At 36.8% G+C, this 72,089-nt stretch overlaps 1 protein-coding gene and 1 long non-coding RNA gene across 2 annotated transcripts; one reads left to right on the forward strand and one right to left on the reverse strand.

Annotated features, from left to right (window-relative positions):
- Window positions 1–42,960: 42,960 nt before the first annotated feature.
- Window positions 42,961–46,743, reverse strand: LOC149237127 (plasma membrane ATPase 3-like). Its single transcript, XM_089369158.1, has 5 exons — window positions 46,648–46,743; window positions 46,372–46,498; window positions 46,015–46,133; window positions 45,778–45,894; window positions 42,961–42,981 (listed from the first exon to the last, which is right to left on the reverse strand). The coding sequence occupies exons 1-5, from the start codon at window positions 46,741–46,743 to the stop codon at window positions 42,961–42,963; spliced, it is 480 nt and encodes a 159-aa protein (XP_089225284.1).
- A 17,403-nt stretch (window positions 46,744–64,146) lies between these two features.
- LOC149237128 (uncharacterized) lies at window positions 64,147–64,840 on the forward strand. Its single transcript, XR_016245236.1, has 3 exons — window positions 64,147–64,482; window positions 64,612–64,696; window positions 64,792–64,840. It is a non-coding gene; the product is annotated as an uncharacterized LOC149237128 (long non-coding RNA).
- The last annotated feature ends 7,249 nt before the right edge of the window (window positions 64,841–72,089 follow it).

A 72,089-nucleotide genomic window follows, 5' to 3' on the forward strand; every position in this document is an offset into this window, starting at 1 on the left:
TCCAATAGTCATGCGTGTAGGTGGAAATCCAGGTCATGGCTATGATTCTGGTGAGGAAGCAGATCACATGATATAAGACATATGGCCACGATTGGCACTACCCACAAATACCACCCTTAAAGCCTACCTCATCGTTTGTGTGCAGAGGAAGGAGGCCAAGACAATCGTGAAGAAGCTCTGCGACACCATTGTTGACCTTGCGACCTCCATCATAGAAGAGGGCCAGTGGCCACAGATCTTACCCTTTGTGTTCCAGTGAGTGAGATCCAATTTAGCACGTCTGAAGGAGAGCACATTGCTCATGTTTGTGCAACTCTCATACTTTATAGCTTCTAGAGCTAATAGCCCCGAAATTTTCAGAGAAATCCTCGGTTTCGCTAGTTGTCATTATCATGAGAAGCCTTTCAGATTGAATAATAATAATCATATTGAGTATTGCAAAGGAATAGGTATAAAATTTCATGGTGCAGCCATAGGAGGAAGCACAAAGATTTTGAGAGAGCTAATAAGGTAGTGTAGCCATCACCACCTAAATGTGGTAATTTTGTGCACAGATAGCCGAGGTAGAACTACTTTACATTTTTCTACTAGTAGAGGCCATGTTGAGGTGCACCTCCTTTTTGTTTCCTCTGCTCTATCATTTTATTTATTTCAAATCTATCACGATATGATAATGCCATTTAAATAAGATTTCATGATTTATAATCTGTGGCAAAGATCAAAACATTTACCATTGAAATTATGATAGAAATATGTTGGTTTAAGGATGCATGTGTCTGCAAATCTGAAGTATTAGGAAGTAATGCATCTAATAACAGGCCGTGACTATAGCCAATAGTTTCTTCCTATTAGGGTTAATTAATAGTTATCGTCCATGTGTTAAATTAGCATGAAATTTGTTGTTCTAAATTAATGTGTATTATTAACATAATTGGATTATATTAATAATCAAATTAATGTAGTCCACCCTGCACACTGTCTTCCACCAATGTCTCTCCCTAAACTCCTTGTTGGACGTTTGAATCATTGCCCTCACGACCACGACCAACGTCATCTAGATGATCGAGACCCCATAGGACATTGAGTGATTCCAAGACCTGATCCTTGCCATGATGTGGATTCTCTCGGAGGTAGTCAATAGGAATGAGGCACCAGGCCACGACCCAGGAGCCTCTGCAGATGTTTATCAAGTTGGCAGGGACCAAGCCATAGTTCCTCCACTGGCAGATCATTATCAAGGATGATCCTGCCTCGCATGCTACCAATATTGAAGATGATGATGACGGTGAATCAAGTAATTACATTGTTGGTAAAAGGAAATACCATTGTCTATTATTTCCTCCACCATGTGTCTTGGAAAACAATTTGCAGATGTTTGTTCCTAGATTAGTTGGAATGGATACTCACAGATTCAATTGGGATTTCTTCAAGTGGGTGGTAACTCTAGTAGTAGGGAGGAATCAAATCACCTATGATCCTAGATCGGTTGGAATGGATGTCACTCTAGTGGTAGGGATGAATCATATCACCTATTTCTCTCCTCCTCAAACATAAGAACTCAGTTGTGGCTGCTTTGCAGATGCTTACAAAAGGATGTAGATCTTTGTTAAGAGGATGCAGATCATTGTCATGAGAAATCATATCTTTGTAAAGAGGTTGCAGAGGATGCAGATCCTTGTCAGGAGGACACAGATCTTTGTTGGGAGAACTCTGACACCATTGAAAATAATAACCCTCATGTCAAGGACAAAGAAGGGATCACTGTGACCACCAACGTTTGCACAGGTAGACAGTGTTTCCCATTTGCTTCGGAAAGTTTTAATGTCATTTACTTAATGTTTTTTCCTTTTATGATCTGTATTTTTATTGCCTCCGGTATGTGTCTTGACAAACAATTTTCTTGTCATGATTTGCAGGTAGATCCGTTAGTTTTATTCCACTTACAAGATGCAGATATTTGTCAAGAGGAATCATATCACCTATTTCTCTCCTCAAAAATAAGAATTCAGTTGGAGGTGCTCCACGATGCTGAGAATGGGAAGGGATTAGAGGTGCTCTGCGATGCTGAGAATGGGAAGGGACACTGGCCGATTTTTCTCGTTCCCATATCTAGGAGGAAATATGATCGTCCCCATTGTTGGTTATATTGATTGAATCATTATTATGCTTAATATGCCTTCAGTAGAAAGGTTTGTTTACTAGTTGGATGATGATTTAATTCTTCAGACATAGATGATTATTATGCTTAATATGCCTTTAGTAGAAAGGTTTCCTGAACTCGCTGACTCTTATGCTCTAAATTATTTTGAAATTGCTTACAAAGTTGTGGTTTATACAAGTTGTTTCAACATTTTATGGGCTTCTAATTGGTTGATTGTGGTCCTGCATGACATGTTTCGTCTTGTTTCTTGCAGATGTTGTGGAAAAAGTGCGTAGTCAAAGGAAAATGGATGCTTTACGGTTTGTCTTTGCATTTGGACTTGTAGAAAAATTTCCACTTGTGCCTTTATTGAAGGAATATCTCAAACATCAAAGGAAAGCATCAGAAGAAATAGAAAAAAAAGGAAGCGATCATGTTGGGTCACTAGTATGTTTATTCTTATTGGTGTGGTTCATGCTCCCTTGTCAGTATAAAATATCAAAATATTAACTTGTCATTAGACATATTCTATGAACACTTCCATGTCTTATTGCAGAATTCAACAACCTCAAATTAAATTCATTCATTGAACAATGTAATAAAGTGCACTGAAGTGCACAAACTTGAATCACAGATGCCTATCAATGATCTTGAAAAACGCGTGGTTCAGTTATAGAAAGACATTGAAGAGAGGAAAAGATCTGCAAAATCCATTAGGATTGAGACTAAACGAGCTCGTTTTAACAGTGATAATGGTGTTGGTGGTGCTAGTGTTGTTGTTGGTTCATTGTTCTTTACACCTTCCCCTCCCAATGCCTTTGCCCTTCCCAATTGTTCTTTGTTGCTCCCTAAACCTACCCCTCCTAGTACCTTTTCCCTTTCCATTTCTTCTTTCTTTCTCCCTACTAAACCTACCCATCCCATTGCTTTTTCTCCTTCAAAGTTTTCTGACTTACAAAGCCCTGTATAGACTTGAGTGGGTTTGGAAAATGAACGAGGCACATGCAGTGTTTTTAGAAAGATTGTTTTATTTTACTGCATGGCATCTCGTATAATCCTCCCGTGATGTTTTCAAGTGTATTTTAGTACCCCTTCTCTCTTGTTTGTGCATATGCTCGTGTCTATCTTGTGTTACTTTGTGCATGTAAGAGACATGAAAATAAATTGGTATTACAAGTTGAAGTTCCATGTTTTCTAATCACTTCATTCTTTACAACAATGACTGTAATGTAATAGGTTAATTGGAGTACAAATCACCACAAAAATTATTATGAGAGGGATATACCAAACATGCCTAGAGTTCATGGTAAGAAGAAAACAATGAATTGACTTCAATTCAAAAAAATGCCACTTTATGAGTGAGGGACATGCGTCATGGTGGTCTCCTATGGTTGTTTGATGGATGAATTCTTACTCCAATGTTTTGCAAAGTTTCCATGACATGGGGACATAGGAATGCAGGGATCCATCTGAGGGACGTGTAGAGACACCCCAAAATTTTTAGGGAACATCACAGAGGACTTCAGGGTGCTCAGCATAGGGGAGTACCTGAAATACTAAAAATAGCATGCAACCTTAGGATGGGTTTGTTGGAGGTTCTAGAAGCCAAGTTGTTGTGACTTCTGGAAATTCCTAATATCCTAAACCTGAAAACCAAAGCTTTCATATCAACACCACCCTGATCGTGAGACTTAGCACCACATACATCAACGTTCCAAGACACTTCTACTAAAGTTGTGACCTATGGAAGGCTTTCTGAATCTTTCTTCTAGTTGGATGTCAACTGGACCCTGTACATTCAGTTGAATGAAATAGAATTAAGGCACACGGTTGAGTAATTTTTTCCCCATCCCTTGGACTAACATGTGAGCTATCTAAATCATATAGTGCAATTCAACCTCATGAAGTCATGAAATCAAGCCTACCACATCTTATTTTACTGAAGTTGTGAAATCGAGCTAGATCCTTTTCGTTGAAGCTCCAATCTTTTATATATATTTTTATGCCAAAACGTCCCTAGTAGTCTTTCTTTTCAGGGATAGTGGTAAAGCTTATTTTATGTAATGCTTACTATGTACTTTTGAAAAGATGGAAATTGGATCACATCCACCTTATTTTCACAGAGAAAGAGTTGAGGTCCATGCTAATATCCTGGACATGGGTGGGCATTGTAGTGTTTGTATGTCCAGGTGATGGGACCTTAAATATAGACAATGCATTGACTGCATGAATATGATGTTCACGCACACCTATCTATATTCAAGTCAAATATTGACCTAGGGGTTCCTAAGTTTGAGGATCCGTCAAATGCACACAATTGACTGAGTTCTGAAATATAGAATCAAAAGATATGCAACTTCGAGCTTCACAAACGGGGAAGTGCATCTCAGACACGGGTCTATATAGATTTGTACTAGATGCAGGGGAAGTAGAACATGACACCCCTCCAACTTATTGACCCATTTATGGGAGTTGTTGGGTCTGTTAATCATGAGGAGCTAGGGATGGATTTTGGAGCCAAATCATAAGAAGACGAATTATAGTAAGACCATGAAGCACGATCCCTATGCACTAAGTAGTGGATATCAAACACCCAAAAAATGTGGCAGCGTTGGTATTTGGGGGTTTAGATTTATTTCTTTCAAGAAATTTAGGATATAATGATTGTAATATATGTGTATAAGGGGACAAGCCTGCCTCTATGTAACAGAGAGCAAGAAATAATGTGCTCAGAGGAGCCTTAGTATGCATGTGGCATTAATGATTGGCTGGAAACCATTGTTTGGACATGTGTGCGGCATTAAATATTAGACGGGGAGCTAATAAATAAAGAGATTGTGTTTAGGATGCCATAGATTGTGTGTTCATGCTCATTTATCTGCTAGAATTAGGTGTTAAATCTCTCTTGATTCCTCCAATTATAATGTTGTGTGGTAGAATGTATTTTTTAGTTGTATTGATACATAGGGTGCAAATTGACATGGTCCTACCTCAAACATTTCTTCAAGAAATTGGTTAGTATCTATATCTCCTAGGAAGATACACAACATGTAGATCCATAATTATATTCAATTTGCAAGGAAATATTGGAAATGGATTCAAATATTTTAGACTTGGATCTACTAGGACTCATGTTTGTGATAGAAGGTGAAGAATTGTGTTCCCAAAAGGTTATGGAACTTTATCAAGCAGACAAAGACTAGCTAAATATCAAAATTTGATCCACATTGTAAACAAGATTACTTTTTTTTCATGCATAGACATTGGAAGAATGAAAATATCAATTAGATTAAAACCCTAAAATAATAAATATTTTACTTAAAAGCCTTAAAATAGGATCATTAAAAAAAAATCTCATGATTATCACTTACCTCACTTAAATTTTGTTGAAAAAACACAATCTCGTAATTATCCTTATGACTAGCTGGAATTTTTTCAAATAATCAAACAAAACCTCAATGTGTCTGGCTACCCAATAAAAACTCCCACTCTTCTATGCACCAGCATTATCATTTATATTTAATTATTTCGTATTTTTTATTTCCCAATTCTGTTGTTCAATATATCTTAAAAGTTACGGAGATCTAGTCATTTTTATTGGCCATTGAGTTGGGATGACTAAAATTAGTATATACCACCCTCAAAACATTCAAAAGCCTCAACAGGTCGACAATGGTTCCACTAAAGCTTACCTAAATTTAGTATGATATAATCCTTAGGTATCCAACCTCAGACATATCATTGGTAAATTTATGTCATTTGAAGTTTATTGAGTTTGAGTTTTATCATGAAACTACTAGAAGCATACTAGCATGGGTGAGTTGATTATCTTGATAACAATGTTATGGTTTGGTCTAGTCCTTGAAAGGAACTTATTGTTGATGGTAAAAATTTCACATTCCTTTCATTTTTTAATCTTCACATAGAACAAATATCTTTATGTTATAGCCTCTAGCTAGGTATATACAGTAACCGCCACTCGGAAGTTGGATGCCATCGTTTTGGAACTTGAGCTTACTCAACTTACCTTTGTTTGAGTTGAAAATGTCATTAGATCTCATTATATCGTCTATTGCAGAGCATGAATCCAATTTACCTTTGTTTCAATTAAAAATTTGATTATATCTTTCCATATCATCTTTTTTAGAAAATGAATCCAATTTCTCACTGTCCATTTGCTTGAGGTATAACAAAGCTACTTTATATCATTAAGCTTACCTTTCATATTATATTTGCTGATTATGATTCAGCAGGTCACATGTGCACTGGAAAAGGGGCATATTTAATGAAGTGTGGAAGGAGAGGGAAGCTTCAGTTATGTTCTTCCAAACTTTCTAAGGTATGTAATAAAATTTTTAAAAAAATCTTCATAGAATATTGTGCTTTAACATTTTCTTTTGATAATGGATTATTTATGTGATCTCCCCTCTCTCAAACACAACCAGAGTCTAGACATACATGGTTTTTTGGGATATGTGGACAATGGATAGATTTAGGCTAGCCATTTATCCAGAAATTTACACTGTAGGAGATCAATCATTTACAATTGAATATTTCCTTGCCACTAAATTAGAATTTCAGAGTCCGACTCCTATTTTTTAGGGATATACCTCACTTTTAAATCAATTTATTGTTGACTCTGTATGGACCTCCCATGGGAGGGAAAAGAGTGATCACTACCATTTCCTAATCTTTCTGTAGTCCAAGTAAAGATTCCAAATGTGTATAAATTAGTCGCTCCTTGGAGAATCCTAAGAGTTGTGCTATTGTAGCAACAAGAAATTCATTTATTTTGAGTTATCCATTAGTGCATTGATATTATATTATTTATTCCATACAATACCTCAGCAGCGTATGATCAAATTACAATTATGCATGTCATAGTATTTTGACTTACCCTCTTTTAGAGGGAAACTAGAGTGTGTGTCAAGCTTTTACGTCACAATTGTATCATGTAGAGTTTACATGGGACAAGTTTTGTGGATATAAGCAGCAAGATACCTGTTGGAATTCAAGAGGTAGCAATACTACAAAGTGGGAAAGAGGTTTAACAGTTAACCTGGCTTTCACATTATGGTTGGAGTCGGTTTGTTGGCAAGATGCTGAATACCCCAACTTCCTTTTTATGATTGAGTGCAAGATTGAATCCCTCGACATATTCCTCTCTCATTAAGTGATGGGTTTTCTGATAAGTGCTTCACACCTATAAACTTTACCAGAGTTGTTCTTGAGTCTTTGGAGGGTGGTTAGCTTTTCAAAGCACACACATACAAGAAGACGAGAAATTATATGTTTGACTAATTTGAAGTTATCTCCCTGGGAATATGGTGTTCCCATTCATAAAGCTAACGACTCACTCTACTTCTCTATAGTGAACAACTTTGGGACTTGCCTTGAATCGTGAGACAATTCCAACTCGATAACCATAAATTTCTTATTTAAATCTATACCCACTAGATTGGAATATGCACAAGGAGAACTGCATTCTTGTTTCGAAAGAACCTGCAATCGACTTGTACCATGCTATTTAATATTTTCTGTATGTATTCGCATCCTTTTTCTGTGACATAAAGATGCAACATGCTACCTTGGATTTTCTATACTAACACTCTTAAAAAATAATAAAGTGTGCCCAAATCTATAATTTTAAATGATCTATGTAGCTCACCTTTTGGTTTTTCAATTATCAGAGTTGTTACCTATATTGATAAGATCTTTTACAACTGATACCACAGTGACAATATATGTTAGAGTTTTATCCGCGTTGCTCTAAAGGTGTTTCTCCTTTAGTAGAGTAGCAATACACTGCAGTTTCCATTTAGGGGAGAAGTGTACCCAGTAGCAACCTTGGCCTGTGTACAGATGGGTTGAATCCACATTAGAATCTATCTGTTGTTTTGAAGTTGTTTCTCCTTCAACAATACTTCGTCTCTGTAGATCCTTTCGGTCTGCACCTTCAGTAGATGCATGTTGCCTTGGGATACATGTTGTAGATTATAGTTTTCCTATGAGGGTGTAGCAACGATGAAAGAAGTGCATCGATTTTAGGCATCTTGTGGTTGTTGTATGCAAGCATTCTTGTTTAGTGTTTCCCAAACTTAGATAGAGCCATATTTAGTATGCTTTTATAGTTTGACTTAGATGCTCACTTTTCTTAATTTAGGTGTTTTTATTAGTTATGTTTTATGCACAGATTTATCTTTAAGAAAAGTGCACAGTAGAGAAGGGTTCTATATTTTGAGTAGGGAACACACTTCTAGGTAGGAGGTACTCTATTCTAGGAAGATTTTTCCATGCAAGTTAGGTTCTTTATCCTAGAATCCCTAGAGTGGCGCTATTGTATCAATAATAAATTCGTGTATTTTGAGTTCTTCATTAGTGCATTGATAGTATATTGTTTATTCCATGCAATGCCTCAATAGTGTATGATAAAATTATAGTAAATCTTGTCATAATATTTTGAATTGCCCTCTTTTAGAGGGAAACTAGAGCATGTGTCAAGCTTACAAGTCACAATTGTATCATGCAGAGTTTACTTGGCACGAGTTTTGTGGATCTAAGCAGCTAGATACCAGTTGGAATTTGAGAGGAAAAAATACTACAAAGTGGGAAAGAGGTTTCACAGTTAACCTGCCTTTCACATTATGGTTAGAGTCAGTTTGTTGGAAATATGCTAGATACCCCACCTTCCTTTTTATGACTGAGTGCAATATTGAATCCTTCGACATATTCCTCATTCAATTGTCATTAAGCGATGAGTTTTCTCAGAAGTGCTTCACATCTATAAACTTTACCAGAGTTGTTATTGATTCTTTGGATGTGGTTATCTTTTCAAAGCACACATGTACAAGAAGACAAGAAATAATATGCCCGACTAATTTTGTTGGGTTGTGTTATATTCTTTCCACGACTAGCCCACGTAGTTAACGAGGGGGTTAGAAGGGGGGTAGAGCCCCCCCTTCATTGCGTTGATTGCATAGCAGGGGGGTCATAGGGGTTTGAGGGGTGCAGGTAACCCCACTCTATGAGGTCTGGGGCAGTGCCCCAGACAATTTTGTTTTTGGACACTATGTTAGGTTGGGTGGACCTACCTATGGTTTTCTGCATGATTTTTCGCACATGGTTTTGGACGCAATGGTTTTCGGTCCATGGTATTGGATGCTTCGGCATGTATAAATATGTATTGTAACATTGAAAGGAACATAATGAAAAATCAAGCTGGTAGTCCCGGTTTTGGTGATCCAAGGGAAAATCTCTATGTATATGTGTTTTATGTGTTATTCTCTCACATTGTTTATTTTCTGTGTTTTATAATTTGTATGTAGGTAATTTCTGTACGTGGTTAAAACATACATTTGGTATCAGAGTTGTTTTGGCTTCAAGGGGATGCCTTTTTCATTGAGGGGTTTCACTCGGGCCTGTGTTAGACCATGTTCAGTGGGAGATTTGCGAGATCGATTCTGGTGGTGAAAGAGGATGGTGAGTAGTAGAATGATAGAGATTGAGAAATTTAATGGTCAGAGTTTTGAGTTATGGAAACTGAAGATGGAGGATTTGTTGGTGGATAAAGATTAGTGGATCGCGGTAGATCTAGGTACTAAACCAACGAGAGTGTCTGATGAAGAATGGAAGAAGTTGGATCAGAAGGCTAAGAGCACAATACGATATGTGCCTTAGATTCAGTATTGTTGAATGTATCAGGGGAAGCTACTGCGAAGGCTTTGTGGGACAAGTTAAGGACTTTGTACCAATATAAGTCTCTAGTGAATAAACTATTCCTATGGAAAAAGTTGTATAAACTGAGGATGAAAGATGGAGACTTAGTGACAGAACATCTGAAAGCATTTAATACTATAGTAAGTCAATTATTATCTGTTGATATTAAAATTTCAAATGAAGATAAGTGCATCAGTTTGCTGTGTTCTCTACCAGATTCGTGGGATAGTCTGGTTATTGCAATAGGTAGCAATGCAACTGCCTTGCAGTTTGATGAAATAGTCTCATCCTTGCTGATGAAGGAGATGAGACGAAAAAATATGGAGAGCCAGAATGGTGATGCCTTTTCTGTACAAGGATTGTCCCAGAACAGAAACAAAAATAAGTCATTCAGTGGGAGATCTAAATATAGAGGGAGATCTAAATCTCCAAGAAAACTTGTAAAGGTGGTGTGCTGGAAATGTAAAAAGGAATGGCACTACAAAAAGGATTGTACATCTAAAGCTCCTAACAAAGGAAATGGATCTGATGATGCTACTTTTACAGAGGCAAAAACCACCTCAAATGAAGGTGGGGATGTGTAATTGGCTTCTTCAAGTACACATGTATATCATGAGGCATGGTTGATTGACTCAGGTGCATCCTTTCACTTCACTCCCCATAGAGAGTGGTTCTATGATTATGAGAAATATGATGGTGGTTATGTCTTCTTGGGGGATGACAGGAAGGCTAGAATCGTTGGTCGCAGAAGTTGAAGTTGCAAGGTGGAAGGGTTAGAACACTTCCGATTGTTTTGCACATTCTTTCATTTGCCAGAAATATGATTTCCATAAGCAAGTTGGATGATGCAGGTGTAAAAATAGTGTTCGAGAAGGATACCTGCAAAATGGTGCAGGGAGCACTGATATTGATGCGTGGAGTTCGCATTGGAACTCTGTACAAGCTGCAAGGTAGCACTATTATTGATGAGTGAAACAGTTCTGTGGTTCCTAAAAGTGGAGCATAAAATCTAGTGGCCTCTGGAGAGAAGACCATGTTGTGGCATAAAAGGTTTGGACATATTGGAGAGAAGGGCCTTCGAATACTTCATGGTAAAGGTATGGTAGAAGGTATGAGTAATAGCTCTCTGGATTTTGATTTCTATGAAAATTGTGTTTATGGGAACCAGAATTGGGTGAGTTTCCCCTCTGGTGGTAAGAGGGTGAAACATATATTAGAGATTGTGCACAGTGATGTGTTCGGACCTGTGAAGGTTCCATCACTGGGTAAGTCTGTGTACTATGTATCATTTCTAGATGACTTCTCAAGGAATACATGGATATATTTCCTTAAGGAGAAATCTGAAGTCTTTGAAAGGTTTAAAGAATTTAAGGCTTTGGTGGAAAACCAGACAGAGAAGAAGATAAAGGTGTTGAGGATAGATAACGGTGGAGAGTTTTGCAGTAATGAATTTGAAGAATTCTATAAGAAGTGTGGTATATCACGGCAGAATACTACTCCATATACATCTCAGCAAAATGGAGTTGTAGAAAGAATGAAAAAGATGTTGATGGAAAGGGCAAGAAGCATGCTCAGTGGTGCCAGGTTAGGACAATAATTCTAGGCAAAGGTGGTGGATACTGCATGTTTCCTGGTCAATAGATCACCTTCATCAACATTGGAAGATAAGAATCCACAAGAGGTATGGACTGGTAAGAAAACTTGTCTTTCACATCTGAGGGTATTTAGATGTGCTGCATATGTACATGTTCCAAAGGAGAAAAGAACAAAGTTGGATAGTGAATCTAAAAAGTGCATCTTTATTGGGTATAAGGATGGTTTAAAGGGTTATAAGCTTTGGAACCCAGTAACAAAGAAGGTTGTGTACAACCGAGATGTGGTGTTCAGAGAGGTGAAATATGTTATTAAACATGAAGTCCAACCAAAGGAACCTGAGAAGATAAAGTTTGGGCTAACTCTACAACAGAGGAGGAACCATAAAATGAAGAACCACAAACATCGAGTGTGATAAGATCAGTTAAAGAAAGAAGGCAGCCAGAAAGGTATAATCCATCTGCTTTCTGTTCAAATTTTGCTTTATCTATTACTGATGATGATCCCAGAATTGTGAAGGAAGTAGTAGATTCAGATGATGGAAAAATCCAGAAAGAGGCCATGGTTGATGAAATGGCATCTTTGCACAAAAATGAGGCTTGGGATCTGGTGGAGTTGCCGACTAGAAGGAAACCCATTAGCAGCAAATGGGTGTTCAAGAAAAAGACAAAAGTAGAAGGAAAGGTGGAGAAATACAAAGCTCAGTTGGTAGCAAAAGGTTATTCCCAAGTTTCGGGAATTGATTTTGGTGATATTTTTTCTCCTATTACCAAGGTAGCTTCTGTTAGATTACTTTTATCTGTTGTTGCTTCTTTTGATTTTGAGGTAGAACAGATGGACGTGAAGACAACATTTCTTCACGGGGATTTGGAAGAGGAGATCTACATTAAGTAACCTGAAAGTCTTGTGGTGAAGGGTAAGAAAGAACTGATATGCAAGTTAAAGAAGTGTCTATATGGGTTAAAACAGTCACCAAGGATGTGGTATCAGAAATTTGATACATTTATTCGGGGACTTGGCTTCACCAAAAGCAAAGCAGATCATTGTGTGTATTTTAAATTAATTTTTGACCGTGTCATTTATCTAGTCTTGTATGTGGATGATATGTTTCTGGTTGGAAATGACAAATAAATTATCCAGGATTTGAAGACCCATTTGTCCTCCAAATTTGACATGAAAGATCTTGGTGCTGCAAACTATATTTTGGGCATGGAAATTAAAAGAGATCGGACAAAGAGGAAGCTCTGGTTAAACCAGAGGAAGTATGTCGAGACAATATTGCATATGTTTAATATGCAAGATAGTAAACCGGTGAAGGTTCCTATTCCTGTAGGTGTAAATTTATCTGCTGAACAGTGTCCCAAGACACAAGAAGAGGAAGAGGACATGTCCGATGTTCCATATGCAAGTGCAATCAGTAGCCTAATGTAAGCGATGTTCTGTACTAAACCAGACATTGTACATGCAATGGGAGTATTGAGCAGGTTTATGTCAAAACCAGGGAAGGAGCGCTAGACAGCAATGAAGCAAGTTTTCAGGTATTTGCGTGGCACTAGTGATTATGGTTTGTGCTACTAAGGAAGACCAGGATTGAACAGAGTGTTGTATATTCGTGGCTTTGTTGATGTAGACCGGGTTGGAGATCTGGATCAAAGAAGATCTACAAGTGGGTATGTGTTTAACCTATTTGGAGGTGCAGTCAGTTGGATGAGTAAGAAACAATTTGTAGTGGCACTATCAACTACAGAGGTAGAATACATGGCATCCACTCATGCAAACAACGAAGCAGTTTGGTTGGAGAGATTGTGTTCAAGTATGGGGCTAGTATAGGGAGCTATAAGGATAGATTGTGACAGCCAAAGTGCAATTTTCTTGGCAAAGAACCCTGCATATCATTCAAAGACAAAGAACATTGATGTTCAGTATCACTTTGTGAGGGATATGATAGAAGAAAAAAAGGTGTTGTTGGTAAAGGTGGACACTTTGAATAATACTGCAGATGCATTGACAAAATCTGTGAGTTCTAAGAAGTTGTCTTGGTGTAGAGAAACAATGGGCGTTGTAGCGCTGGATAAATGACTAAGCTCTCATGTGGGCCCCTGTGGAAAGAAAACAACAAGTGGTAGAATGTTGGGTTGTGTTACATTCTTTCCACAACTAGCCCAGGTAGTTAACTTGGGGGTTAGAAGGGGGGCAGAGCCCCCCCCTTCGTTGCGCTGATTGCGTAGCGAGGGGGGGTGTCATAGGGGGTTTGAGGGGTGCAGGTAAACCCACTCTATGGGGTCCGGGCAGTGGCTCGGAAAATTTTGTTTTTGGACACCATATTAGGTTGGGCGGACCTACCTATGGTTTTGTGCATGATTTTTCGCACATGGTTTTGGATGCGATGCTTTTCTGTCAATGGTTTTGGACGCGATGCTTTTCAGTCCATGGTATTGGATGCTTCGGCATGTATAAATATGTATTGTAAAATTTAAAGGAACCTAATGAAAAATCAATTTGGTAGTCCTAGTTTTGGAATCCAGGGGAAAATCTCTGTGTATATGTGTTTTATGTGGTATGCTCTCGCATTGTTTATTTTCTATGTTTTAGAATTTGTATGCAGGTAATTTCTGTACGGGGTTAAAACCTACAAATTTCAAGTTATCTTCCTACGAATAGGGTGTTCCTTTCCATAAACTTGATGACTCACTCTGTTTCTTTCTAGAGAACAAATTTGGGGCTTTTCATGAATTGTGAGACAATTCAAACCCCTTAATTATCACTTTCTTATTTAAACTTATACTCACTAGATTAGAACCTGCACAAGGATAATTCCATTCTCGTTTCAAAACAACCTGTAATCAACATATACCATGCTATTTAATATTTTATGTATTTCTTCACATCCTTGGCCTGTGACATAAAGACACAACATGCTACCTTGCATTTTTCTATACTAACACTCCTAAACAATAATAAAGTATGCCCAAATCTGTCATTTCAAATGATCTATGCAGCTCACATTTTAGTTTTTCAATTATCGAAGTTGTTACCAATATTGATGAGATCATCTACAACTGAGGCCATAGTGAAAATATCTGTTAGAGTTTTATCTATGTTGCACTAAAGGTGTTTTTCTTTAGCAACACTATAATACATTGCAATTTCCATTCAGTGGAGAAGTGTATCCAGTAGCAGCCTTGGTCTATGTGCAAATGGATTGAATTCACAGTAGACTTTATCTGTTGTGTTTAAGGTGTTTTTCCTTTAATAGTACTTCATGTCAGCAGATCCTTTCAATCTACACCTTTAACAAATGCATACAACCTTGGGGTACATGCTACAGATTCCAATTTTTCTGTGAGGGTATAGCAACAATGAAAGAAGCGCATCGATTTTAGCCATCTTATGGTTGTTGTATGCAAGTATGCTTGTCTAGTGTTTCCCAAACTTATATAGAGCCATATGTAGTATACTTTTACAGTTTGACTTAGATGTTCACTTTTCTTAATTTAGGTGTTTTTCTTAGTATTATTTTATGCATAGATTTATCTTTAATAAAAGTGAACAGTAGAGAACGGTTCTGTATTTTTAGCAGGGGACACTCTTCTAGGTAGGAGCTACTCTATTCTAGGGAGCTTCTGTCATGCATGTTAGGTGCTTTATCCTAGATAGAGTTCCAAGTCCCTTCCTCCTTGACAAAGTCCCTACCAAACAAGGCATTGGTGGACAGAGTTCCAAGTCCGTAAATTTTCAAAAAACCCACCTGAGCCTAGCTATCTAGCCTAAAATCCTTTACATTCTAGTCATCTCTTCGTTGTGATTTCATAGAGAGAGCTCTCTCTAGTTTGGTAGGGATGGCTACCAAACTAAAAGCTTGGCATGTTGTTACCTCCGTCGATCTCCTCACTAGCTTGAGACATTGTGGAGGATAACAAAGGGCATGACAACGAGGGAGTGCCAAGGTGTTCTAATGAATGTAAGGTTCCCAATTCTTGGGAAAATGTAATGCTAGTTGTGAGGTCATGACTGTTAAGGTGTGTTAGGGAATGTTAGGGCATGCTAACATGTGCCAAACAGTATGAAGACATGTCAAACAAGCTAATATGTGCCAAGTGCTAAGTCATGACAAGATGTACAAGGGTTCCAAGTCCCTGACTCCTCTTCTTCCATATGCTATCCACTTATGACATTTCCTTTGCAATATTTGGTGCATTTTCTAGTTATAGGTCATTTTTAGGTTATAAATCTCTTAAGAGTTTCACTTCTAATTGAGTATTCAACTGAACATATTGATTCTCTTATACATAATTATTTTTCCCTCTACCCACTTTTCATAACTTCAATAACCATTAGGTAGGGACCTGCAAATTCGATGTTGCCTTGCTTGTTTAGCAAAATATTGCCAAGACTTTAATTTATTGAAAATTGTAGAATTTACAATTTATGAAGTTTCAATGTCTAATTTTTAAAAGTATAATTCTTTAAAGGGTGCTAGCTCAATGGAAGAGAAGTTTCTTTACAAGCAAGAGACTGGTGGTTCAATTCCATCGTGCCCTGACATCCATATGGGATGGAGATGATCAATTTTTGGTGATGGAGGCTCTTTTGACCATCACCAATGAGATTTGGTGACATTTTTCAACCCTCACCAAAAATATGAAATGGTGACGGTCAACAAATGCCACCATATATACACATCAATAGTGACGACCCTCAAAGGTCCGTAACCATAAATCATTGTTGTTGATATGAAATGGTGACGGTCGTTGTCCGTCATTATAGTCATTATCCGTGATGGACCTTGAATGTCACCAAAACAACTATACTTCTGGCAATGCAGATTTTGGTGATGGTCAATGAATGTCACCATATATATGCACCAATAGTGATGACCATTAAATATCCATCACAATAAATCATTGTTGTTCATATGAAATGGTGACAGTCACTATCTGTCATTATAATCAATATTCGTGATGGACCTTGAATGTCACCATAACACCTATACTTTTGGCGATGCCACCTTTGGTGACGTTTAGTTTTTGGTGACCGAGGCTATGGTCCATCACCATTGCTTATATGCAATGCTGACAGTTGCTATCCATCATTATAAATCATTATTGGTGATGAACTTTCAATGTCACTACAACACCTATACTTTTGGCGATGCTACCTTTGGTGACGAAGGCTATGGTCCGTCACCATTGCTCATATGAAATGGTGACGGTCGTTATCCATCATTATAAATCATTATTGGTGATGGAGTTTGTATGTCACTACAACACCTATACTTTTGGTGACGCTACCTTTGGTGACGTTCAACTTTTTGTCACGAATGCTCTTTTGACTGTCACCAATGAGCTTATGGTGACATTTTTCACCCCTCACCAATGTCCTTTTTTCTCGTAGTGTATGATTTAACTGTTCGACAATTTGCACCTGTTGCGATGGAAATTGCACCATAAACACACTGATTTGTCACCTAGAAGAACTGTAAAGGACACGTCCATTGCCTAGTGAGCTAGTTTTGGTCAATTTCAGGACAAATAACAGGGAAATGGGGAAGAGGTCTAACTTGGTCATTTTTTAGCCTTTTTGAGCCCAAGAAGAGCCTACATAGGGGTCTTTAGGGGCATAATGGCAACATTATTTTAGTGGTTTTAGCATTGTATGTTGATGTAATTTACATTTTAAGAATATAATATAAAGGGCCAACATTGTAACATGGACCCGGAAACATAGCGCGGGAGGGGTGAACTCCATCATCAATTATTGTGTGTGCGATGCTACATATTGTCTATTTTTCTCTAATTATATCTATAAAATTAAACTAAAATCAGTAAGTTTATTTGTTAGACTTTGCAATGTGTAATGTGTAAACGTTCTGATTTAATTTCACTATGATGAAGGTAGTATATTCAAATTGTACTAATAAATTTTGGTTTCTCTTTTTACTTATGAATACTAAGTGAAATTTTCATGTCACAGTTTACAACAATTGCATTGTCAATCGAGCCTCCACCCTTGTGCACCCACGCCATCTCCTCCATGTGAAGATCTATGCCTCCCCTCTACCCAAAGAACTCCTCGTTTACTAGGTCATATCAATGGCTCTATTCATTTGGGGCTACATCTACGATGCTTGTTACATGTCCTAAACCCTAATCTCCTTTTTCCATAGAAAAATTTCCATTTGGGCCATTTGTTTTCTCTTGTGCTTGTCATTTTGCCTCGATGCCTTTGATTATTTTCTTGCTCCTATAGCAAACACCATGCCCTCCATTAATATTCATTCCCATCTGGTTGTCCAATGGGTAATTTGAGGGTTCAGTGGTTTATTTGAGTTATTGTGGTATTTTTATGTTGCCTGAGGTATGGGGGTTTTCACCTCTTTTGGGCGGCCCGTGTCTTCATTTTCATTACTAGATTTGGAAAAGGCTTGCCCTGTCTCAATGTTTAGGCTACTCCTTCAATCCAGGTAATCCTCTCCAATTTATTGAGGTTTCTCTTACTGAGTCCCACTGGGTTTTCTGCACATTTGGTAAGAACATTTTGGGTTTTCAATGGTTTCTCTGCACTATACTAGTTGTTTGACTATTTAATGCAGGTAATGGAGAATGGTTACCATAACATCAATGGTTGAAGTGGAAATGGCATGCGTTTATCCACTACTCTTCTTTGAAAGACCCCGGGTCAATATTTTCCCTCCATCACCTCACATTTACATAAGAAGCAACGGTTTGGGGAACTCATTGATGTTTGTCTAAACTTAGACCTTAAACACTCAGGTTTGTTGGTCCCTTGGTCGGCTCGGTGATGGTCTCCATCCAGGTGCATTAAAATCTCACGTTTGTTTTTATCATGTTCAGAATATGTTATTAGTGCATTGAGATTTCACTCTAGCATTCACCTCACTATTATAGTCTTCTAGGTTTTTGGAAAATAGGTATGAACCCACTTATTTATGTTGTTGTTGTTTTTAGGCTTGGGTATTCTCATGCGTTTGGCCTAATTCCTCTCTTGGCACCCTCTAGGATTGTAATGTTGTCTAGCTCTACCTTTATGTGCATTTTTTCTATCATGAATGATGCCAACGAAGTGTTTTTTCTGCATGAGGATGGTTTATATTTAGGTTTTCTCAGTGTTACGGCAAACACTGGCCTAATAGCTTCGATTGTACTTTGTCTTGAGGGTTTCCCTCTTTTTCCTATTGTTGGTTAATGTTAATTTCACTCTAGTCTCATGTTAATCTCTCCTCTTGAGTCTTCTGTAAATATTTATAATGAAATCATTTATCATGTTGCTAAGGATGTCGTTGCACCATTATGTAAATTTGAATGGGTGTTCATGACCAACACTATTAATGGTTCTCTATTAGAATGGTTCATGTCACTTACTGCACAATTCTTTTCGTTTGTGTTAATATAATTTCCACAATGTGTTTATGCTGAGCTTTTTAAGATATCTCCCAGCGTTCACATTTCTTGTTGCTATTTTTTTGAAGTTGTTAGAATTGTGTATATTTATATAGGCTGTGGCATTTGCAATCAGATAATTTTCCTAAATATTTTTAGTGATTATAACAACCTCTGCTAGTGTGAATATCTGTGACCTAAATGAACATTTTTTTTCTTTTAACTTGAATAGAATGATATGCACGTGATATGATAACTTCTTCACCATATTACTCTTGTGGGTACTATTTTCAGTATGAAATTCTGGGTTTTGGGTTTTACTATATTCACTTGGATTAAATACTTACAGTTCGTACACAACCCTATAGCCCTACATGAAGGTATTGATTTAATAAAAAAACACACATGTATTTACTTGTTATGATTAACTCTCAATGCATGAATAGATGATTTGACATTTCGCTAAAAATCCTAATTCTATAGTACGGTAATTTGTTGAACTAACTGCCAGAATAGGTAACTTCGTTTGGCTAAACTTGTTATGAATTGTGATGCTCCTCTTTACTTTTGTATACCATTAATTGATGTTTCATTTTCCCTATTTATAATGGCTTTCCCTTGTCATGTAATGACAATTCAATGCATCTAATCCTACAGACGTCATTGGTATTGTTTCTCTTGGCTTTTTGTTAAGTATAAGCTATGGTATGTTACAAAGTTCTCATTTAAAGGCCAAAGGTATATGTTATTCTTATTTTTTGTTTATATATATCTTCTACTGAATTAAGTAGGTGACAATTTCTATACAGGTTTCCCAGTGTAACTTCAGTAACAATTTAATTCATATACACATATATATAAGGCGCTCTTCTTTAGTAGAGAAGTAGGTTATCACATGCATTACGTACAAAACGCTACTTGGAGCTGTTTAATACCTTATCCTTTGAATTTGAATACTGATAACCCTACTATGTTAGTTAGCTCAAGTTTCACCTCTAGGTTTCCTTTACAATCACAGTTGTTGAAAAACCTAACATAAATTTGTAGCTAGATAGTGGTCTATGATGCGACCAACACTTATATGCACAATGCATATTTGTGTTACAGGTGCACAGGGACATTATCTCACTTACCATGAAATACATGTGTCAAAATAGAATTATAAATAATGCTTTTGTAGCACTGTTAGTTTTCCAATCATATATCAATGCATATTACAGCTACTAAATATACGTATTAAACAAAATGTGTCTTAATGGGGGTTCTGTTAATGGAGAACTCTCCACCATCAATATTCCAACCCATCAAAACTTACTTACTACTACCAAATTTCAATACTTTGCATAGTTTAATTTCAAAGAAAAATTCATTTCATAGTTTATTACTTGCTACATGTCTACCATCAGAATTTATCATTTCCTTTCAATTGAACTTGATTAGTCTATAATATAAAATCAACAATAACTATAATTTCTAACCCACAAATTGGTATAAGAAATTGACTTCGATTGAAGAGTGTTTGCCTCATAACCATGAACCTCCTCTTTATGTTCTCCCCCGAGCTGAGATCTGCCTCTCCAATTCCCCATAATCAACAACTACCTGCCGTTCTGGTGGAGGCATTTTTTATTCACACTTTCCCTAGTAGACATTTGTTGGCTTGATGGGCCCTGACCCATGTTCAGTGCAAAGCAGCCAGAAAAATCCCTACACGACTGGCCCTTTCGGCATCAATCCATAGAGCATGGACTGAAGTGTCACCCGAACTAGTATGGGGGGATGCAGGAACCAAGTTTCTGCACCCTGATATAGTTTTGATGTCAGTTATATGCCCTAACCTTCCTTCACACGAACCGATAATCCCTTTAGGGCTTATCAAAATACTTCTCTTTATTGATAATCCAGATTCCTAGTACATACTCTCACTACCCTATGCATAGAGCTGCAGGGGTCTGTGCACTCATCTACAGACTTCTACCCTAGGCCTCCGCGCACTCAGCTACAAAGCCTCTTCATATGCTAAGACTCTTCACTCTTAGCTCCCACAGACCCACGCATAAAAGCATAACAAGATTCCTTGAACTGAACTGCCTTAGACTCTTCTAAGACTCCCTTTTTATACAATCCCATCATCCGCGAATCAAGGGTGGATCTCATCAAGCCAACACAACTATCTAAACTAAGGACGGAAAACCATTTTTGACTGCTTACATATTTGCGCTCTATGGCAACAAAATGCGGAGAATTTACATTCTTTACTACAAAATTTGGGCCTTTAGCCCCAAAACTTTGGCTTTTAACCGCAAAATTGACTCCAGGGGACCCATTCCCAAAAGGCGTCCAACATAAATCTAGTGATCAACCTTGAGTCACTCTGTTGGCATGGAGATTCTATCACAAAGACCTCCTAGCTCCACTTGTACGACTGCGACTTCAGCAATGCACTGTGTTGCCACTTGCTTCATCTTCTCGACTAGCTGCTCCATCGTTGGCCCTGTGCCATCCACCTATACCTTCTATTTCATTTCCTGTAGACTAGCCAATTTGCCTTCAATGGTGGCCATAAGCACATATGCTTTGTCTAGCCAAGGTTGGGTTGTGGTATATTCTTTCCACGACTAGCCCACGTAGTTAATCGGGGGGTTAGAAGGGGGTTGGAGCCCCACCTTCATTCGCTGATTACATAGTTGGGGGAGTCACAGGGGGTTTGAGGGGTGCAGGTAACCCCACTCTATGGGGTCTAGGGCAACGCCCCAGAAAATTTTGGTTTTGGACTCTATATTAGGTTGGGCAGACCTACCTACGGTTTTGTGCATGATTTTCGTACATGTTTTTGGATGCGATGGTTTTGAGTCCATGATTTTGGACATGATGGTTTTTGGTCCATGGTATTGGATTCTTCTGCATGCATAAATATGTATTGTAACATTGAAAGGAACATAATGAGAAATCAAGCTGGTAGTCCCGGTTTTAGGATCCAGGGGAAAATCTCTGTGTATATGTATTTTATGTGTTATTCTCTCGTATTGTTTATTTTCTGTGTTTTAGAATTTGCATGCAGGTAATTTCTATACGAGGTTAAATCCTACAGCCAAGGCTTCAATCGAGCCTTCAATAATGCTTCACCGTGTTGTGCTGCGTCCACCTGCTCTTTCAACACCTTTTCTTCCTGCAGCGTTGCTAGCCTTTGGGTATTGGTGACGGTGTGTGCCGTTACTTTAACCTCGTCATATTGCTGCTGCAGCTCCCATGCCTTTGTTTCTAGCCTCTACACATTGGGATCCTCCTGTAAGTTGGTGACTACTTCGAGTGACTGCTCGAAGAGCGTAGTGCAATCCTTTACTATGTTATATATGGCTGCAATGGCATCCTTAACAACTCCCTCGTGCTGCTCTCTAAATTCTGGCAGAGTTGAAGTCTGGGCCTTCAACTCAAGTTCTGCAATCTTAAGGCTTAGTTCAAATTGAACCTTTGGCATTGCACACTCCAGTGATGAGCTTTCGAATTTTCACATCCACTGGCTTATCTTCGGGAATTTCCAGTTCTGGGACATACCTGCATGCCTTACACACTACCTTGGTCATGCACTCATTCTTCTATGTGATGGCGTTAAAGAGATCAATAGTGGATTTCTTTTGTGCAACCATCTGACCATTGTTCACCCTCTGCTCACTGATAATGTGCCACACACACTGCTTGCAGGCCTGAATTTTCACGATCACACCATCCTGCAAAGTGTGAAGGGCTTCACTTGGAAGCATGGACAAATTGGCTCCAACCCCCTTGAGGGTGCGGAAAGTGGCCTTGTTAGATTCTGTTTCTGTAGTAAGAGCTTCGTCTTGCAATGCTATTGCCTAGGGATCCAGTGTGTACACCATCCCTACTGCTTCCAAGGTGTCAGGCGCCAAACTAGTTGACACCGCATTGCTTCATCCCACAACAGTCTGTACCTACGATGCCTTGATTTGTAGCTCACGCAGACCCATCTGAATGGCGCCTAAGGCATGTTTCTATTGCTGCAGCAATTCTATTGTTGAATCCCTCACCACATCACCAATGTTCTTAAAAGCACCTTCAGCGAAGGTGATTGGGTAGAGAGAAGTCTTGCTGGCCTTGGACTTCTTTCGCAGCCCTACTTTCTCATGTTCCTTGATGCAATTAATCCGAAGGAGTAGTCTCTGGGTCCGCTCCTCCCTGCTCTGACTCCTGTTCTTCCTCCTCTGTCTGTGGGGAAGGCGATTTCTGACTTCTATCAGAGCCACGCTCCTCTTCTTCTTCCTGTCCTCCTTTTTTCTTCATGGCAGCGCGCTCTACCTTAGTTTTAACCTCATCCTCCTTATTCTGATTTTCAGCCAATTGTTCCATCTTTAGCCTAGCCTCTTCCTCTTTTCGCTTCGCTGTATACTTACTAGACCCAGCTGTCAAGTCCGAAGTTGTGTGTCAATCTGCCGTCCAGTGGTCGAGGACAGCTGCGATCACGTTGTCTATGGCCAGGTTTGGAAGGTCATACCACTATTGTCCAGGATCCTTCAGTGCGCACATGGAGACCAAGTGGAAGTCTACCTTGAACTCCACATATTCTGTTAGTTGATCATAAACTATCGGTGACAATCGCGACTTGTGGTTGATGGCCATGTGGATATTCATCTCCATCAATATTGAAAAGACCTTGTTGTCCTTGACCCTTTGGGGGTCCTTTTGTAGCCGAGACTGAAGCAAACTTCGCCGCTTCAGGTAGGTCCTGTGCCACCAGAAGAAATTGAGTATCCTTTGGTAACTCCCACGCAACCAACACTATGGATAGCAACAGCCATGCATAGTGAAACATTTTTCTTTGATCCTGTGCCTCTCTCCAGTTCGCGAGGAACTCATTGCAGAGGTAGTGTGCCCAGTTGAACTGTATGCCCTCCGTGCACTAAGTTTCTAATGACACTAATAGTGCCAAAACTTCATCGGCACAACACTTTCTCATAATATTTCCTGCCAGGATCTGAGTGGCTACCTTGACCGCGGGATTGGTTATGCTAGTGATAGAGTAACCGCATGAATTCTTAGCGAGCTTAAATTTCTCCTTCATTGCCTCACCGAGGTTGTGCTCACCTGTCTTTCCACCAAATTCCATCACCATATTTTCTCTTGCGTGTGATAGCTGAGTGATCCTATGGATTAGCATGTCAGTGATCTGTATTGGCTCCTCTAGCCACAGGCACCCATCGTGCACCAAGCACAATAATCGCTTGATCACTATCATGGTTATGGGCATGCGATTGTAATGCAATACCCACAAAATGCTTAACAAACCAGCTTTATCCACCCCTTTTACCCACTTTCTTGGCTCCAACATGGTCACACCAAAGTCTTTATAGAAGATGCGGTGCATGAGTTGATCTGTCGCTAAGTGGGGAAAGCGCTTCGTATCACGAAAATCCCAATCCTCCAATTTTAAATGGGGGATGCGTCCCAGGTGTGGGTCCTTCAGAGGCAATTTTGTACGACAATAAGGGTGTATACAACGTTACCTTGCTTTCATCAATGTCCTTCAAAACATTTGTCTTGCCTCTACGTGGAGGAATGTACTCAGGCAGTTGAGAGATAGGGTCATACCCCTCAATTTCAGCGTCCACTGCCCCCATATCAATGTCTTCCTCATCCATATGGATTTCTTCAACATCCTCTTTAGGCTCCAGGTCAATTAGCTTGCTCTTCTCCTGCGCAGTGGGATTTTCCTTCTGTGGGTGCTTTCTAGGTGATGCGTGCACCAGCTGTGGCGCTTTCTTCTTATCTTTATTTGTTTTTGGACCCTCTTTGGTCGGCATAGGCATTAGTGTGGGCGACCTCGGTGATTTAGGCACTTCTGTCGGTACTTTGACGCTCACAAAATCTGGGGCAGCTCCCTCAGCTGCCATTGCTTCTCCAATGATCACGGTTTCTGCAGGCACCAACATGATACTAGACAACAACTCCCTCATTTCCTTTGGCAACTTCTCAAATGTTGAACTCGCTAGCAAATCTTCAAAGAATTCAAGGTTCATATGTACCTGAGAGGTCAACACCTCAATTCTCAAAAGGCCAAGTGTTTTTTGTTGGGTAGCCGCCTGTAATTTATAGGAATTTTCAAATTCCAATCCAACCATTCCCCCCAAAATTCATTCATAAATTCTAGATTAGTGGTAGATTTTCACAGATTTTTCCTTTAAATTTTGACTTAAATGCAGCCCCCCACTCGATTTAGTTATTTTCCCACTGTCAAGTCATGAAAAGTGACCATAATGATTACTTTCTGGCTGCCCTGTGCAATCCCTTCTTAAATAGCGCAGCTCCCTGCACTTTTCTGCTGACACTATGGCATTCCTCCATTCCGCGCAGTTCCCCAGTTGTGCATCTCCCCAACCTAGGTAGTGTATTTTATAGTCTCGTTCCCCCTTTTAGATATTTGGAGCACTAAGACTATGCCTCCATCACATAGTCATCTGAAGGTGCACAGTTTGATGTGCCAATCGTGCCATTCCTTTTTGTGCTCCTTTTGAACGTGTTGATGAAATCCAGCTAGAAATATATATTCTTCAAGCTCTCTTAGCTGTGCGAGGCTCTCCTCAAGGGCTCCACGATCTGCCATTACCATGAATGCCACTATGTGCAGACTAGGTACAATGTACTCCATCGGCATCACAACGTCCATGCCATAAACCATTCTGAATGAAGTTTGTCCAGTCAACTTCTTGCAAGTCGTTCTATAAGCCCATAGTATTGTGGACACACGAACATCCTAGTTGTTTCTTTGAGCATTGGCAACCTTTGTTAGTGCACTCTCCAATATCTTATTAAATGCTTCCACCATCCCATTAGCCTGTAGATGATATGGCGTGCTTTTTTTATGGTAAACTTGAAACTTTTCTGTCATCGCGTTAATTGTCTCATTAAGAAAGTGTGTACCGCGATCGCTCATTAAAATTTTTGGACAACCAAACCTTGTTAGCTTGTATTTAAAGATAAATTTTGTTGTTGCAGCACTTGTACAGTCTTTCATAGGCTGCACCTCCACCGATCTGGTTAAGTACTCAGCCACGGTGATGATGTACTGTGCACCTGTCTTCTTTCCAGGAGGCTGAATCAGTCCCACAAAGTCAATCGCCCACGTCTCGAAGGGATGTAATGATATATGCGGATTCAATGGCAGCACATCCCTGCGTGGGGTTTGGTTGTCCTTTGGCATGCATCGCATGCCCTACAATACACTTTCGAATCCTTATGCAAGGTTAGCCACCACAACCCAGCACGTAGAGTCTTCTACGCTATTGCTTTTCCTGCATAATTACCTCCCTTGGCTCCACCATGAGCCTTAACAAGGATGTCGTTTCGTTCAAATTCTAGCACATAACGTCACAATATTTCAGTTGCTCCCACTTTGTACAAGTGTCCTACAATGATAGAAAAGTTTGTCGCGTGCAACAATAGTTCCTTCTTCTGTTGGCTTATATATCCTTCCAGAGCCATACCTGCCATCAGGAAGTGTATAATATCTTCAAAGTGGCTATCTGCGATGTGCACCACAAACAGTTGCGTGTCAAGCAATCCTTCCTCCAGATTAGTAGGCTCTTCGCCAGTTACAATGCATGAGAGATGATCAGGTCTTGCATTCAATCATCTTGGTTTCACAATGACTTCAAAATCATATTCCGGGAACAACAACAACCACCTGCATATCTCCCATGCCCCCAAACAAAGTCTTATTGACGAGGTATTTCAATACAGAATAGTTTGTATACATCATAAATTGTCCACCCAACAAATAATGCCTAAATTTTTGGAGCACGTACACCATAGCTAATCCTTCGCGCTCTATCATGGAATAATTTTTCTCAGCTTTGGACAGCTTCCTACTTGCAAACACCATAGGATGATCTTAGTCCCCTTCATCGCCTGTGTCAGTACTGCTCCCAGCACATGAAATTACTTCTTCTAATACGGGAAGATTAGGATTGATGCGATGACCATTTTATCCTTTAGCATATCCAAGCTCTCCTGGCATTTTTCATTCCAATAGAATGTAACATCCTTGTTTATCAGTTTTTCCATTGTGCGGTGATATGGGCATAGCTCGTGATGAATTTCCTATAGTATCCTGTATGCCCCAGTGTTGTGCACAACTATTTCACACTCCTTGGCACGTCCAAATTGATTATGACCGCGATCTTCGTTGGGTCTACCATCAAGCCCTGTCTGCATACCACATGGCCCAGCAAGATCCAAAAAGGAACACAAGACAAACATTTCTTTAGATTAAGCACAATTTGGTACGTTCGACGTGTATCTACCATAAAGTGCAGACTTTCCACATGGCGCTTTACTAGTCCAAACACTATCCAATCGTCAAAGTATACTTCTAGAAATTTATGAATGAAATCCTTGAACGTCGCCATGACTACACGCGAAAATATAATCGACGCGTTCTTCAACCCAAAAGGCATCCCCATTCATTCGCGAAGGTCATCTTACTTCTATCCTCCGGTGTGATATTGATCTGATGTTACCCAGAGAACCCATCAGTGAACGAATATGATTCTTAACCACCAACATTATCCAGGAACTCATTGGTGAATAGTGTTGGGAAGGGATCATGCACGTAGGTATCATTCAACTTCCTGAGATCTATGCATATCCTTATTTCTTCCTTCTACTCTTTTCCTGAAACACTATTAGGCTCACCCAATCAGAGTCTTCCACCGGTTTAATAATACCTGCCACGAGTATCTTGTCTAATTCTAAGCGGACCCTTACTTTGTACTTTAGATGAAGGCGGTAAGGTCTTTTCTTCATAGGTTTCACGTATGGTTTTAGGGTGAACTTCATGACACCTAGGTCTCCTATTATCCCTTTCAAATCTAAAAACTTCGTGGCAAACAGATCTTGATATTCGCGGAGTAGTTTGGTGACCTTATCTAGCGTCACATCGTCTAAATAATCCCCAATCTTTGCAAACTTTGGCTCTGCCTCCATGCCAATGTTCACCTGTTTGGTTTCGAGTGGCTCGATTATGTCTGGATTCTCTAGTTGTGGTCCTTCAACTTTGCGGTGATCTTTAGTATCTGGAATATTAACCTTCCTCGGGTCTTCGTCCTCTTCTTCCGCTATTACATTGTAACACTCCAGCATGTTGCTCAGCTAGGTAGTCCAATCAGGTTGAATTAAATCTAGAGGATTCTACAATATCCTGAAGATTGTTGTCTTAACCTCCTGCAACGCTCCATCGATAGATTCAAATCCATCCTCAAAACTGAACGTCATAAAAAATCCTTGGTGCAAAATATCCCATTCTTCGGTGCCATGGCGAAGTTCCATCTCCAAGTACCAATTCATTGGTATAACATCCAGGGTATGACAAAACAGATGGACCCACTCTAGTTGAGGCTTCGCTCCATATACTTCAGTCCATTTGGCTAAGTGGTCACATGGATTACTTCTCCCATCATACTTTTCCTTTAATCGCATCTTCAAATGACCAAAGCGTACCCTCATCATCTTTCTATATTCGCTCCAATCATCAAAGTTATCCTTCTGCATACCCCACCATCTTGCAGGCATAGCACACAATGCCCAATCATATGCCTGGAAGTGATGCTTCTTTGGTACTTCCCTTTCACATGCATCCAAAAAGTGATGAACATAAGTTAGGCCATCACAGTAAGGGAGATTTCTTACCTCTGATGATACACAGCGCAACAACTTGGTCATCATATCACAATGCAGCGTAGATATTTCATGCAGTCGATTCTGCCAATGCTCTATTTCTCCATCTAAATATGATGTGTAGGAGCTCTCGCGATCCCATGCAATACATCTATTTGCTGTTGGATTCACCCAATCCTGATCCTGCGTCGTTATTTTGTAAATCTAGTCCAAATCGTCATCACTTTCATAATTACGGACTGGTTCAGCATAGCGCGGTCCTTTTGCAGGTCTAGTGGCACCACTACGCGGAGTGATTTCTTTTCAAATATCATATTTCACTTCTTCAGATTGATTACCCCATTCATGTCAATGGCCCAATCGATCCCAAGGAGCGCGGGGTAGGGATTATTGTCATCCACAATCTATATCACTTCAAAATCGGCTAGTGCGCTCGTGCCTTCCATATCAGCTATAACCCCCTGCAACCTCCCCATTGGGATCATTTTTTGTTGATTCGCCATCCTTAACTGAATAAAATACCCCTGTAGCGCAGGTCTCCCCATTCTCTCCCATGTCTGTTTCCGCAAAACGTTCGCGTTGGACCCTAGGTCCAAGATAACTTTGTTAATTTCGTATTCTCCTATCTACGCAGTGGGTTTCATCTCATGTCCAACCCTTGCCTTATGCTTACCAAGATTTTTAACTATGCATGGTGCATCAATAGAGTTTTCCTTGCTAGCGCACCTATTGATCAGCTCCTGTAGTCCCTTCCATCCTTGCTATCACGGAGCAATTTCATGCAGGTCTCCAAGAATGTGGTAATCATGGACGAGTCCATTTCTTTAGCTGACTTCTCTTGACTCCCTAAGGTAGAGGCCTTAGCGAAACTTTTCTTCCCTTCCATAAATGTTTCTTTTGCGAGTTCTATATCAAACCTGGTTTCCTTTTCTTGTGTTTTATGGACCCACTCACCTTCTTCAAGTTGTTTTCCCTTATCCTCACTAGTCATCGCTCCACTTTGCAACACAATATTTACCTTAGGGTCTTACTCGCGAGGCTCAATCCTCATCATTTGCAAGTTTAGAGTCAATTGTTGAGGCTGCGCCCCCTTCTAGCATATCTTAGCTAACAATATAGGGCAATCCTCCATTTCATGGTCAAATTGATTACAATAATGGCATAGCAGCTGTGTCAGGTTCTGGTAGTCTCGCGCATAGTGTCCTAGTCCTCCACAATTGTAAGAAATAACCTTCCCTCAACCTCTACCAGGTCCTCGTCCACCTCGACCTCATTCACGCCCCTGATACTCACCTCGTGCTCCTCCAAAAACATGGTCTGGAGGCCGCGTTTCTGCTACACCCTGTATGCAGGTGTCCTATCCATCATTAATTTGTAACTCTGGCAATTGCGCTCATCATGATCCACAAATTGATAGATGTTGCAGAAGAGTGGTTGTGGTGTTTGTACAAATTTCTGTAGCAAATGGCAATTGGTTGTCACATGTTTCCCGACTACCTGATAGATAGCACACCATAGCATGGGCCCTGCACTTGGCCCTGCTGTAGTTTCCGACCTTAGAGGAATTGGTCCCCCTGTTACGACATAATTCGCGAAAACCGAGCAGTGATCTTTTTCATGCCCCTGGCTATTTCACTTTAGGCACCATACTTCCTCGCGCACCTCTGGCTGAGTTGTTCTGTCCTTTTTCAGACTTTTCATTGCAACGCAAAGGTTGTGCAACTGCACATGAATCTCGTGAACCCCCAGATTAACATCTTGCATCAGTGTCTCGTGTAATCTCATCATGATTTCCAGAGCTTCTGCATGGGTCGCGATCTTCTGTTATGATAGTGCAACCATTATATGAGGCAGGAGTGACACCACAAACCATTCACTGTGTTGCCCATCAGTCAAATTCATGTTGGCTTCACGGATTGTACACTTCAATCTCTAATCTAAATCCCAGAGTGTCTCACCAGGCTTCATAATGATCTCTTTGAATCCCAGAATTGATTGCGCCTCAGACTTAGGCCTACTAAATTCCTTATTCAGCGTAGTCTGGATATCGGCCAACTTGGACGTCGGATTATCAGTTTAGTACTTAATGTACCAAGTTGGTGCGCAGTCATGCAAAGCACTAGCCAACGTCGCTTTCTTCATTTTCTCGTCTGTGATAGCCTGAGCTTCCTAGACAACCTTCCCGATGAACCAAAACTGGTCTCAACCTCCATTTCCTACACCCTTGAACATAGGTAGCTTTATGGAGTTCGCCATGCTAAATGGTGGTGGGGGTGGCGGTGGTGTGGGTGAGGGGGTAAGTGGTGGAGGTGAGAATGGAGACGATGTGGGTGGATGAGGTGAGGATGGAGGTAGTGTAGGTATTCATGGGAATCCCTGTCTTATCAACTAAATAGTGCTCCTTCGTCATCACTTAGAGGAGGCTCAATAAGCGGGTTATATTCAGGGCCTTTTCTCCCTCTGTCCCTGAAATTCCTTCCACTTCGCGTAGCCCCAAACATCAAGGTAGCTTCATAACCCATTTTTTACACAGAAGAATCTTAATCCAAGTGTTTAACATTTTCAAATACTTACCTCACAGCCATTTGAAGAAGCAGCACTCTACTTCGTTGTCACTGACGGAAGTATCGACTACGAACTCTGTCACAAACCCTCCTATGATAGGTCGATCCAGTGGTCGACAACATTCATGATCTTATCTTCAGTGGCTTCCACTTTCTTTTCTAACTCCGGGGTCCAAACAATCGAACTGCTAAGCCTCCACCTCCCTTGGTTGTCTACCAACTTTGCGATCCACATATATAATTCAACCTGGAAGGAACGTAAGAAGATTTCGTGAATCGATATGTAAAGATATTTGTCCAACTGTTGTTATTTCGTCAATCACAGATTCCTGTTTTCTTGTGCCATGAATTCGTGGATCTTTCTATTCAACCAATCTTCAATCTCCTTCTTAGTTGGATTCCAATGATGTAACATCACACATCTTGTTATGCAGATCCTAGCCCCGACAAAGGAACCATTTGTTCGCTTTATGGGCCCTAACCCAGGTTCATTGTTAAGCAGCCAAGCAAATCCCTACACCACTAGCCCTTCTGGCATCAATACGCAGAACGCTGACTAAAGTATCACCCAAAGTAGCATGGGGGAATGCAGGAACCAAGTTTTGGCACATTGATATGGTTGTGATGTCATTTATATGCTCTAACCTTCCTTCGCACAGACCGATAAGCCCTTTATGGCTTATCAAAATACTTCCCTTAATTAATAATCCAAATTCCCAGTACAAACTTTGACTACCCTGCGCACATTGCTGCAGGGGTCCCCGCACTTAGCTTCGGACTTCTACCCTAGGCCTATGCACACTCAGCTGCAGAGCCTCTTCCTACACTAAGACTCTTTGCTCTTAGCTCTCACAGACCCATACATAAAAACATAACAAGATTCCTTGAACTGGATTGCCTTAGACTCTTCTAAGACTCCCTTTTTATACAATCCCATGGTCTGCGGACCAAGGGTAGATCTCATCAAGCTGACACAACTATCTAAACTAAGGGTGGAAAACCATTTTTGACTACTTACATCTTCGTGCCCCGCGGCCACAAAATGCAGAGACTTTAAATTCTTTACTACAAAATTTGCGCCTTTAGCTCCAAAACTTGTGCTTTTAAGCCCAAAATTGACCCTAGGGGACCCGTTCCCAACAACATTCTATAACGACGTCCCATTTTTTTCGATGTTGCTAATCCCCATAGCCTAGGCTTTTCTGTTTTTATTTTCTTGAAAACGAGTCATTTTTCATCCTTTAGAGCCCATCTTTTTCCACTACGGTGCTTTATTTCCCATTCAAGATCCGTTTCCCCCACACTAGGTGATTTTCCCATATTTTTTTCTTTTCTTCTTTGGTAAATCACTTAATTTTAGTACAAGGGTTTTTCAGGAAGTGATTTGGCAAAGTTTAATATTGTTATTCCTTTTTTTTTCCTTTTTCCATTTTATCCATCTAAATCGTGGATTAGGAAAATGATCTCATTCGTTACTTTGTTATTTCCATGTAATTTCTTCAAATACCACATTAATTTATTTAAAACTCAAAAAATTACATCAACATACTTTTTCATCAAAACAATTCTTGGTCATTATGCCATTATCCTAAATGTCGTAATTACCTAATAATAACATTTTATTGACATTATTTTCTAAAATAAAGGTACCTTAACTCTTTCGCCCCTAAAACAAATGAACACCATCCTCGGTGTTTATTATTCAAGCATTTATTTTGAAAACCACTCTGGATAACTAGTTATCATGTTGTCTTCCAGTTCCCAAGTGGCCTCCTTGGGAGTAAAGTGCTTCCACTGCACTTTAACCCGAGCCATGACCCTGTTACAAATCATGGTCTCTTTCCGCTCTAAGATACAGAGTGGCTCTGGCATAAAGACTTCTTCGGGCTCTACCTGAAACACATTCTAGTGCACTATATGAGAAGGATCATGAACATATTTTTCAGTAACGATACATGAAACACATTATGAAATTTAACATGAATAGGTAAGGCCAACTGGTATCATACTAGATCCACTCGGTCCAGAATTTCAAATGGCTGACAAAACCGTGGAGCTAATTTAGCACACTCTCTGATTCTAAGAGTATTTTTCCGAGGCTTTACCCTCTGGTATACATGCTCTCCCACTTTGAACTCCTTATGTGTCCTTTTTTTGCCCACATAACTATTTTTTTGAGTCTTGGGCAGCTTTAATATTCTGCTAAATTTTCCACACTATCAACTCCATTTCTTGTAGAATCTTGGGTCCAAGAATCAACCTATCTTCATGTTGACTCCAACTGAGTAGAGGATGGCATTTTCTGAAAAATCCCTAGGAGATTTTTTTATTATAAGGAATTGATTTAAGACAATGAGAGAGAAATATTGTTCTAAATCACTTAGTTGGAGAAAGATACAAAGTAGGGTGTAAAAATAGTCTTGGGAGAAAAAGGGAAAAAATCCTTTTCGAAAAAAAAAAACTAAAAGAAAAGACCTAGGAAATAGGGTTGGAAAACCTTAAAGTAGGAAACCACTAAAAATATGCTCAGAATGAATCCATAAAATGAACCTCTTAGAGGTCAAAGGGGTTCTTGATTTTGGCAGGAATAAAATATTAGCTCATGGGGAACTAGAAGAAGCAATTCATGGTCAAGAGGAATGTGTTTGTTCTATAGCTTCTTCCAAAGCAATAATTATGGTTAGATTCTTAGTTATGTTCATCATCAATATTGCATGGTATATATTATGTAGGTTGTATATTGATGACTGAAATGCATGCCTTTGACATAAGTATATGATCAACCCTGGGTGTTTAGCATAAAGACTCTTTATTCAGTTAATGTTAAGAATATGTAGATTTTCTTAGGGACACATGGAAAAAAAAATGGATCTTATGATTATAAGTAGAATATGAAATTTTATTTATGCATTCTAGAAAAAAGAAAATATTATGTAAATATCAAAATTCTATACGAGTAACTATGCCTTACAAATCATCATATATTCATAGAATAGAACATGTGGATCAATGATGTCTACATAGTTATAAGAGTTGGAGAAGAGTATAAAACATAGTTGGGTTGTTATTATTAAATGTATATTGGTATGGAAAAAACTAGATTTGCATGTCTAATTATATATATCTATTAACCTTGTTACATGATGTTTCCTTCTAAGCATGTATGAGAAGAAGCATTTACAGATAGGAGAGGTAATTGAAATGGGAATATTATGGCTATTTAGACATAACCTTGAATACTTTTCCATGAGTTAGCCATGAAGAGAAGTAGCAGATAGAACAAATTTATGCTAACACTACATATATGTGAAATGTTACGCCAAGGTTGCTTATTCAAGATAATTGTTAAAGGTGATGGGTTTCACAACTTCCCGTAAGACATTAAATTAGTAACCATTTAACCATTACAGGATGTCTCTCCTAGTTTTATATAGGAGTGATTAATTTAAATATGTCAAGATTAATGATTTGGAAATTAACTATAATGAATCAAATTATCAAGGATGTAAACATTAAGCAAGAGAAACTAGTGTTTTTGTAAAAGTCATGCTAATATATGTATGGCTCGAGCTTAAGCATTTTACCCATTAAATTATACAGTGAATCTTAACCAATATCAACTAGTAAAGAATTTGTATGGGTGAGTCCTAATGAAAACAAAGGTGTTGGCCTTGTGATTAGATAAAAAATCACGACAACCAGACTAATTCAAGGAAGGTAGCGGAAACCACAAGATATGAAATAACACAATTACCAAAGCATTATTTACAATCACATAATGATAATTGAGTTCAACCGTAGGCCCAAATAGTTAAAGGTTGAATCTTGTGTAATTCCATACAAGCTTATAAGGAGAATAGTTGTATGGGATGAGTCCCAAATATAATTATAAATACAAGGACGCTAAAAAGTTAAAGTATACTTGAGTTTGAATTTTCATTACTTGAAAAGGAACGTCACAAACAAGAAAAAACAAGTGTTGTAAATAAGATATAGTGCAAGTTATCTCTTGCGAGGATGCTTGAGTAACAATACCTCCCAGGAACCCCCGACTAGGGTGCGAGCTGGGGGATTAATTCATTAAGATGGGGTTAATGGTTGGTAATGGAAGGTAAATAACCACTTCCCACCACATGCTCGAGGCGATGGGTCTTGTGGATCTTTGCATGACGTTAAACACCGCATTAAGGAAAGGTGGCAAGGAGAGGAGGGGAAGTGTTGGACTTTGTAATTTCCCCAGAGAGAAGTCTGGTGAGTACCAGAGAAATTGTGAGAAAGGAGATTGGCTTGGGGGGCTAGTTCAATGACTTCACTAGTAGAAACAACTCCATCATCCGCACGTGAAGGATTACGGGTATGTTATCTACCATCTCTCTTATCTCATTATGTTGCCTTGTTTCAAGTTTCATTTGAGGGAGAGGGAAGGAATTTTGAGGAAGGATCGTAATGATGTGAGGAGTTGGGGGCATATTTTTGTGGCATGTGTTTTATTCTGCTTCTCTCTTTGGCACCTAATAGGCACCCGGTCCATCTTACTCTGCTTCAAGATTCTCCTTTCTCGTATGGGAATTTTGATGGCTCTGGGCAAGGGGCATAGTGTAGAAGCACATAGTTGTGTCATTGGATAAGCTCGAGGGTTTGGCAAGGGGGTTAATGCTTGCATGTACACCCACATTTTGAGAGGAAAACTCTATAACATGACCATGCACAACCAAAGGGTGGTTTGTAGATACATGGGAATGGGGGAGAAGGAGGAGAATTACTCCGGGAAGGAAACCTCCCAGGGAATGGAGATTGGTTATGGAAGGAGGGTTGACGATGGTAGTGTTATGGGGCTCAAGGATGGGTCGATGCCTGTGTTGGGTCCTCTTTTTGTTTATCGATTAGATAATAAAGGGCATGATAGAAAAGTTGGGTTGATGGCCAGCAGGCAGTTGCACCTCCTTTCTTGGGATTGGGGAGATATTGCATGTCATAGCATTCTTAGGGGGGGCGTTTGTTGACAAATGAAACCTCTAGTGGAAGCCATGTGCTGGTCCTTTCTGCAGAACCCTCCTGCGACCATGAGGGGCATATTACTGCAAGCGACAAGGGGGTTATGAAGCTGGAGGGATGGAGTGACACAACCTTACCACCCGTGTACATGCACTTTGTTGTAATACATTGAAGTTTAATTGGTCAATTGCATGTTTTTTTATTATTGTAAAACAGGTATCCCATGTGGTGAACCTACCCTCGCACACGACAACTCTAGGGATGATCAAGTTATATTTTTCCGCATTGTATAGGAATGGGTCAGAGAGACCATGGCACAACCTGCAAAAACCCAAGGTCGTAGTAAGAAACCTTGAGAGACTAGGCACAACCCAGAACCTAGACATTCGGGTGGCCGATGGGGTCTGAAGTATGTCGAACTGTTAATTAGGAAATTGGCAACTGCTTACTCGGAGGGAACCAATGAAGAAATTTGAAATTTGTTAGAAGAATGGGAAGCACAATTGACGCATGAGATTGAGAGGGATACGAAGTTGGAGGATTGGAGAGTCCTCGCCCTGGAACCTAGAAAGACAACATGCATAATCACCCAATTTAAATAGAACCTTTACTTATGCTGGTTAATGAAAATCTTACTCAGAAAGGTGATGGAGGAGATCGCGGTAGGCATGAGAGTCATAGTTCAAGGAATGCCAAATTACAAGTAAGAATTTCAAAAATGTGTAGTTCCAACTGTACAAATAGGACATCCACCTAGGCCGAATTGAGTAGCACCTTTCATGTATCTTGGTTCAAACTGACTCTAGAGTATGGAAGTAGAGAAGAATCTGAAAATTATATTGCTTGGATAGAGAGACATAATATTTTTTGCTACTGGATGGAATATAATGTGGATAGGTGGCAAACAGATTTGGTTTCCCACTAGGAAAGTTTAGGCCACCTAGCCAGTTCTATGTGATGTAAATTTGCTCTATATTAGTGAAAAAGGAGGATCTACCTAGCTTAACAAAAAAACCTCTGAGGAAATAATCCAATACAAAAAAAGAGCCACATATATACATATAAATGAAATGGAAAAAACACAAGAGGTGTCCATATAACTAGCCAAATGTTTAAGAAAGAGATAATGCAAAACCCCATAAAAACATTGAGTCAAGTTCTAAGAAAAGAATAAAGTGATAAGAATAACCCATCCATATAAATCCATATTGGTTGCAACCATAAACTTTAATATTCGAAGGAATGAGTAAGAATATTCGATACGATGAATTCATAATCAGAGTATTGGAAGCATACCAAAAAACCACACACACACACACATATATATAAATATATATATATATATATATATATATATATATATATATATATATATATATATATATATATATATATATATATATATATATATATATATATATATTCAAGGCCACAGGTCATAGTAATGAAAATATTAGAGGTCACATCAACACCAAACAGGGGCTACATAACCCTCATGAAGAGTTTTTGGAACATTTTCTGTAAACAACCCTGAATTGGCTTGCGAATCACAAATCACATCTCGCCGAGAGTTAGTATTTGGAACCAAGGAAATGAACTTCGATAAGGACCAACCTACATCATAGTGAGTGACCATCAAGGTTTGGAAATGATACTAATCTCTCATCGATCTCCCTCCCTACAATGCAACAATATGCCTAGAAAATATTATCGAGTCGTGTTAGAAATCCTGATTTGTTACAATAGGAATTGACTGAGTGAGTAAAATGGGAAGATAGAACATACATGTTGCGAGCTACAACAACTAGCACTTGAACCCTATACACACACAAATATAATATTTTATTTAGTCTTTATAGGAACATAAATGTAGCTTAAGAAATACATAAATATTAAATGCAGTCTTTGCTAAACAAAGTACTAAACTAAAAGATATCTGATAGGTAAACATCAAAGGAAATTTGAACGAGAGAATTGGTCATAATCATTTATGTGTCGAATCCACAAGGACCCAAAACCCTTTCTATAGCACATGCATCTACAAGGGTTGTGACCCAACAAATACAAAGGAATCAAAAGAGAAATTAGTCATGCCAAAACCCTTTGAATTACCTATGTCCATAATGGAGATGTAACCCAAAAAACCCTCACTATAACCCTACACCAAACTTAATGGTGGTACATGTAATTTGTGGGTTTTTTCACCTAATAATCAATAAACCGAAGTGAAAAAAGAAAAACAAAGAGTTACATTTGGCTAGGTTACCTCTAAGGCTGTAAGGGAAGAATCCCCAACTCAAACACTCAAATCTGCTAGTAGGGCATACTTATCTTATAGAGTCCACAAGAAGTGAAATATGTGTAGTATATCATCAAGAATAGATAAAATATGACACATGAGACACAAAATGGAAGAAACAAAAGAAAATGCAAATAATGCATGGAGGAAAATTCCAAATTATACCTGTGTGAGTCGATCCTCCTTTCTCTGGAAACAATGAACGTTCTGGTGGGAAAGTTACAAGTGTATGGAGGGAAAAATTGGCACTTCATATTTTAACAGGTGTAGTGAAAAACGCTCAAACCCCATGGCCTCATTCTATGGAATGACAAGAGCATAACAAGGGCAAAATGACCAAATAAAACAACGACAAAAGGCTAGGGTTGGTTCAATCAAACCACCGCCCTTGGATGTGAGAATATTAATCTCCACCATTCAATGGTAACAAGCACTTGATACATATGACCATCACATGGACCATAAGTGTGTGGAAAACCCTAAACCACTAGGTCTAAGTATACGCCAAAAACAGAGCCTAGAACATTTCTTTTAATCCAACATGGGCACCAATTTATATGGGTACAAAGGTTAAAAGAATAGCGAATAAAATTAAAAAGCATAGGTTTGAGTGAAACCTCAAGTCAAACCACAAGGCATTATATCGTATACATTCAAAGCATAAGTAGAGTGCAATTTATATGTGTGTCTGATTTATTGACCTCATAAAGTTAATCTTGTTATTAGGAAGGGAAATGTATATACACCTCATGTTAATCCAATGAATAAGATCAAATATATAGAATAATGTTGCAATTATACCACCATATTTTATACAAATAAATGGCTTGTATAAGTCAAGTGGACTACTCTAATCAATCATTATTGAAGTCATGTACATGTTTAGGACAAATTAATACTCATGTAAATTACCTTGAGGAACTAAATATGGTAGAAAAAAAATGATTTGGAAGTTGGGTATGTGACAATTGGAGACCATTTATTTATTTGTAGGGTTTCTTGACTCATTTTCACTGACTTTAACAATTTTTTTTTGAAACAAAACTATAACTTTAAGATTTGAGTCATAATTTGTTGAGAGTCTACCTTATAGTTGTTTTAGTAGAAGTTAGATTTGATATTCAAACCAAAGTTAGTTAGCTTATTACATAAAGGTAGCTTGAAATATAACTAGGCATGACTTCCTTATCTATTTTTCTATATATACCTTATAATAATTCAATACATTTATATTGTAACAACTTCGAATAGACATGGATTTGACTTCTTAAAAATAATTCAATTTTATTTTTAAAATAAAAATTTTAATTTTAGTTGAATCTACAGAAATTTCAATAATAAATATCAAGTGGTAGTGGATATATATATATATATATATTCGCCATATTTAATTTATATGGATTGTAGCTATTATTTATAGCTTGAGTAAATGAATTTAACCATGTAAATGTTTGTATAAGAATACTATATAAAACAAGGAGCCACTGTTGTGGCGCTAGTCCCTGCCGGTTAACAGAATAGTTTGGTCAGTTATTATTATGAGATTTAATTTGCGTTATCATGAGAGCTGGTTTCGATTAGTAGTGTGTTGTAGGCATGCTTACTTGTATTAAGATTTAATGAATTGGATGGCCAATTGTTGTATGAACTTTTTGACTTTATGCGAAGAGTGAAATATAATGAACTTTGCCTTTGTTAAGTAAGAATTGTTATAAATGTCATTGAATTGATAAATGCTTGTTACAATTTTACTATATCCCAAATTTTTTGTTCCATATTACAAATCTATCGATCTATTTAAAATAATAATTTAATTTGTATCTTAATACATTAACATATATATTTAAAATATGTTTTAAAAGTATAAAGTAAAATTACCTTATCACTTGTCTTATTATTTTCAATTATAAAGTAATTTTTAAAAGACATTGGTCCTATATTTTGTTATTACGATTAAAATTAATTTTCAAAAGACACTTGTCATATATCTTCTTATAATGTTGAGTTTGTATTTCTTAAAATAAGATTAGTTTTAGATATAATTTTCCAATGTCTCATGATTTAAAAAATGCTTAGATTAATAATTAAAATATAATAAAATTGAACAGTGAATCATAGAAAACTTGAGGGAAAAAAACTATAAAAGGTAATAATAATGCATTATAATGTATGAAGAATTAGAGAGTGTTAAAGTAAGTTATGTATTTTAATAAGCACGGGGTATAAAATATGTTGAAATGCATAATAATGAATTATAATGTATGAAGAATTGGAAAGTGTTAAAGTGAGTTATGTATTGTAATAACCATGGTGCACAAAACATATTAAAATAATAGGGAGGTGTTAAAGTAAGTTATGTATTTTAATAACCATGGTGCACAAAACATAGAATTTTGTTATTTTTTTACATTTGAATGTTATGGAAATATTGATAAAATGATAATGACCAAATAAACATTATTATGAATATAAATTTGTTAATTAAATTCGTGGTGGAGAACTTAAGCATTTAAAAATTATAGTTATGGAGTCTTGAACCCATGATTGAAAGATTACATATCTAGTAACATGTTTGGACATAAATGATACCATTCAGGTTAATCTCAATGATTGAGGAATTATTCCATGGTCAAAAGAACAAAAGATATATTTATTTAAAAATATTGTTTATCATAACTTTAGTGTGAACTTTAAATTTGTCCAATTACTAATTAGCAAAGAAAATAAACCCTGCATCTAATTTCTAATTAGTAATTTGTTGCATTTAATTAATAATTTGTTGTGATGCAAAAGGACATGACTTTTGGCCTTTTTTATAGTTTTGGGTTAGTAAATATAGCATCTAAGTACAATAATAAAATAATTTTGATAAGTTTATTTTATAAATTAAAAATTAAAATAAACAAATTAAAATTAAACAAACATTTAAACTTTACGAGTTGAAATGCATCTAATTTCTAATTAGTAATTTGTTGCATTTAATTAATAATTTGTTGTGATGCAAAAGGACATGACTTTTGGCCTTTTTTATAGTTTTGGGTTAGTAAATATAGCATCTAAGTACAATAATAAAATAATTTTGATAAGTTTATTTTATAAATTAAAAATTAAAATAAACAAATTAAAATAAATAAATAAAATATTTAAACTTTACGAGTTGAAATGTAAATTGATCATGATCTCCAAGAAAAAATCCATTATCTTTTGGTGTTCTATACTCTTGCTTTCTGCAATATCATAGTATTCGAATTAAAAAATATAATTTATAATTTAAAATGATAAGATAATACATTGTGTAATGATATATTGAATATATATAAAAATATATATTTTTTACACAGAGAACATTGGTTTAGGAGCGTAAGCAGTGGCAATAGAATCCAAATTCAAAATATAATGCAGTTCATGTTTATCAAAATACATTTATGTCAAGTCAAAGAAATGGCACTTTATAGGCTGGATAAAGAAGTATTGTGTCAGTATAATGTCAAATTTTGGGCTGTAACATTTTATCATTCTGTCAGTACAATGTCATTTTGTCAGCAACGACAACACTTCATTCCAAGTCTCCATGTTTCAAAAATTTCAGTTGAAGGGGATCCCATGGAATTTGCTGAAATTTGTGCTTCTTTATACGAGATTAGCTGCTGAATTTTAACAACATCATTTCCAGACTTTCCTAGAATGGCTGCAACTGTGCGTTCAGATATTACAACTTCAACTGTAGTTTTTGTGATAAGCTCACGAGCTGCTGTGACACTGTCAAAGGTGATATACAATGCCAGGGACATTAGTACAGAAATGGTGATCAGCAAAACCCCCCATGATAGCAGCAATTGACAAAGTTTTGCAAATCTTGTGTACCTTCCAAATCTGGCAGAACTCCCTTGACGAAGAATTGGCTCCTCAAACTCAGAGAAATTGCCAATACTGTTTATATCGCGATTTGACTGAATTTTGAAACAAAGCATATAGTTAGTACTATAGGGGTTGGTGTTTGCAGACAGATTTATGCTTAATTATCTTAAATACAAATTTAATTGCACCAAGGAATCTGCTTTTATTCTAAGAAATCAAAATGAAAAAGTAGTAACGGAGAGACAGTAGAGGAATTGTTGGCAAATGTTGGAAAATTTCGGAGGGAAATCAAGAACTGCATACAAAATGGGTTCACTTGAAATAAATAAAAATGTTTAAACAAAGCTGACCTTTGATGACCATGGGGCTGGTGAAGACTCCATAGTCGGATAGCTTGATGATGAATGGGATTGATCAATAATGGATCTTCTGTCATTTGCTAAAATTCTGAAATTGAAACATGATACATTGAATCAAGTGATTATAACCTAAGTCGAACCAAAGTTTTGGGGTGGAAAGGTTTTGGGGTCTTATTGCGGGTTTCGCATTGCTTTGCAATGTTGACGAGATCTCTTTTGATTTGCAAAAACAATTTATTAGGAAGTGAGTATTGTATATACCTGAACCAACTGATCAGTTTCGAAAGCACACCGAGGAAGGTCTTCTCTTTGTAATATTCTAATATTGGCAGCTGTTGTGTGCCTCATATCAGAAGTCACTGTAGCAGCCCTGCCAATTAGACAACAAAATTTCAAAATAAGATCAAGCTGCTGAAAGGTACTTTATCATATGCAATCCTATTACTGGTTACAGAATTGTATCTGCCATCAAACTTCAGATTCACGCTAACTAGCTGAACATGACAATGCAGAAGGAGAGATCAAAACCGTGAGGCTACAAAGTCATAATACTTGTATTGCAGTAAGCGCATAGTATGAAGAAACATATTCGTATTACTTTTGCATTTGTTCTGGACGTGAAGGCCAGCATGTTCCTGCATTTTGTAATTTGTATAACAAATAGTTAGTTAGAATAAAATGATAACATTGTAAATTAAAGAGAGGACATATTTGAGACAAAACATCTTAAGGAGTTATGTGAACTAAAGCTTCTTGTGCAATCCTTATATCATGTACAATGTGTCAAAAGCTTGTTTAACATTAAAAAGAGTATTTGATTGACTAAAGTTGTATAAGAGTAAAACAGATCTCTAACATGGGTTGTTGCAGCTTTCCAATCTTGACGAGATCTCTTTTAATTTGCGAAAACAATTTATTAGAAACTGAGTATTGTATATACCTGAACCAACTGATCAATTTCGAAAGCACACCGAGGAAGGTCTTCTCTTGGTAATATTCTAATATTGGGAGATGTGGTGTGCATCATTTCAGAAGTCACTGCAGCAGCGCCGCTAGTTAGATAACAAAATTTCAAAATAAGATCAAGCTGTTCAAAGGTACTTTATCACATGCAATCCTATTACTCGTTACAGAACTGTATGTGTCATCAAACTTCAGATTCACGCTAACTAGCTAATGCTTTTCAATGAGATCTAATATGAAAATTGGCTCAAAATATTCCAGAGTGCTGAGGACGGCATGTACTGTGGTGGTCTTATTGGCGGACAACTATCCCTCCTCGAGATCCTGGAAAGTTACTCGGCTTGGGTTTTACCCTGTTCGCGCCCTTTGGGTTATTATTGTTAGTTGGCTGTTTAGCTCTGCAGTCTCTGCGATTTTTCCTTTGTATTTGTTGTATTGTCTGCGGTGAAAACAGAATGCGGTTCCTGCCTGCTCGGTTAACTGTATAGCAAACGTTTGGTTGCGGTTCTGTTGTTCCAGGTTCGGCTTGTATGCCTCGACTGTCTGGTGTCGCTTTGTTAAGTTCAGCTACTATATTGTTTAGATGTTTGTTCCTCTGTCGTTTGGCGTTTTCCAGTGGCGTTGATGTTTGTCACAGTATTGTCTGTTCGTTTCCCTAAAGAGTCCATGGTTATTTGAGCATTATAAGTTAATGGCATTCTGGTTAAATACTGAGGGTTTCTCTTACATGCATGGGTTTTATGGAAATTTCCGTAAATGTCTATTTCGACCACCATGTCATTGCCATTGTCTTAGTATAGAACAAAGGGGCAAAATGGTGCAAGAAAATGCAAACAGCCAACTAGAAATTCTAGGCACGGGTTTCATAAAACCTTTAAGTCCCCTTGCCGAGGAACTCCAAAGGTAGTTTCTTGATAGGGCCCTAAATGCGGAAGACAAGGTCTGTTTAATGAATTTGGTGGAAAAGACAAAAAAAACTTGCTGGTGTGGAAAGAAATACCAACCAACAGTTAGGGAATGTCGAAAGAGACATCGATGAGGCGATCTGTAACACACAATGCATCTTCCACGAGTGGGGATATGGAACCGCTTCATTAGGATGTGCCAAGGAGAGCATAGAGGAAAGGGTTATGTACCTCCAGATGTATAAATCCCCATAGAATACAAGATTAGGAGTTCAGGGTGGGGATAACCTAGTATCGAAAATGACTCTGCTCCACTGACACCTTTGGCCATCATAGGGTTAGAAATTACAGGTCTTCATCTTTCATAAATGAAATTATTCTTATAAACTCTACCAAGTCATTCACAAAGCATTAGTGCCCGTTTTTATTGCATAGGACTTGGATATCCTGGTGAGCAAGTATGCATTCCAATAGATTTCCATCCGTCCCAGTTGAGAATTTGTGTTGTTTAGCCCAAAAATACAAATAAGACTGGAACTGATATCTAATGCTTGAGTGATGCAAAGATTGCACCTTCTCCTGAAATAGAGAGCTACGTACTATGAATATTAGTAGTTTTATGCATAATGTTACGTACAAATTTCTAGTGGGAGACACCCATAACTGCAGAGCCAAACACCGGCCTTCGGGTTAAATCTATCTCCCTAATTCATTGATTTTTCTTATAAAAAGAAGAATATTATTCAGCATTCTTGTGAAAATTTATATTATTCATTACTTCTGTGTGAAAGATAAAAATAATTGAGATTTCGTGGAAACCTTTCTTTTATAAGGAAGCTGTTAATCCCATTGCATCATTTTGGAGTTATTAATGCATCAGACTGTATTGACATTGCATTGAAGGATATGGTTGTCTACTATATCATTATTCATAACCTCCCCTGTTTGGTAAGTATTTATGTATAATAATGGCTGAAGTTTCGTAAGTATTTGTGTATAATAATAACTGAGAGAATTTAAGCATTTATGGGTAACAATCATTGAAAGATAATGTTAAATGAAGGCTTCTATATTTGATAAAGGATATCTGGTAAAGGACATCTATATTAGGCCATAAAATATCAATTCTATCATTTTAAAATTGGAAAATATCCGTATATTGGAAAATATCAATACGCTGTAGTTGAGATGTTGTTGACCTGTTGTTGTTTATTCTTTTGATTCATTTAAAGATCCAGAAAATGATCCATATATGTAAGAGGTCTAATGAAGAAGGTCAGAGTTCCAAAGAACAATACCTGCTCTGGAGCATGTTTACTAACTCGATGCATTTTCCCTTCATTGTCAATATAAGTGAGAGTTTTCCTCTTGTCAATTGGATTAAAAGGAAGAAAATGGAGCTTTGGAATGGTTTCCTGTGCCTTTTAGATGCATGGATGTTAAAAGCCACAACAAAAGATACAAATCAGTAAAATAAGAATAGGCCTGCTTATCGACTAAAATTTAATATGATGACATAAAAAAAAAAAACTTGCCTCCTTAGGATCTGTAAGCATCCCAACAATTGTTGCATCAATGGCATCTTGATTCTCTGTTCTGGATGCTCTTGCAGCCATCAAGACAACAGAATCCTTGTCATATCCTTTCACGAAAACTATTCATGACAACAATTAGTAATTGATACTTGTTTGAAGGAAGCTAACAGTAGTGGCTCATCCAATATTACCACGAACCCTAACTAGCCAATTTGGTACAATTGCAGTATCACCAAAAATTATGTATTTATGAAATAAGAGAAAGGACAAAAAGAAGAATCAGAAGTCCAGAATAAATACCAACCTTTTGGAAGTGGCCAACTTGGTTTGTACTGTTGACAATATGTGTTGGTTTACCAAAAAAGGTATGGATCCCAGTAGCAATGACAACACATTCAAGTTCACGCTGTTTGCAAGTAGAACCAGAATAAATCCCATTTCCAGGACCCTTTGTTACTGGTAATGACTGACCACTAAGGGCAGACTACACACATTCAAAAATATTGTCATAAATCGTGGCTCAGGAAAAGTACCAAATGTTGAAGTTAATCCCAGAAACGATATAAAAGCATACCGAAAATTCGAGCACTTGTAATCAGAAATAAGAAGTAAAGAAAAGGATTGGATTAAGACCTGATCAATCTTTAAAGGATTTCCTTCAAGAAAACGTGCATCCGCAGGAACAATATCTCTAAGTTTGATGCTGATTATGTCACCAAGAACAAGCATTGCTGCATCTTCTTCATTCCATTGTCCATCTCTGAGAACTTGTTAAGTTCAAAGTCTTAAGTCATTGACCAAGGAATTTAAAATTGCAGCACCCATGATCTTAAGAGGATTCTGAACATCCAATTGCATGCTTCCCCTCAAAAACCAAGATATAAAACTGAAAATATTGGGGCTGCCACTCATACAAAAGATAGTGAACAGACCTTGCTCTTTGGAGCCAGCGAAGTCATCAGTGTTGCAGCAACATTGCCAACATTGTTTTCCTCTATGAAACTTATGTTTAGATGAGATTTTCATTCATTGTACAGGTAACAGAAACATAGGTAAAATAAAACAAAACTTTTGAGCCCAAAACTTTCGTTCGACTTAGGTTATAATGCTATTATAATGAAAAATCATGTCGGTCAACCAATGGTCAGCAATTGATCAATTGCATATAATCCCAGGGAAGGACTAATAATACCAAATTCATTATGCCATAATTCCATTTTCAAACAACATATATTCATTTTAAAGTCCATATAGTTTGGTGCTATTTATAAATTCTAGCTTCAAGCATGTTGCAGAATGCATTCGAACAGACATGTATAAAGACTTTCTAGCCTTGTTTCCTGAATCGTTACCTACAGTATGCAAGAAACAAAAACTAACATAGCATTCAACTATAACATAGGAAGAAACAGAAATGACTGGCCGATTCAATATACAATTTGTCATTTAACTTGAGTAGATAATAAGTGCCATATTTAATCAATCTATGGAATCTTTGGTGTTTGCATTCAGCAGCTATAGATACAAAATTATTGCTGATCTGATGTTGCATTTGCTGTATTCAATGATATAAAGCATGATGCAGAATGAGTTCCATTCGAGATAGAGAAAATAAACAGAAATAGTACAAACACAGATGCATAAAGACTTTCTAGCCTTTTTTCATCAACCGTTGCGTTACATATTCTTTTTAAATGAGTCAAAATTGCAAGTCAAATACTTGTATTATAGTAACAGCATAATATGAAGAAACATATTCATATTACTTTTGCATTTGTTGTGGATGTGAAGGCTGCCATGTTCCTGGATTTTGTAATCTGTATAACAAATGGTTAGTTAGAACAAAATGATAACATTGTAAATTGAAGAGAGGACATATTTGAGAGAAAACATGTTAAGGCATATGTTCATGTACCTTCCATTTGTTAGTTGACATGTAATAGCTCACTATCTTCATTGAGTGTGAACTTGCTCTGAATTTTGAAGTCACATAAGATGTAAACAGTGGTAGCTTTCTGTTGCAAATATGTTTCATATGACATTGATTTTAAATCAGGAAGCAAGTCATGTAATAAGGGCTCCATGATAATGCACTGGACAAAGTTATTTGTAATGGATTCTATTACAGCATTTATACAATGCTTGTAGAGGAAAGGGCAATTATCATTGCATTGTGAACAAAAAATTGTTGCATTGGCTATTGCTATGGATGAATTCACTGGGGAGTTACAAATTGCACAAACAGGTTCGAAAGGAGTTGAATATGGATTTGTTACGATCATAATACCTTCGACCTGTTTATAAAACATTCAAGCGTTAATTTACATTATTACATGGCAAATGCAAAGGCAACAAAAACATTATTATTGCTATACTTACAGCATAGGTAGATGTAGTTAGTTTTGTGAGATTGTTGAGTGCATCTGTGTTAAGTTCAGTCATGAACGTTGACTTCGATGCTCTGAATATTGTTTCTTTTGTGTTTACCTTTTTTGTTAAATTTTTGAAAAGGATGAGCGAAAAGTGTCCTTTTTGCAATTGTTTTTCCATTGAAAGGAAAAAATGTTCATATGTGTCAAAGAGTTGCAACTGCAAAACAGAAATTGTTACGTATTAAAAAATACAAAAAGTAATATGCAAATACATTGTTCGTATGCATTGAAAAATTGCAATTGCACTAGACAAATTACAAAAACTATAGACAAATTACAACAACTATGTATTGAAGTGATGCATGTTATCTACTGAAAATTAGGAATAAGTAACATCTGAATACATACAGTTGCATTGTCGTTTTCAGAATCTCCATCTTTGATATGAAGTATGTAATGCAATCCAACTCGTTTGGCAAGTGTAACGGCGACAGCGATTGTGCCAATTGGATACATTTCTTTTTTATTTGCAAATTTCCTAATGGTTGTATTGGGAATGAAGCAATATTCTTTGCAAACTTCAGGTACAGTTTCTATGATACTTGATTCAATAAGCAATATTATTTTGTCACAGTCACCGCGATCATATACAGTTTTAGGCAATATCCTGAATTTTGTAATTGAGATGTTGTTGCCTTGCAAAATTTTTTGTTCATGTCGCTCCACCAAATGTGCAGGTACACTCAACGTTATAGTCATCATTCCTTGAGCATCTGTCAAATCAGCTCGCAATACTTGACGTGATTTGTTTGCTTTATCAAGGAATGCAGTATAGACAACCATTATGTCTCCAACAAATAGCTGCCCAATTTTACGACTATTGAGATCTTCAATTGATACTTTAATTGGTAGTATCTGTTTTTGCCTATTAAAATTGCTTAGTTAGAAATTGCTATAAACATTTGTAGAATAGTATGTTTCTCCTAAAGACTGAATAAGTAGAAATAGATTAGAGTGTTGTGTTTCATATGCATACCTTTTTGATGTATCGTTTTGTACATTTGTTGAATGAAGTTTGGTTGCAATTGTTTCAGTTGGACTAACACAGGCAAAGGCATGGTTCAATATGATGTGGATATTATCACGTGTATTTTGTGATAAGCAATCAATAAAGAAATTGTGATATGTAACCTGTACATGTCTTCTTGCTGCATTGTTTGGGGGGACTTACTACTAGTGCTTTCTTCACTCGTCCAAGATTTTCTAATTTATATACATTTAAATATAGATATGTAAAAAGAGAAGATATATATAGTAAACATTAATCATATATATATATACATTTAAATATAGATATATAAAAAGAGAAGATATATATAGTAAACATTAATATTTTAAATAGAAAATTGCATATTTGTATACTTGTCATACATACCTTTTCAAAGCAAGTGGTTGGTTTGCCTTTTCTAATTGAGTTATGCGCTCTATTTCTTCAGTTGTTTGTTTTCCTTTTTCAGGATTTATGCTATGTTATAGAGTAGCAACATATATTTAGTTCAATTTGAAAGAGCATATAGAAGTAAACAGTTAACAAGGAACGTTAAAACCATAGAACCATACATATGTAAAGATAGAATGCATATATAGTAAACATTAATATTCTAAATACAAATTGGCATATTTGTATAGTTGTCATAGACATACCTTAGTGAACATTATTATTCTAAATACAAATTAGCATAGTTGTATAGTTGTCATAGACATACCTTTGCAAAACAAGTGGTTGGCTTGCCGTTTCTAATTGGGTTATGCATTCTATTTCTTCAACTGTTTCTTTTCGTCTTTGAATATTTAGGCTATGTTATAGAATAGTAACATATATTTAGTGCAAATTAGAAGTAAAAAGTGAACAAGAACATTAAAACCATAGAACCATACATATGTAAAAATAAAAATAGAATGCATATATAGTAAACATTAATATTCTAAATACAAATTAGCATATTTCTGTAGTTCTCATAGACATACCTTTGCAAAACAAGTGGTTGGGTTGCACTTTCTAATTGGCTTATGCATTCTATTTCTTCAATTGTTTCATTTCCTTTTTTAAGATCTATGCTATGTTATAGAATAGTAAGACATATTTAGTGCAAGTCAAAAGAACATATAAAAGTAAAACTTGAACAAGAACAGAAGATCCATAGGAAATGAAAGGAAAAAAGAATATACTATGTTTGTTTATGTTGCATGTTGTTGTTCTTTTTTCTTGGTCGTTCTGTTCAATTGAAAAGGGTTTTACTAGCAGAATCTGCATCCATAAATAGATGAGGTCATATCTGCAAATTTATGATAGGATACTTGTGTTGGTTGATTGAAAAGGCTGTCTTTGGCATAACTTGCATTGATCAATACAGAACGCCATATATGTAAATGTACAATAGAATGCATAGTATGCAATAGAGGGACAGTAGAGGAATTATTGGCAAATGTTGGAAAATGTCGAAGGGAATAATTAATAATATTAATATTAATATTAATGTAAACACAGAATAAACAACGATGATTCCAGATTTGAATTGCAATATAATTGAATGAGAGAGAAAATATAAATGAGCCAATACAACTTAAATATCTATATTTTTTAAAACAATCACGGAGTAACTCGACTATAAACCTAGAGTAACTGGAGCATAAACCTACACAATGCAAAAATTAAAAGCCTAACAAATTGACAAAAAGCAATTAATAGAAAAATTGACAAAAAGCAATTAGTAGAATAACGTCGTACCTGCAATGAAGCCAAGGGTTCGAATTCCTTCTCGTGCAGACCGTATTCATGCACAACACAGCCTATACGAGTACCATGAGAAAATATGCAAATGACGAAATTGGTTATCATAGCTAAAGGACAAGAGATATTGTATCATGGTCAAACCAATATGTATCCAATACGAAAATTGTATATTTTATATTAGCTAGATTTGCCCAAACATGGTCAATCAATGATTTGTGCATGCTATTAGTTTTGTCAACTAGGAAATGAAGATTGTAGTTTTGCATGTAGGTTTCTAGCTGCTTTGTTTTTTGATTGCAATGTAGCATATCAATATTGAAGTCCCCTAATATAACTATGATATTGTTTAGATCTAAGTGGTATAAAGCTTTTGCAATGACATTGAGGATATTGTTTAGGTTTGCACGTGGCGATGCATATATATTGAGTATTGCAATTTGTAATGTGTGAACTTTTATTTTTGCGAGCAATGCTTCTACAAAGCAGTCTTCAAAATGGGTATGTTCAAGGATAGTGATATTTTTCTTTATCAATATCATTACTCCATGCTTAATACAACTTGAGATGCAATTGAAATTTTTGAAGTATTCATTTTCCATACACAGCAACATATGTGTTTCTTGTAAGCACAAGATATCAGATTGCATTGTGTCATAGTCATTGCATATGTCAGCAAGATGCGCATGAAGATTGCGAGTGTTCAATGAAAGAATAAAGACGGATTGCAATGATTGTATTGTTGAAGAGTCATATTCTAATTGCCATTTTGCAGTGGTTTCCAAACGTTGCATTTCACAATTTACTTTTTGCTTGACCTTGAAATTATTATGTTTAAGAGGATTAAGCAAATACAATGATTCTATGTTTCTGACACGTGATAGTGTTGTGTATACTAGGCCATGCACTTGTACTGCAGTAGGGTCGAATGCAAGCCTATCCAAGGTTAAGCCTTGTGATCTATGTATTGTGCGTGCACATGCAAGTTGAATTGGAAATTGTTTTCGTATTTTCAGTGGCGCCATCTTTGATGTCATAGGCATTGCTTTTGATATTCGATAGGCATCTCTGAAGTATACAAATGAGCTAGTTTTCTAGATTGTCGATGACCAATATTAGGGTCATGGAACTTAATCCATAGAACATCGACATTATCTGTATGGGTATATGCTTTAACTATTTCATCTGCACCATTCACTAGCCCATCTGGTGCATCATAATTGCAAGCATACATTTCAACTAACATGTTCAACTTTATCAAAAGGTGCGGAGGCAAAACAGCCATATGTTGATGAGTTGGGAAATTGTCGTTATTCTTCTCATTTTCGTCAATTGCATTAATTAAAATTTCTTTGCCAGGCATCAGCATCAACATTTTCTTGTTATGCCTTGCAACATCTTTGTTTTTGTAAAATAAATAGGGAAATGTTGGATCATTTGGTAGAAGGCACATGCAACTTGTATTCATGTATGTTATATCGTCAGATGTTTGACAATTTGTTCGCACTCTATTTAACACTGATATGAATCTCTTATTTGTTTGTCGCATCGTCATATGCAATTGGAAGCACTTGACATTATCCTTCCAGAAATCATGTGTTATTGTTTGATTGTTGATTATTGGTTGTTCAAAAATAAGAGAGTCTTGAATAGGTTGTGCTTGATAGAAATCACCACAAAATATCATGTCAATGTTCCCAAAGTATTTCGTTTGGACATGTTTTATGTTTATGAGTATATTGTCAATAGAATATAAGAACCTACTTCCAATCATCGAGACCTCATCTATGAAAGCTACTTGCAATTCTTGATATAGCTTTGATAAGTTGTCCAATACTTCTTTGCTCAGTGAAAACAGTTGAGACTTGTTAAAAGGCATTAGCAATGCAGAATGGATTGTTGTTCCATCTGCATTATATGCAGCTTTTCCTGTGTATGCTAATATTAGACCTTTTGGTTTCATAGGATCAGTTGTGTTTTGTGAATCATAAATTCGTATAAGCATTTGGAAAATTGCTTTTGCTGTGAGCGTTTTACCTACACCTGCTCCACCTGTAATAAAAAGGTAAATTGGTTCCTTGGGGTTTTTTTTTTTTTTTAATTGCAATGTCTTTTACAATTTCTTGTTGCTCTTTGTTCAAGATTCTTCTACGTTCGTAATATTCATTGTTCTCCATTAAAAATGGATGGGCAGTAATTTGAAATCCAAGATTGATTTTTTTCTTCATTTCAGATTGTTTTGGAAATTGCAAGTCCGATTGCAAATCATATTCCTCATAATGGGAATTGTTCTCTTGGTTTTGCATATTCATTTGATTACTATTCAAAGAACTAATTTGCTCATTTGTTGCAGTCTCTAAATCACCCCATGTTGGATTGATGTTATATGTAAATTTGGCTTCATTGACTTGAATTGTTTTTTCATGTATTGTATATGCAGAGAGCCATGTAGGCAATTCTTGTTTCAATGTATCTTCACAATTTTCAAATGGCATATATAACAATAATTTCTCTCGACAAAAGTTTTCAATATCATTGTGTTTGTTATATTTGATAAATCGTATAACATTTGATTTTTTCCTTTTAGATATGGGTCTGCCATCTTTCTTGTAATTTGATACAAATTATGCAAGGCAGATTTTGCTAATGGAACTTGGTCATCCAATGTAGTAGTCAACAATGGAATGGCACATAAAATCTTCTGAATCATGAGGTTCTTGTTTCAAAAGAATAGGCGGTTTAAGCATAAATGTGCGTTCATCGACTGGAGAGTGTTTACAAATATACATTCCCTTGAACTAGAACTCAATGGCAATGAAAGTGCTATATGCACTGCTTGTTGAGCTGACATTTGCTGTAGATTGAGTAATGTATTTCCAAGTTTACGAATCATCTGCATAGCATCAATTTCATCTTTTTGATGCTCTTTGCGTATTCTTCTAAATGCATTTGTCATAGACTTGTCAATTTTGGTCATATATGAACTACAATATGATGCTGCAGCATATGCATTTAGCACAAATTGTGCATCTGTATTTGCATTCCATAAAGTAGGCATAGCATTTGCAAAACTGTTATTCCAAATGTGAGAAGGTTTTCGTCTCAGGAAAATTGTTGGTTTCTTTATTGTATGTTGTAATAGTTCTATGTACTCATTTTCTAGTAGCCCTATTTCTAGGAGGAAATTGTCATGTGTTATTGAATCATTGTAGTTTGTTTGCTCCAAGAATGCAAAAAACGATATTGATTTCTCTACGATTTTTTTATTTTCTGCATTGGTTGGTTCAATGATCATTGTTGATTTCATTGGTGGCATGGGGAAGTTGTATCTGCAATTTGAATTTTTTCGCTTCTTACAACTTTTTGTATGGTGATGTTTATGCAATTTAGCAACATCTGGCTCCAAATGATCTGTATTACAAGTGATGTAATTGTCAAGAAACTTCTCAATTTCTGAATTGCATTCTTTTCCATATATTGGAGCATTCTCTATCCATAACAGTCCATGTTCATGTTCAGTTCCTCTATTTTGGAATTCTGTTACGAAATAGTAATCAGATATTTTTCCAAAGAATGTAGTATCTTGAGATATCAATTGCTTTATAGCATTAATTCTATGTCTATAGTATTGGCTACATGTGACTGGATACTTTCTTATAAGGTAGTCAATGTCATCATCTTCTAATATATCAATAGCATTTTTATTTGCTTTATTTCTAAACAATGTGACAAGTGTATCTACTAATGGTTTCCATCGATGTTCTGCACTTGTGAATGTCACAAACAAAGTTGGAGGCCCTAGTTGTCGTATCATTGCAAATATGTTTTTCCTAATTTGTTCCAAATGGTCAAAAGATATGCGAATGATTTTGAAATCTATGTATCCAATGTCAAACTTCAATAACTTTTCCAAATTTGCTCGATACTTGACATCTTTTGCTAATATTTTCCTGCCTTTTAGTTGTCCTTTTCTTATTCGTACCCATATGCAAGAAAGAACTTTATCAATTATTATTCGCATTGTCTTGAAAAACAAATTTGTTGTATGATATTGGAAGTCACCACTTGCTTGTAACAATTCCCATTGCACAATTTTTTGGTAACTAAACCTATTTGTGATGTCATGATCACGTGCATTGCCATAAAATAATGTTGGAAAGTTCATTTCTTCTGCATATTTGTCCTTGAAAATGCCTAATGGTCGTTGTCCTTCAGCTGGTGCCAATTCAATAATCTTGTCTTGCAAATCGTAGATGCGTTGTGATTCTATTAATCCATGCACCAATGTTTCAGTAGGTGTTTCATTATTTGCATCACTATCTGTATCACTTTCATTGTCACTGTTCGAATTTTGTACAATGTATTCATTATTCTCTTGTAAAACATGGGCCCAATTCTCATTTATACAAATGTTGCTAGCTTTATAAAGAATTCTAGAACATAGTTCGTTCAATGCTTTCATGACAATAATTGGACGTACTTTACCTGTTTGGTATGCATTTTTGTATTGCAATCGTCTTTTCAATGCAACTGCAATTGTCATTGTATCATTTAGATATTGTGGCAATGCTTTTTGCACAATGTCCATATGAACTGGTACATTGATAATTGATCCTGTTAAGCCAATTTGTGATCGTCTATGTCCTCATTGTCTGATTTGTGCAAATGCAATTCTCAATGACACAAGTCTTTATTCTAGGTCTGAAAGTATATTTACAGTTGGCAAGGAAATGTTACGTCTTATTTGTCAGGTGTTGCAAATTGTGGTAGCTTTCCATTCTCGAGCGCTTTCTTGCAAGAAACACATATGTTTTCATTGCTAAAGGTCCTATTGTTCAATGTCAAATTCATATGCTTTTCTTGCAAATCTATAGTGAAGAATCTAGTATTTTTTGCAAAATGCAATTTGTTGCAAACTACACATGTATTCCTAGGCGTGTCTTCGACTTTTTCCATATAAATTTGTATTGCATTTTTCTTTCTTGTAATTCTTGACTTCTTATTAGAAAATGGTTTTTTGCATTTGTCATTGCATTTGCGTTTTGTACGTATGAATTTCTTTAGCTTGTGATAATTCAGCCTACAATCCTTAGTTGGTTGCATTTGATCTAAATGGCATGCTATCTCAAATGCAATATTATTGCTAAAATGTACTTGAGATATGCATTGCTCTTTTTCTACTATATGCTTATGACGCAATTGATTACAAACGTCATTTGCTTCCATGTGCAGTTCTTGAGAATTGTGAACATATTCTTGTCTCATTGCATGGTAGTGAATATGTGATGTATTTGTCATGAATGACAAGATGTTAACAATATCATTGCATCTCGAATAAGCGGAACTGTAATTGACAAAGTTATTAGGAACAGAGGACCATACTTGGATATTGACTTTGAATATCATAGATATCCATTGTAGACAAAATGGTCCGCCTTCCACTTGTCCTTTTTCATATGGCATTGCCATATTTATCAAATATTGTTGCCAGTTGCTATTCATTGTATAGTGTATCGCGTCAACTACTAGGTATTTCTCTAAACAATGCAATGCATCTTGATTCTTATGCATAAGTGCATTGCAAAAAGATTGCACAATGTAAAGTCGCAAACACTCTGCATTGAATTCTGTTGCTACTAAATAGAAAATTGCATTAAAGAGACTGTCACCACAATTAGATGTCACTTGCTTTGCAATTGTTAGTCCATTTAAAATCATATTATTTGCAATGTGCATCCAATGGCTTTCAATATCTTTGCAAATAGGTGACAGGAAGATATTAGACTGGTTGCAAATGCAAATTGGAAACTTTTGGTAAACCAATGGTTCATAATGACCACTAACAGGATTTGCATCATGAAAGAGAATGCAATATGGAATTGTATTTTCATGTTGATTAAAGAGAAAATATCTCGTTTTTCTTGTCAATGACCAAACTGCAATTGATATATCTAGCCATTTAGCTAACCAACGTATGCAAAAGGTATCACCCCATAAACCTCGGTCAGACTCCTTTATATTTGTAGATGCAGAATAACGCATTTTATGAAGATATGTACCAATATCATTAACACCATGTAACTCGTATAGGAAATCAGGTGCTAGTTCATACTGATATGACTGTATTGCTTCAACGTCATTGTTCTTTAAGCAAAAAAGAAAGTGGTCTATTAACCCATTTCGCAATTCATATGAAGTATAACGAAAATGTAGAAACATTTCGAATGAGTCAAATAGACAATCTCCTACAGTATATGAAAATGCATTTATTCTAAAAATACCATTTCTTTTTAATACAATATCAATGTTCTCAGGCAAAATGCATTGCAATCTGAATTTGTAATTGTCAACATCTATTATTTCTTCCATCATTTGCAATTGCTTACTAGAGTTGCCTTTTGCAATTGTCTTGTACAGCTTTGCAAAAAATATTGATGGAGTTAGCAAAAACTGAACATGATTGTTTTGAACAAAATGTATGTATATTAAAAAAATAGGCTATTGCATTATGTTGCTAAACAAATATCAAATTTCTAGCAAGAAGCCATATTTATAAATAACAAAGAAGTTGGAAATGGAAACAATGCAAACACATAATGAAAAAAAGGAGCAATGGAAAGACAAAATGAAGTTAACAAAAGGAAGCAATGGAAAGACAAAATGAAAAAATGCAGCATAAGAATATTTCTAAAAGTTAACATCATTGTCAATTGCATTTGTGAAATAAAATAACTGTGAGGCTATTTATGAGTTTTACATAAGTGGTGCACCAATTCAACTGTCAAAATATAAAAAGTATTGTCTCCAATTTGTGCTAGGTTGCAACTCTAATGTATTTCAAGGTAAAAAGTTTCCTGCTATTCGATATCAGAGCATGGTTATACTATATGGATCTAAACAGAATTCAAGGGTCAAGGAACCCAAACAAGCCATTGAGAACCAGATACGAGTAGTGCATAAGTGTACTTCCATAAGGCTTGTCAAGAAGATCCATTATTATGTGACGCTGGAGGTATGATTCATATAAATGATGAACATGTAATATGTTCAAAGGACAGCTTTGGCAAACACAGCAACAGTCTGCTTGAGCAAATTGTCCCAAGATTGTTGCCAATTGTGGCACGTGAAAAAAGATGCCCAAAAATTACAGATCTTTGATGATTCACAAATTGTGGTGAATTGGATGAACGGAACAAATTCATTGGATAATTATAAATTTCACCCTATATTTCAGCAGATTCAACTTGCTTGAACAGAGTATTTAACACATTATCTTTCAACATGTCTACAAAGACAGGAACATGGAAACTGATGGACTGTCAAAAGCTAGATTACACTTGGTAGCACGAGCTTGGATCATTCAAGAGAAAGTGGAAGGGCAGCTCATGGAATGTCTTGACACACTTTTGATATAATCATGGGACTGTTTAAACGTGAATATCTATATGTATATTTTTTTATGGCACTGTTTATGAACATATCTAGGAGCTAATTTTTTATGAGACAAAACTGGTTTCAAACCTGCAATATATGTCAGAATGACCATGATAGGGCTGTCATATTGACATTTTTGAAAACTGTTTATGAAGCAAGATATCTTCTCAGCCATACTTTTATCAGTTCCTATGCTTAAGGATATCTCTATATGTATATTTTTTTATGGGACTGTTTATGGACATATCTAGGAGCTAATTTCTTATGAGACAAAACTGGCTTCAAAGCTCTGATATATGTTAGAATGACTATGATAGGGCTGTCATATTGACATTTTTGAAAACTGTTTATGAAGCAAGATATGTTGTTAGCGATACTTTTATCACTTCCTATGCTTAAGGATATTTTTGAAATGCAAAAACATATATAGTAAATGTAATTTTTTTTTCATAATAAAATTATTTTTTCTCTCTGAGGAGAATAAGGTAGTTGAACATCATATCAGAACCAATCTGGTTATAACTAGCTAACATGAGATTTTAATCAAGGTTCAAATAGGCAAAATGTCTTGATACATCATTATACAGAGCTAGTTGGATGCATTACCCAACTTCTACTTGTTGGGATCATCTCAAATAATATTATTGTTATGATTAAAATAATTAATAATATTAATATTAATATTAATGTAAACACAGAATAAACAATGACGATTCCATATTTGAATTGCAATATAATTGAATGAGAGAAAAAATATAAATGAGCCAATACAACTTAAATATCTATATTTTTTAAAACAATCACGCAGTAACTCAACAATAAACCTAGAGTAACTGGACCATAAACCTACACAATGCAAAAATTAAAACCCTAAGAAATTGACAAAAAGCAATTAATAGAAAATTTGACAAAAAGCAATTAGTAGAATAAGACCATACCTGCAACGAAGCCAAGGGTTCAAATTGCTTCTCGTCTAGACCATATTCATGCACAACACAGCCTGTACGAGCACCATGAGAAAATATGCAAATGACGAAATTGGTTAACGAAGTCTCGAGAAGCCCCTGGAAAAATACTTGCAGGTCTTTATTCCTCTCTCAAAACCATAATACATTCCATTAATAAAAAGGCAATATGCAACACATACATAAATACTTGCAGGTCTTTACTTCTTTCTCCAAACCACAATACATTCTATTAAAAACCCAATATGCGCCACAAACAGTTCAAAAACCCCAGTTTATTTAGATCTTCATGTGCAAAAACACTTCAAACTACAAAAGACTACCGCTCAATCTGTACCAAGAATCACAGCTTCACCCAGGTCATCTTGGCCCAAATGACAACGAAGTCACATGGTGGTCGAAACTGACATTTACGGAAATTTCCATAAAACCCATGCAGCTAAGAGAAACCCTCAGTATCATGGAAAACCTTATAATTTTCGCAAAGGAAACATTTCATCCAATATATAAACAACAGCAAACGAAGAACATCTAGTACCAGTATAGCAAACCTTCAATTCAGCAGTTCTTAACAAAGCAAATGAACTTAACAGTAACTAAATGAACTTAACAGAGTTAAACCGTGCAGTTAAAAAACAGACTGCAATCTTAAATATTTTAACATTTTGGGCAAGCAGAACAGCAAAACCTAGCGACAGGAACAGCAGTCTGCTCAAGCCTGACAACTCATTAAACCAGACCCTTGAATTTAACAGAGGAGTACCAGGCAAACAACGCTCCTTTCTCCAAACCATAACACATTCCATTAATAACAATACATTCCATCAATAAATAAAAAAGGCAATATGCGGCACATAAATACATAAATACTTGCAGGTCTTTATTTCTTTCTCCAAACCACAATACATTCCATTAAAAACCCAATATGTGGCACAAACAGTTAAAACAGTTCAAAAACCCCAATTTATTTAGATCTTCATGTGCAAAAACAGTTCAAACTACAAAAGGCTGCCGCTCAATCTGTACCAAGAATCACATCTTCACCCAGGCCGTCTCGACCCAAATGATAAGGAAGTCAGATGGTGGTCCAAACCGACATTTACGGAAATTTCCATAAAACCCATGCAGGTAAGAGAAACCCTCGGTATCAGGGAAAAGCTTATAATTTTCGCAAAGGAAACATTTGATCCAATATATAAACAACAACAATCTAAGCTAATTCAATTGGTAAGCTCTCGTTCTTTGTCCTTCTCAGAAACAATGCCAACCTTCTGCCTATCTCCGCCCTGTTAACCAGAATTCCATTAACTTATAATGCTCAAATAACCATGGACTCTTGAGGGAAACGAACAGACAATACTGTGACAAACATCAACGCCACTTGAAAACGCCAAAGGACAGACGAACAAACATATAAACAATACAGTAGCCGAACTTACCAAAGCGACACCAGACAGTCGAGGTATACAAGCCGGACTTGGACCAACAGAACCGCAACCAAATGTTTGCTATACAGTTAACCGAGCAGGCAGGAACCACATTGTGTTTTCACCGCAGACAATACAACAAATACAAATGAAAAATCGCAGAGACTGCAGAGCTAAACAACCAAGTAACAATAATAACCCAAAGGGCGCGAACAGCGTAAAACCCAAGCCGAGTAACTTTCCAGGATCTCGAGGAGGGACAGTTGTCTGCCCATAAGACCACCACAGTACATGTCGTAACCCAAGTTGATTGTAAATCAATCTGAATTTATTACCAAATCAATTGTATACTGTCCGATTCATAGCAGCGTTACACATCACCTCGAATGATGCGAAGCCCGCAATAAGACCCCAAAAACTTTCCACCCCCAAAACCTTAGTTCGACTTAGGTTACATTGTCAATATATCAAAAAATCACCTCGGTCAATAAAGGGCCAGCGATCGATCGATCGCATATAGTCCCCGACAGGGACCACGCAGTAACTGGACTATAAACCTAGAGTAACTGGACCATAAACCTACACAATGCAAAAGTTAAAAGCCTAACAAATTGACAAAAAGCAATTAATAGAAAATTTGACATAAAGCAATTAGTAGAACAACGCCGTACCTACAACGAAGCCGAGGGTTCGAATTCCTTCTCGTCTAGACCATATTCATGCAGAACCCAGCACCAGACCCTTGAATTTAACATAGGAGTATCTATTTCTTTCTCCAAACCACAATACATTCCATTAAAAACCCAATATGCGGCACAAACAGTTCAAACAGTTCAAAAACCCCAATTTGTCTAAATCCTCATGTGCAAAAACACTTCAAACTACAAAAGACTGTCGCTCAATCTGTACCAAGAACCACAGCTTCACCCAGCTCGTCTCGGCCCAAATGATAAGGAAGTCACATGGTGGTCGAAACCGACATTTACGGAAATTTCCATAAAACCCATGCAGGTAAGAGAAACCCTCAGTATTTAACTAGAATGCCATTAACTTATAATGCTCAAATAACCATGGACTCTTGAGGGAAACAAACAGACAATACTGTGACAAACATCAACGCCACTGGAAAACGCCAAACGACAGAGGAACAAACATCTAAACAATACAGTAGCCGAACTTACCAAATCAACACCAAACAGTCGAGGCATACAAGCCGGACCTGGAACAACAGAACCACAACCAAACGTTTGCTATACAGTTAACCGAGCAGGCAGCAACCGCATTGTGTTTTCACCGCAGACAATATAACAAATACAAAGGAAAAATCACAGAGACTGCAGAGCTAAACAACCAAGTAACAATAATAACCCAAAGGGCGCGAACAGGGTAAAACCCAAGCTGACTAACTTTCCAGGATCTCGAGCAGGCAGACCACCACAGTACATGCTGCCGCTCAATCTGTACCAAGAATCACAGCTTCACCCAGGTCGTCTCGGCCCAAATGACAAGGAACTCACATGCTGGTCGAAACCGACATTTACGGAAATTTCCATAAAACCCATGCAAGTAACAGAAACCCTCAGTATTTAACCAGAATGCCAATACTGTGAAAAACATCAACGCCACTGTAAAACGCCAAACGATAGAGGAACAAACATCTAAACAATACAGTAGCCGAACTTACCAAAGCGACACCAGACACTCGAGGCATACAAGTCGGACCTGGAACAACAGAACCGCAACCAAACATTTGCTATACAGTTAACCACATTCTGTTTTCACCGCAGACAATACAAAAAATACAAAGGAAAAATCGCAGACACTGCAGAGCTAAACAACCAAGTAACAATAATAACCCAAACGCTGCGAACAGGATAAAACCCAAGCCGAGTAACTTTCCAGGATCTCGAGGAGGGACAACTGTCTGCCCATAAGACCACCACAGTACATGCCGTCCGCGTGGGAGCCGCGGGACCACGTGGCCTTCGCCTCGAACAATGCGAAGCCCGCAATAAGACCCCAAAACCTTTCCACGCCCAAAACCTTAGTTCGACTTAGGTTATATCCTTAATTTATCGAAAAATCACCTCGGTCAATGCAGGGTCAGCGATCGATCGATCGCATATAGTCCCCGACAGAGACTAAAAATGATGATTTTCGGTAAAGTTATTTGGTTTTTAAATAATAATTTTATTGTTTCATGATTTCAATTTGAATAAAATATTTTTTAACAATACTAATTTAGGTAAAATTATTGATTTTATATTCATGTTATGAAATATGTTTAAAATAAATTGAAATTTCTTAATAAATTTTGTGTTTGATAAAATCTAACTTTAAAGGAAATTATTACTTACGACAAAATTGTGTAGAGCATCTTCGAAGTGAAGTTTAACAGAAATATGTTAATATATAATAGAAGCATTCTCATTGGATAAAAAATTGAATTATGTAAATATAAAACTTTTAAAAATTGTATAGAATTGAATTATAAAAAAAAACCCAATGATAGAATTGACCTAAAATAAATCCTTAATAGATAATTCGAAAGAAAATTCTAATCGATCAAACCCCATAACATTGGTAAAATCCATGTCACATCTCCGAGGTCTCAATTTTTTCCTATAATATACCTTTCATAACATTTCTCAAAGACTAACTTAAGTAGGATCCTTTTTAGTCATGTTTATAATCTCAAAGCCCTGATGGTTAGAGTAATTTAACCCTATGCTACCATACATATATGTATATATTCTAACCAAGGTTTGGTGAACTCCTAATTATTCCATAGGAACTATTATACCCATCTATAAACTTTGGATAATACCCCATTTATTTGTTGGACTTCGAAAGGTGTAATGATTACACGCGTTGATTTAATTTCACTATGATGAAGGTAGTATATTAGTACATTTCGGTTTCTGTTTTTACTTATGAGTACTAAGTGCGATTCGCAAGTCACAGTTTACAACGATTGCATTGTCAACTCCTGTGCGCCCACGTCATCTCCTCCATGTGAAGACCTGCACGTCCCCTATCTCCTCCATGTGAACACCTGCACGTCCCCTCTGCCCAACGAACTCCTCGTTACTAGGTGAGATCAACGACTATTCGTTTGGGGCTACATCTACGATGATCGTTACACGTCCTAAACCATAATCTCCTTTTTCCGTAGCAGATTTCACATTTGGGTCATCTGTTTGTTCTTGTGCCTCTCATTTCACCTCGGTGCCTCTGGTTATTTTCTTGCTCCTATAGAAAACACCGCACCCTCCCTTACTGTTCATTCTGATCTAGTTGTTCAATGGGATGGGTCATTTGAGTGTTGAGTGGTTTATTTGAGTGATTGGGGTATTTTTTATGTTGCCTGAGCTACGGGGCTTTGCACCCTCTTGTGGGTGGCCCTGGTCTTCATTTTCCTGACCAGATTCTGCAAAGGCCTGCCCTGTCACGATGCTTGGGCTGCTCTTTCCATCTAGGTAATCCTCTCCAATTTATTGAGTTTTATCATATTGAGTCCTACTGGGTTTTCTGCACATTTGGTAAGAACATTCAGTGTTTTCAATGGTTTCTCTGCAATATACTAATTGTTTGATTGTTTGGTGCAGGTAATGGAGGAGGGTTACTATAACATCAATGGTTGAAGTCGAAACAACCTGCATTTATCAACTTTTCTTCTTGCAAAGTCCCCGTGTAAATATTTTCGACCATCACCTCACATTTACATAGGAAGCAATAGTTTTGGGCATTCGTTGATGTTCATCTAACCTTAGACCTTAAATGCCCAGGTTTGTTGGTCCCTTGCTCAGCTCACCGACGGTCGTCATCCAGGTGCGTTAACCTCTCAGGTTTGTTTTTATTATGTTCACGATATGTTATTAGTGCATTCAGATTTCACTCCAACATTCGCCTAACTATTATACTCTTCCGGGTTTTTGGAAAATAGGTACGAACCCGCTTATTTATGTTCATGTTATTGTTAGGCTCGGGTCTTCGCATGCCTTTGGCATAATTCCTCTCTTGGCACCCTCCAGGTTCGTAATGTTGTCTTGGTCTACCCTTTTGTGCATGTTTTCTATCATGAATGGCGAAAACAACGTGTTTTTTTTTACACGAGGATGGTTTATATTTAGGTTTTCTTAGCCTTATGGCAAACATTGGCCTGATAGCTTCGATCGTACTTTGTCTTGAGGGTTTCCCTCTTTTTCTCTATTGTTGGTTAATATTAATTTCACTCCAGTCTCATGTTAATCTCTCCTCTTGAGTCTTATGTAAATATTTATAGTGAAATCGTTTATCATGTTCTAAGGATGTTGCATAGTTATGCAAATTTGAATGGATGTTCATGCCCAACACTATTATGGTTCGCCTGAATGGTTCACTATTGCACTGGTTCTTTTCACTTACTGCACAATTATTTTCCTTCGTATTAATATAATTTCCACAGTGCGTTTATGCTGTGGCTTTTAGGATATCTCCTAGCATTCACATTTCTTGTGGCTTTTTTTTTTCAAGCTCTTAGAACTATGTATCTTTATATGGGTTGTGGTATTTCCAATCATATAATTTTCCTAAATAATTTTAGTGATTACAGCAGCCTGTGCTAGTGTGAATCTCTGTGATCTAAATGAACATTTTTTTTTTTGCTTTTAACTTGAATAGAATGATATGCGTATGGGATATCATAACTCCTTCACCCTCTTACTCTTGTGGGTAATATTTTCAGTATGAAATTCTGGGTTTTGGGTTGTACTGTATTCGCTTGGCTTGAATACTTACAGTTCGTACACAACGCTATATCCCTACATGAATGTATTGATTTAATAAAAAAAAGTGCACATGTATATACTTGTTATGCTTGAATCTCGATGCATGAATAGATGATTTGACATTTAGCGAAAAATCCAAATGCCATGGTATTGGTAATTTGTTGAACTACTTACCTAAATAGGTAACTTCGTTTGGCTAAATTTGTTATGAACTGTGATGTTTCACTTTCCCTATTTATAATGCCTTTCCCATGTCATGTAATGACGATTCAATGCAGCTAATCCTACAGAGGTTATAGGTATTGTTTCTCTTGCCTTTCTGTTAAGTATAAGCTATGCTATGTCACAAAGCTCTCATTTAAATGCCAAAGGTATATCTTATTCTTATTTTATGTTTATATATATCTTCTACTAAATTACATGACATGGGAAATTTATATACAGGTTTCGCAGTGTAACTTCAGTAACAAATTAATTCGTATATACATATATATAAGGTGCTCTTCCTGAGTAGATACATGCAGGTTTTCGCATGGGCTGCCGGAAAAACGCTACTCAGAGTTGCTTGATGCCCTCTCCTTTGGATTTAAATACTGATCACCATATTATGTTAGTTAACTCAAGTTTCACCGCTAAGTTTCCTTCACAATCACAGTTGTTGAACAACCTAACATAAATTGATGTCTAGACTGTGGCCTATGATGCTACAAACACCTATATGCACAGTGCATATTTGTGTTACAGATGCACAGGGACCTTATCTCACTTACCCTAAAATGCGTGTGTCAAAAAAGAATTATAAATAATGGTTATGTACCACTGTTATTATTCCAATCATATATCAATGCATATACTTATTAACGGGTCGTCAATGCATATTACAACTACTAAATATACTTATTAAATAAAATGTCTCTTAATGGGGTCCTGTTAATGGAGAACTTTGTACCATCAAGATTCCAACCCATCAAAACTTACTCCTACCAAATTTCAATAGTCTAAATAGATTAATTTCATAAAACAATTCATTTCACATTTTATTACTTGATACAGGTCTACCAAACAGAATTTATCATTTCCTTTCAATTGAATCTTATTAGTCTATAATATAAAATCAATAATAAATATAATTTCTAACCCACAACTCGGTATGAATAAATTGAATTGGATTGAACAACGTTTGCCTCCCAACCATGAACCTCCTCTTTAGGTTCTGCCCCTAGCTGAGATTTGCCTCTCCACTATCCCATAATCAACACCTCCCTATTTTTCTGGTGGAGGCCTTTTTAATTCACACTTTCCCTAGCAGACATTCTATAACAATCCCATTTTTTTCCATGCTTCTAATCCCCATAGCCTAGGATTTTCCTGTTCTTCTTTTCTTGTAAAGGAATCCTTTTTCCTCTTTTAAAGCTTGTCTTTTTCCACTATGGTGCTTTATTACCCATTCCAGATCTTTTTCCCCCACACTGGGGGATTTGCCCATTTTTTTTTTCTCCTTATCTGGTAAATCACGTAATTTTACTCCATGGGTTTTTCCAGAAATGATTTGGGAAGGTTTAATATTATTATTCTTAATTTTACTCCAGGGGTTTTTCCGGAAGTGATTTGGGAAGGTTTAATATTATTATTCTTTTTTTTTTTTTTTCGCCCTTTGCCCATTTTATCCATCTATATTATGGATTAGGAAAATGATATCATTCGTTACTTTGTTATTTCCAAGTAATTTCTTCAAATACCACATTAATTTATTTAAAACTCAAATAATTACACCATCATACCTTTTCATCAAAACAATTCTTGACCATTGTGCCATTATCCTAAATGTCATAATTACCCAATAATAACACTTTACTACATTATTTTCTAAAATAGAGGTACCTTACATCTTCCCCCCAAAACAAACCAACATCATCCTTGGTGTTTATTATTCAAGCATTTCTTTTGCAAACCACTTTGGATAACTAGTTCTCAAGATGTCTTCCAATCCCCAAGTGGCCTCCTCGGGAGTAAAGTTCTTCCACTACGCTTTAACCTGAGCCATGACTAAATTATTGAGCACGGTCTCTTAACACTCCAGGATACGGAGTGGCTCTAGCAGAAAGTCTCCTTCGGGCTCCACCCAGAACACATTATAGTCCACTATATGAGAAGGATCATGAACATATTTTTTCAATAACGATACATGAAACACATTATGAAATTTAACATGAATATGTAAGGCCAAGTGGTATGTTACTAGACCCACTCGTTCCAAAATTTGAAATGGCCCACAGAACCATGGAGCTAATTTAGCACATTCTCTGGTTCTAAGAGTACTTTTTTGAGGCTTTACTCTCAGGCATACATGCTCTCCCACTTGTAAATCCTCATGTGTCCTTTTTTTGTCCACATAACTCCCTTTTCAGTCTTCACAAATTTAATATTGTATTGAATTTTCCACAATATCAACGCCATTTCTTATAGAATCTTGGGTCGAAGAATCAACCTATCTTCATGTTGGCTCCAACTGAGTAGAGGATGGAATTTTCGGCCATATAAGGCTTCGAATGGGCTCATCTTAATTGTAGTCTAATAACTATTATTATATGAAAACTCAACTAAATGCATAAAGTATTCCCACTTGGTGGGATTGTCCATCACATACATTCGAAGCATAGCTATTTGATATATTCTTTCTCACATACATTCGAAGCATATCTATTTGATATATTCTCTCAGTTTGCCCATATGTCTGAGGATAATATGCGGTACTAAAGCTCAACTTAGTTCTCAAACCCTCGAACAAGGCCTTTCAGAAGTTAGACTTAAACTTTGCATCCCTATATGAAACTATCATCTTTGGTATCCCATGATGTCTGAAGATGTCCTTCATGAATATATTAGCAAATTGTGCAATACCAAAAGTGGACTACACTTGGATGTGTTTCTTTAGTCAATGCATCCACTACCACCATAATACCATAATGGAGTCCCTCTGATGTCTGGTTCTTGGTAACACTGCTATAAAATCCATGGAGATAATCTCCTACTTGCTATAAAATCCATGGAGATAATCTCCTACTTCCCGTTTTGGTATGGGTAGTGGATTCAAAAATATTGTTGGATGATGTGTTCCACATTCACCATGGAGATAATCTCCCACTTCCGTTTTGGTATGGGTAGTGGATTCAACAATATTGCTGGATGTTGGTGTTCCACATTCACCTTTGACAGTCTATGCATTTGGCTAAATAATATGCCACCTCTTTCTTCATACTTGGGAAAAAAAATGTTTCCTCAAGGATGTTACCATTTTCTAATACCCTGGATGATCGGAGTACGGTCTCTTATGACATTCATCTAGAATTATTTGTTTTAATGCTGCTACATCTAGAATATACAACCTATTCTTATATGTAATTAAGAATTTTGAGTTTATATCATACCCCAAAATTTCTCCTTGATGTATTTTCAGTTGCCTTTCTTGATAGCTCGGGTCTAGTTGCACTGTTAACTGTATATGTTCTTCCAAATCTCTTTTAACACTACTCTCCACATTGACAATTAGAGAATGAGAACATTTTGATTGAGGCATCAACAATATTGTTCCCCTTTCCCTTAATGTGTTTGATTTGCATGTCAAACTCACTAAAGAAATCTAACCATCTTGCATATCTGGCATTTAGATCAGGTTGATTGAAGAAGTATTTTAAATTGATATGATCAATTATTAACACAAACTTCTTTCCTAGCAAGTAATTCCTACACATTTTCAAGGTATGGATTACTACATCTAGTTCCAAGTAATAAATATCATAATTTCGTTCATGTTTTTTTATTTTTCCTGACTCATAGGTTATGACTGCATTATCTTGTAGTAGTACACCCTCAACCCCTATAGACAAGCGTTTGTGCACACTATAAACTCCTCATTTGGGTTTGTTATTTTAAATATAACAATTGTTGTCAGCATTTTCTTTAATTCATTAAAGCTTTCCTCGCATTTATTTTTCCATTCAAAATTCACCCCCTTCTTCTGTAGAGAGGTAATGGTGTCGGCCAACTTTGAAAACCCTTGCACAAATCTTCGGTAGTATCCAACAATCCATATAAAGGAAAAAGCTACTGATCCTTCTTTTGAAATGATATGTCCTACATATTAGATTTTTGTTTATAGAACTCACACTTATTGTTATTTTCATAAAGTTTATGCTCCCTAAGCATTTGTGGCACCAATATAAGATGTTCTTGATGCTCCTCATTTTTTGAGTCCGCTTGATTGTCGTCAATGAAGACTAAAATGAACTCATGATCAAGATACTTAAGGAGCATAATGTTCATGAGACATGAAATTCGCAGGGCATTCGTAAGTCGAAAAGGTGATACCACCAAGTCATAATGGTCATAAATCGTTCTAAAAGTTATCTTATGTATGTCTTCGTCCTTAATGCGTAACTCGTGATATCCAGTTCTCAAATCCATTTTTGAAAAGACAATTTCCCCTTAGATCAACCAAATCATTGATTCACGTTAGGGGATATATGTTCTCAATGGTTAACTTATTTAGCTGCCTATGGTTAATACACATTCTAAATGTACCATCCTTTCTCTTAACAAACAGTACCGGGGCCCCCATGGTTACACACTCTGTCTGATATAGCCCTTATCTAGTAGCACTTGCAGTTGCATGTTCAACTCTAATAGCTTAGGGGTACTCATCCAGTATAGAGCTCTAAATACAGGTGTAGCACCCGTATATGGCATAGCACAACTGCTTCACCCCGTTACTCTTGTGGGTACTATTTTAAGTATGAAATTTTGGGTTCTGGGTTTTATTGTATTCACTTGGCTTGAATGCTTATAGTTCGTACATAGCGCTCTAGCCCTATAGGGATTTATTGATTTAATAAAAAAACACACATGTTTTCTTGCTATGCTTAAATCTCGATGCATGAATAGATGATTTGATTTCACTAAAAATATTAATGCTATAGTACTGGTAATTTGTTGAACTAGTAACTTGAACAGGTAACTTCATTTGGCTTAATTTGTCACGAATTGTGATGCTCCTCTTTAGTTTTGTACACCGTTACTTGATGTTTCACTTTCCCTGTTTATAATGTGTTTCACATGTCATGTAATGATGATTCAACACATCTGATCCTATAGAGGTTATAGGTGTTGTTTCTCTCGACTTTCTATTAATTATAACCTATGCTATGTCACAAAGTTCTCATTTCAATGCCAATGGTGTATGTTATTTTCATTTTATGTTTATATATATCTTCTACTGAATTACGTAGGTTTCTATTCCTATACAATTTTCCCAGTGTAACTTTAGTAACAACTTAATTGGTGTGTGTGTGTGTATATATATATATATATATATATATATAAGGTGGTGTTCCTGAGTAGCAACATGCAGGCTATCGCATGCGCTGCCTGCGAAAATATTATACTCAGAGATGATTCATGCCTTCTCCTTTGAATTCGAATATTGATCACCCTAATATCTTAGTTAACTCAAGTTTCACCTCTAGGTTTCGTTCACAATCACAGTTGTTGAACAAGTTAACATAATTTTATGGCTAGATAGTGGTATATGCTGCTACAAACAGCTATATCCACAGTGCATATTTGTGTTACAGTTACACACGAACCTTATCTCACTTAAAAGAGAACTATAAATAGCGTTTTTGTACGACTATTATTATTCTCGTCATATATCAATGCATATTATAGCTACTAAAGATACTTATTAAACAAAAATGTATATTAATGGGGTTCCATTAATGGAGAAATCTGCACCATTAATAGCCCAACCCATCAAAACTAACTTACTCCTACCAAATTTCAATACTCTGCATAGATTAATTTCATAAAAGAATTCATTTCACAGTCTATTACTTGATACACGACTACCAATAGTATTTGTCATTTCCTTTGAATTCAATCGCATTAGTCTATAATTTCTAACCCACAACTTGATATGAAGAAATTGATTGGGATGAAACAACGTTTACCTCACAACCATGAACCTCCTCTTTAGGTTCTCCCTTGAGCTGATATCTACCTCTCCACTTCCCTAAAATCAACAACCCCCTGCTACCCTGGTGGAGGCCTTTTTATTCACACTTTCCCTAGCATGCTTTTATTAATGATGTCTTGTTTTTCTTGGTGCTGCGAGTCCCCATAGCCTAGGCTTTTCCTATTTTTCTTTTTTTGAAAACGAGTCTTTTTTTATCCTTTAAATCCTGTCTTTTTCCACTACGGTTCATTAATACCCATTCCGGCCTTGTTTCGAGTGCACAAGGTGATTTTCCTAGTTTTTTTTT

Source organism: Pinus tabuliformis, chromosome 8, assembly GCF_031772625.1.
Source record: "Pinus tabuliformis cultivar Carrire ecotype Pingquan chromosome 8, CPIR1, whole genome shotgun sequence".
Taxonomy (NCBI): Eukaryota; Viridiplantae; Streptophyta; class Pinopsida; order Pinales; family Pinaceae; genus Pinus; species Pinus tabuliformis.

What these genes read in the sequence shown, in the direction of transcription:
- LOC149237127 (XM_089369158.1), bottom strand. Translation starts at nt 46,743, where the DNA reads ATGCTTGTTCTTGGTGACATAATCAGCATCAAACTTAGAGATATTGTT. An exon ending in ATCCTTTAAAGATTGATCAG is followed by an intron (nt 46,499 to 46,647) that starts GTCTTAATCCAA and finishes GAATGTGTGTAG; the next exon opens with TCTGCCCTTAGTGGTCAGTC. An exon ending in TGGGATCCATACCTTTTTTG is followed by an intron (nt 46,134 to 46,371) that starts GTAAACCAACAC and finishes TGTCATGAATAG; the next exon opens with TTTTCGTGAAAGGATATGAC.